The sequence below is a fragment of the Cucurbita pepo genome, chromosome LG12 (genome assembly GCF_002806865.2).
Source record: "Cucurbita pepo subsp. pepo cultivar mu-cu-16 chromosome LG12, ASM280686v2, whole genome shotgun sequence".
Classification (NCBI taxonomy): domain Eukaryota; kingdom Viridiplantae; phylum Streptophyta; class Magnoliopsida; order Cucurbitales; family Cucurbitaceae; genus Cucurbita; species Cucurbita pepo.
The window spans coordinates 4,303,508-4,367,893 of record NC_036649.1 but is presented as its reverse complement, the minus strand read 5'-3'; the positions used below and the strand labels follow the sequence as shown (position 1 = coordinate 4,367,893).

The 64,386-nt window shown below is 37.5% G+C and overlaps 7 protein-coding genes, 1 non-coding gene and 1 pseudogene across 17 annotated transcripts; 4 read left to right on the top strand and 5 right to left on the bottom strand.

Annotated features, from left to right (window-relative positions):
• Positions 1-8,637: 8,637 nt before the first annotated feature.
• Positions 8,638-14,290, top strand: LOC111807166 (conserved oligomeric Golgi complex subunit 4-like). Its single transcript, XM_023692757.1, has 2 exons — positions 8,638-10,385; positions 13,505-14,290. Exons 1-2 carry the CDS (start codon positions 8,760-8,762, stop codon positions 14,132-14,134), a joined length of 2,256 nt encoding a protein of 751 aa, XP_023548525.1. The 5' UTR covers positions 8,638-8,759; the 3' UTR covers positions 14,135-14,290.
• Positions 14,291-17,127: 2,837 nt separating this feature from the next.
• Positions 17,128-19,780, bottom strand: LOC111807184 (pyruvate dehydrogenase E1 component subunit alpha-3, chloroplastic). The gene is made up of 3 exons (XM_023692786.1): positions 19,337-19,780; positions 18,270-19,050; positions 17,128-17,659 (listed from the first exon to the last, which is right to left on the bottom strand). The coding sequence occupies exons 1-3, from the start codon at positions 19,562-19,564 to the stop codon at positions 17,382-17,384; spliced, it is 1,287 nt and encodes a 428-aa protein (XP_023548554.1). The 5' UTR covers positions 19,565-19,780; the 3' UTR covers positions 17,128-17,381.
• A 1,263-nt stretch (positions 19,781-21,043) lies between these two features.
• On the top strand, positions 21,044-21,115 carry TRNAC-GCA. Its single transcript has one exon. It is a non-coding gene; the product is annotated as a tRNA-Cys (tRNA).
• Positions 21,116-26,295: 5,180 nt separating this feature from the next.
• Positions 26,296-31,339, bottom strand: LOC111807737. 9 transcript variants are annotated; one of them, XM_023693603.1, is made up of 10 exons: positions 31,234-31,339; positions 30,913-30,982; positions 30,188-30,299; positions 29,139-29,303; positions 28,916-29,021; positions 28,491-28,673; positions 28,185-28,356; positions 27,481-27,752; positions 27,304-27,393; positions 26,654-27,040 (listed from the first exon to the last, which is right to left on the bottom strand). In XM_023693603.1, exons 3-10 carry the CDS (start codon positions 30,200-30,202, stop codon positions 26,790-26,792), a joined length of 1,254 nt encoding a protein of 417 aa, XP_023549371.1. In that variant the 5' UTR covers positions 30,203-30,299; positions 30,913-30,982; positions 31,234-31,339; the 3' UTR covers positions 26,654-26,789. The 9 variants fall into 9 exon arrangements, with proteins under 9 accessions (XP_023549377.1, XP_023549371.1, XP_023549373.1 ...); XM_023693605.1 differs by having other exon boundaries at positions 30,188-30,293; XM_023693602.1 differs by having other exon boundaries at positions 30,188-30,264.
• Positions 31,340-34,187: 2,848 nt separating this feature from the next.
• LOC111807055 lies at positions 34,188-37,520 on the top strand (annotated as a pseudogene).
• A 1,960-nt stretch (positions 37,521-39,480) lies between these two features.
• LOC111807396 (replication stress response regulator SDE2-like) lies at positions 39,481-42,841 on the top strand. The gene is made up of 3 exons (XM_023693107.1): positions 39,481-40,207; positions 41,166-41,775; positions 42,465-42,841. Exons 1-3 carry the CDS (start codon positions 39,543-39,545, stop codon positions 42,609-42,611), a joined length of 1,422 nt encoding a protein of 473 aa, XP_023548875.1. The 5' UTR covers positions 39,481-39,542; the 3' UTR covers positions 42,612-42,841.
• Positions 42,842-43,098: 257 nt separating this feature from the next.
• On the bottom strand, positions 43,099-47,298 carry LOC111807054 (probable F-box protein At3g61730). The gene is made up of 8 exons (XM_023692623.1): positions 47,057-47,298; positions 45,838-46,037; positions 45,700-45,744; positions 45,172-45,333; positions 45,013-45,060; positions 44,403-44,573; positions 43,786-43,893; positions 43,099-43,382 (listed from the first exon to the last, which is right to left on the bottom strand). Exons 1-8 carry the CDS (start codon positions 47,296-47,298, stop codon positions 43,300-43,302), a joined length of 1,059 nt encoding a protein of 352 aa, XP_023548391.1. The 3' UTR covers positions 43,099-43,299.
• Positions 47,299-49,959: 2,661 nt separating this feature from the next.
• On the bottom strand, positions 49,960-50,358 carry LOC111807053 (uncharacterized mitochondrial protein AtMg00810-like). Its single transcript, XM_023692622.1, has one exon. The coding sequence runs from the start codon at positions 50,356-50,358 to the stop codon at positions 49,960-49,962; it is 399 nt and encodes a 132-aa protein (XP_023548390.1).
• Positions 50,359-54,063: 3,705 nt separating this feature from the next.
• LOC111807553 (histone-lysine N-methyltransferase ATX3-like) lies at positions 54,064-63,856 on the bottom strand. Of its 2 annotated transcripts, XM_023693319.1 has the most exons (23): positions 62,671-63,855; positions 62,529-62,584; positions 62,247-62,442; positions 61,875-61,997; positions 61,702-61,770; positions 61,523-61,591; positions 61,344-61,435; positions 60,996-61,088; positions 60,729-60,864; positions 60,544-60,625; positions 60,359-60,458; positions 59,809-59,933; positions 56,664-56,809; positions 56,287-56,391; positions 56,006-56,070; positions 55,688-55,898; positions 55,515-55,601; positions 55,371-55,427; positions 55,180-55,269; positions 54,895-54,981; positions 54,651-54,725; positions 54,453-54,553; positions 54,064-54,374 (listed from the first exon to the last, which is right to left on the bottom strand). In XM_023693319.1, exons 1-23 carry the CDS (start codon positions 63,523-63,525, stop codon positions 54,284-54,286), a joined length of 3,111 nt encoding a protein of 1,036 aa, XP_023549087.1. In that variant the 5' UTR covers positions 63,526-63,855; the 3' UTR covers positions 54,064-54,283. The 2 variants fall into 2 exon arrangements, with proteins under 2 accessions (XP_023549087.1, XP_023549088.1); XM_023693320.1 differs by lacking the exons at positions 54,064-54,374; positions 54,453-54,553 and having other exon boundaries at positions 55,180-55,241; positions 62,671-63,856.
• Positions 63,857-64,386: the final 530 nt, after the last annotated feature.

The window sequence follows — 64,386 nt, the reverse complement described above, 5'->3', positions numbered from 1 at the left end:
CGCCCATGTCTTCTTCCTCCCGCAAGGGAAGAAGATTCACATGCCACAGCTCCACCACCGATAAACCGGCTCCTCCAACCTTTATGATAATTAAAGACAAAGTGTCAATTAAGAGTTTAGAATTGGTATCTTACCTATTCGTGGACTACAACATAAGTTATGGGTGTTCAAAGTTGAGAGAAAACTTGATATCTTGCCGGAGCAAACCCAGAATGTGTCGTTATTGGATAGGGTTATCTAGGCACTGTTAGGCCACGCTTCCTTCACCAAAATTCCCTCCTTATACTTCACCTAAGCTAAAGGAATGAACCCGAGGAGATTCCTTGGCATGGTTGAGGTTAATTTTAAGATTTCTCTCTCGGTCTGCAACTCAACCTAGAATGCAATTTTTTTCTTTTCTTGGGGAGCTCGGTTCAGAGTGTATTATGCCTCGACTCCTTCATCAAACATACTCAATTTAGTCCCCTACAGCAAATAGAATCATCAATTTTGACCCGGATTCGAGTTTTACCCCAAAATCTTACCCAATAAGGAATCTCTCCAATTACACACGCTCCAAGGTTATTTCTTTTCATAGTCTTATTCGAAAATGATCATTGGATGTGCAGAAAATGATCGTGTGGTAAATCCATCAGTAGCCTTAGATTCGATTACAAGCTATCTTTCAAACCTTCTTCAATGGAGGATAGGATCGGGAGAATAGGATAGTGGCGTTTTTCAAAGCTTCCTTCTTTTACCAGACTTATGGGCAATCTTGCTAGAAGGTGTAGAATCAAATTCGGAGATAAATGGTGGACTGTAGCTCTCAAATTTTAGGTAAACCTAAGAACTCAATACCCAAAAATGAATGGCTTATAACTTTCGATTGAGGGCTCGATTATGCTTGCTTCTTTCTCCTAATAGTTTTCTCGGATTCATAATTTATAGAGGGATGATCCACGACCATTGAAACATCAAAAATTGCAATAATTTCACTCTTGATCTTCTTAGATCTTCCACTGAAAAACCTATTCTAATCACAACTTTGACGACCTTAATTTTGAATTCTAGCCATTGGATGGGATGATTTGTAAGCGTTTTAGATTGTGCCGAACNTAGATCTTCCACTGAAAAACCTATTCTAATCAGAACTTTGACGACCTTAATTTTGAATTCTAGCAATTGGATGGGATGATTTGTAAGCGTTTTAGATTGTGCCGAACTTTGGAGGATACCGAACAACCAAATTTTGAGATAAGGTGGATTTTGTGCATAAGGGTACCGTGGAGATCTGATTTTGGACAACAGGGATATTTTTGTCATTATCCATATTTTAAGGGGCAATTTGGCAATTTGTCCCTTTGAGTACTTCAATATTATTTTTTCAAAAAATCTATAATTTTTCTAAAAAAATTTTACCTCTTCTTGACCATTTTTCCGTCGTGTACCTTGAAATTAAAAATGTGGGAAGCTTGGTAATAATCCATTTTCTAATTTTTTTAATCCAATTTTCCTTAGTTATTTACTTTCAAAACCTTGAAACTTATTAGGGATTATACTTCGTCTCTTTTTGGATGGTTCTCAGATGTTACAAATTCTTCCCTCGTTTTAATAACTTTCATCCTCCAAAGTTTTTATCCTAAAACAAGTTGAGTAAAAGGTTCTCATTTCCTCCCCCGTTCTCAAGTTGCTTCCTCTGCTTTATGATTCTTCCATAAGACCTTCACAAGAGCGATTTCCTTTTTTCTCAATCTCTTGACTTCTCTATCTAATATTTGGACTAGGTCTTCTTTATACATTAGGTCTTCTCTCAGAGAGAAAGTGTCATGAGTCAATACGTGTGTAGGGTCTAGAGTATACTTCGGTAGTATGGATACATGAAACATGTTGTGTACTTCAAAAAAAAGTTTGGTGGCAGTGCTAGTCTATAGGTCACAAGTCCTATCCTTTCTAGTCTTTCGAAAGGATCGATAAACCTAGGGCTTAGCTTTCCCTTTTTACCAAACTTGAGCACCCCTCGCATGGGTGCTACCTTTAGGAACACATGGTCCCTCGCCTTGAATTTCAAGTCCTTACGCCTTAGGTCTGCATAGTTCTTCTGTCGGCTTTGTGCAGTTTGTATCCTATCTTTGATCTTCTCGACTGCTGCATTGGTGATTTGCACCAACTCTGGCCCCAATAGTTGTCGTTTGCCCATATCTTCCCAAAAGATAGGGGATCAACATCTTCGTCCGTAAAGTGCCTCGTACGAGACCATTTGTATCGTGGCTTGGTAATTATTATTATAAGAAAATTTTATGAGATGTAGGCCTGCGAAGTCCATCACACATGCCTTTAGTATGTCTTCCAATACTTGAATGAGCCTTCCTGTCATACCCGAGGCCTTTTGAAGACTTTCAAAAGCGAGATGTAAACCTGGCATCTCAGTTTGATATGATACTGGTACTCCGTATAGTCCAACTATTTACTCCATGTAAAATTGGGTACACTTATCTACTGAGTAAGTAGTCTTCCTATGACAGTGAAGTCTTTCTTAATTTTAGGTAATCCTGCGATGAAATCCATGGTGACTTCCTCCCACTTCCATGGAGGAATTCTTAAGGGTTGTAGGAGCTCTGACGGGTGTTGTCTTGGTGTCTTGATTTATTGGCAGGTCAAGCATCGGCTTATGTATTCTGCTATGTCCAGTTTCTTCCTTAGCCACTAGTAGTAGGATCTTAAGTCTGGATACATCTTGGTGTTTCCAGGGTGAAGGGTGAATGATGAATCGTGGACTTCTATGAGTAATTCCTTTATTAGTCTCTCATCCTTCAATACATATAATCGTCATCTCCACAAGAGGCCTTTATCGGTGTACATGGAGAATCCTTCGAGATGGTCAACTTCTAGTTGTTGCAAGACTTTGCTGAGGTAAGGGTCCTTTTCCTGAGTATCACATATGTGCCTTCTTAGTGTAGGTTGGACCGTTAGTTGTGCCAATTTTTCTGTTAAGCGTTTAACAAAGACCTCGATGTCGGCCCCAATCATTTCTTCTTGGAGCTTCTTTTATCTTATGATTAATGCTGAGGAGTGGATCACCTTTCAACTTAAGGGGTCAACTACAATATTAACTTACGAGGATAATATAGGATCTCTATGTGATAGTCTTTTACAAGTCTTAACCACCTTCTTTTTTGCCTAACGTTGAGCTCATTTTGCGTGAAAGGTACTTTAATCTAAAGATTTAGATTTCTTCCACTCTTGTATTATTTTTATTGGGATTGAAACCCAAGTAGATAAAAGGGTATATACTAAAACCTAGGCAGGTGAAATGGTATATAACAGAGGAAAAGACAATTTATTTCTAAAATATTCAACCATTTATTCGTAAAATTGTATAATTTTTTTTCCTAAAATAGTTAGATATCTTTATTGTTAAATTATCTAAATCATTTTCCTAAAATAAATATACAACTCGTACAATTATTGGGTTTAACCCTATTAAGCGAGTGATGATATTTTAACACTTCGGTTAGCACTAGTCTTCATTCGTTGCACCATATTGAGTTGATAACGAAAATCCTCACATTTGTCGGTATTCAACCCTCTTGTAAACAAGTTTGCCACTTGGTCATCCATATTCTTCTTAGAAGATGTTCTCTTTAATAAAATAGTAATGCACATTCACATGCTTTGTTATAGCACAAATTCTCAAATTTTCTGCGAGGCGAATCGCAAATTGGTTGTCACAATGAAGTGGTATTGGATAATCAATTTTCTTTTATGTAAATTTTTTGTTAAGATTTTCAGTCATGTACTTTCTTGAGCTGCTCCAACTACTGCTCTGTACAACGCTTGTGTAGTTGATAATGATACTGTTTGTTGTTTTTTACTACACCAAAAAATTGTTCTCGAACCGAGCTTGAACACATATCCAGTGCTTGATCTTTGGGTATTGTAATATCCTGCATAGTTAACACCACGATATCTAGCTAGCTTAAAGTTTTCACTTCTTTAGTACAAAAGATCATAATCAATTGTACCTTTGACATATCTCAAGATTCGTCGAATCGCATCCAAATTAGGCTTCTTTGGACTTTGCATGTAATTATTAATGACTTCAACTCCATTTTCAAATCCATTTGGTTGGTTCATATAGGTCTCTCGGTCCAACTCTCCATGCAATAAAGCATTCTTTATATCCATCTGTCATAATTTCCAATCTTTATTTACCGCAAGTACTAGAGAAACCTGTATCTCTCAATTGATCCATCAACGAGACACATTATTTTGTAAACCCACTTGCAAGAGATGGATTTGATATCTCTTGATCTGGACACTAGTTCCCAAGTTTAATTTTGGTCTGGACACTAGTTCCCAAGTTTAATTTTGGTCGAAGGCTATAATTTCTTCCTCCATTGTCTGCTACAAAGCCATATTTTGCGATGCTTCTTCATATGTCTCTAGCTCTTTAACTTCGTCTTCTGTAATAGTTTTCAAGTTTAATTTTTCTCCAAGGCTATAATTTCTTCCTCCATTGTCTGCTACCAAGCCGTATTTTGCGATGTTTTTTCATGTCTCTAACTCTTTAACTTCGTCTCCTATAATGGTTGTGTTGACATACTTCGAATTTGGATATTGGATTTTTTCTGACCATCTTTGTTGAGATGCCATTTGTATTTTGCTAGGTTCGTTTGGTCGAGTCACTTCTTACTCACCAGAATCAATGCCACTTGGATCTTTAGGCACATCATCACTTAAGCAAATGTATATAGTTTGCTCTCTGTGAAAAATTTCTTCAATGTTGTCCAAGCCTGATAATACTTCCTTCTTTGAGGGCCACCGACTTCCATTGCACCCCTTTGATCGTTAATCACGTGGTTTGAACATTCTGAAACAATGATCCATTCATTTTCATAATGTCACAACCTAAAAATTTATCCTCAAGTCGTGACTTTTTATGACTATGACGTGTAGTGTGTATGCAAGAAATTCAAAGGAAAACATGATTTTAAAAAAATCAATCATTATTTTCGTAAGAAGAGCGTTTCAATACAAAGAGAACATAGGTGACTAGTTTTAGACAAAGAAAGAAAACATGAAGGACAAAAATGTACTAATCGGTAAAACCGGACTGACGCCCCGAGACACGCTTCCTCTGTGATAATCCACATCTTTCAACGCGCCCTCTCTTGACCCAATGCCTCACATACCTGAAAAAGAAAGATATGGTAAGAATGAGTATAAAATTATACTCAGTAAGCCACCTACTTGTAGGCTCTTAGCGCATCCTAATCTTGACAAACTTCCACGGCCTTTTTCTTTGGCTTTAGAACATCTAGTTCAGGTCTTAGCTCCTTGAGCTTCTTTAGTTCTTCGTCCTTTCATTAAACCTTAAGAGTTCTCTTATGCCAACCTCTGTTTGACTGCTGCCTGCGAGTAGCTACCTTGGCATGACTATGAGACTACCTGGTGTCTTACCTAGGAAGTGAGTTGTAACCCCCTAGTCCTATGGTAATCCCCCTTTGTTCGGGGAGGGCTACCTCCCCCATTCCCATCCAGCTAAATGGTCCGTTACAACGTGAGTCTCATGTTTCCCGTGCTAAAATGGCTTTAGAGTAGACGAGTCCTGATCAGGAACCCCCTGGTCTCCCACGAAGCTTTAACACCAATTGCACACAAATAACCTAAGGGTACTCTAGAGATAGTTCGTTTACCGTGGTAGTTTCTTATGCTCCTAGGGGAGGGTTAGGTCTTCGCTTAGGAACTTGTTACTCTAACCACAAAACCTTAGTTTTATCGTTAAACTGAATCATGAAAGCTAACAGAGTGTACCCGTTAGAACTAGCATCATCATATAAGATTCATGCAACTATAAACATATATGCTCAATAGGGCAATATAACCATCAAGCTCCTAGAGGGAGCGCAGATTTCACAAGTTTCCTTCCTCCTTTCAACATGAATCAAACATATACATATAAAGTGGAAGCTTAAATCATAATTGCAACACTCAGATAATTCTCAAAATACTTCACATAATACATCCATAATCTTAACAACAAATTACCTACCTTCAAACATGGAAAGCTACCACCTAAGGTAATTAAACTAGCATGCATGCATAACCAAGCGACTCCTACAAATGTTTCTTCCTAAAGTTCCGTGTGGTGACTTACCTGGATGATGCATACCCTTACGTTAGCGTTTCCACACAATTAGCGTGTCCAAAAGTACTGATTTTTCCTCAATTAGATCCTATTTCATTTAAAATAGAGTTAGGATTGCATTCAGGAGGAAACTAAGAAAAAAAGAAGTCAAACGGGACAAAAATGGGCTTACACGCGCCGGGACAAGTTCACATACAGGTTCCACGCGCGAGTGTCACGAGTGCACGTTTTTCTGCAACCACGGGTCGTCGGTTCAGTTCATGTGGACCGCGGGTCGCCAGGGTTTGTTTCATCACGTGGGAACTGGGTCAGCTGAGGAACGCGGGTCAGGTTGCGTGGCCGCAGACGCGTGTTGCTGGAAGGTTGGAGTCACGTCTCTCCCGGCGGCATTCGACTCATGTCCGGTAGCTATTGGTGCATAGGGTCCTCTTGTCGGTTGACACGTGGCGCGCTGTCGCCTTCTCTCTCCTCCTATTTGAAAAGTGGATTTCCAATTAGTTTTTTGATGTTCTTCTCATTTTCCTGACTCTTGATTTTTAATCCAAACCGAAATGACTTCTTCAACAAAGTTTTAGATCATACTACAACCTACGAGCCAGTATTTTTTTTTTATTTTTACTTAATCATACGACGAGTTATGAGCGTCGGAAGGAGGTCCATTAACATCCTTACCGTTCTTGGAAAGATTCTCAGACCTCAACTCGTCCGATTTTCCTCACGAAATCAGCGGCGGATCTTCCCTAGATGAAGGTAGCAAACTTTAGCATTCTATTCCTAAAGGAAGATCTCAGATATGAAGAGGAACGTTCAAGATATTACCTTGCAAATTTCCCTAGGATCTTGATGGAAAATGAAACCTCTACAACACAAGTCCTCCTTTTCTTCAAGAAGGAACTTCAGCGTGTAAGTCTTAGTCGAGAATGAACTTCAATGATGGTTCTCCGACGAGAAGTCTGGCACTTTGCTTTCCCCTCTCAAGTTTCTTTTCTCTCAACTTTCTTTCTCACACTTTTCTCTTTGTCGGTGCTCGGTGGAAAAATCCTCAAGACCCTTATAATGAGCTGAGGAGCAAAATGCCCCTTTTGCCCCTCTGACTTTGACCGTTTTTTTTCTTGCATATTTTTAGCATAGGACAATCTTTAGTGGATATGGTANATACTCTTCCATCGTTTCCATGAGCGCTAGATTGTCTTCTTCTATGACACATATTGCTTCTGCATCCCATGTCTCCTCCATCTCCTGTTCATGTAGCTCTTCTTCCCACAATTGTAGCCGGTACTTTCAAATCTCTTCACTAGAGAGCTTTTGTTGTCATTCTTTTGACCTCTCTCTGGTTGTGCAATTCCTTGGTGACTTCTTTCTTTGTCACCATATTTGTATTCACATTTGGTAGCTAGCTTATTGTTACTCTGACTTTCACTTGTGTAGAGTGCTTCTTCTTCACCCTTTAATGTGATGCCTCCCATTTGCTTAGCCACGGCTTCTTAACCGGCTAGCAAATTTTCAAACTCTACAAGTGATGGTTGAGTGTGTCATCCTTGTACAACAATAACAAAACTTCTATATTCTGGTCGCAATCTGTGAATAATGATTCTCTTCATTTGAGCTTCTCCAATGACGGACTTCGGGTCTAGTACAATAATCTCCCAGTAAATCGACTTGATCTTGTGGAAGTACTGAGCAATCATCATGTCACATTGTAAAATTGATAACAACTCATTCTCTATGAGTTGTAGCCTCGTATCGTTCTTCTTTGAGAACAATATCACGAATATGTCTCATGCTTCTTTTGATGTCTTTTCATACCAAATGTGCTTTAACATCTCTTCTTTGATTCTTGTCTTCAAGACAAACATATTTTGGTGCTTTGATTCTCCATTTGCGCAAGGCGCCATTAGAATCCTTCTCAGGCGACGTAGTTTCACTCCTGTCAGCGACCTCCCAAAAGTCTTGTCTTTGTAAATAAGACATCATGCATATTGCTCACATGTTATATTTGTTGTTGTTGAGTTTCTTGATTCCTCCAACGATTTGAAAATTACCCATCATGTTGGCTATATCTCAATAATAACAAATAAGCTCTTTTTAACACAAAACTTGTAAGTTACAAACTACTAAGAAAACAAATAAACTCAACAAAGCTACAATCATGTATATCCTAACCACCGAAATCAAGGCGTTTCACATGCTAGTACTAACAATTTCAACCAGTATTGCTCAAAGAAGTCTGAATGACTATTTATTTGGGTGTGAGTGTCTTTTTTAGCTTGCTTTTCTGCCCACTATGAGCTATAAATTTATTGACAAGTTAGACCTAATTCGAGTTAAATTAGATTTAATATCGAAATGAAGAAGAAAAATTGATCGAACAATAGATGAATCGGGCAAAAATGATCACCTTAACTTTGTACTTCGGAGTTATTTTAACCAAATATATATATATATATATATATATCTATCTATCTATCTGTATATGTATATATGTATTATATATTAGCCATTCTCATCCAACTCCCGGGTAAGATGAAAGTTCATTTCTGTGTGTTTGTTTGCAAATGGAAGTAGAATAGATACAGAATCTTCACTTCCTCTGTAGAAAGAGGCTTTCCACCAGCAAGCCAGATCTCCAGATATGGCTTCCACTCCCACCGGCTCCATCACTACCGTCGAAGATGATCGTCACCTCGATCACCAAGACTCCATCAAATTCGGCTCTACGGAGGCACTCGAACACATTCGAACCCTCACCGATGTCGGAGCCATGACCCGTCTCCTTCACGAGTGCATTGCGTACCAGCGAGCCCTAGACCTCAATCTCGACAATCTTCTCTCCCAACGCTCCGACCTTGACAAGCAGCTCGTGCAGCTTCAGCGCTCCGCTGAAGTCATCGGCATTGTTGAAGCGGATGCCGATTACATGCTCTCTAACGTCACATCCACCAGCGGCCTCGCCGACCAGGTTAGCGCCAAGGTCCGCGATCTTGATCTGGCCCAGTCGCGGGTCAATTCCACCCTGCTTCGTATCGACGCCATTGTTGAGAGAGGGAATTGTATTGAAGGCGTCAAGAAAGCTCTTGATTCCGAGGACTACGAATCTGCAGCCAAGTATGTGCAGACGTTTCTGCAAATCGATGCTAAGTACCAGGATTCCGGGTCGGATCAGAGGGAACAATTGTTGGAATCGAAAAACCAGTTGGAGGGAATTGTCAGGAAGAGGCTCTCGGCGGCTGTGGATCAGCGGGATCATCCCATGATCTTGCGATTCATACGGCTTTATTCTCCTTTAGGTTTGGAGGAGGAAGGGTTGCAGGTTTATGTTGGGTACTTGAAGAAGGTGATTGGAATGAGGTCTAGGCTTGAATTTGAGAATTTGGTGGAGCTGATGGAGCAGCAATACCAAAATCATAATGTGGGCAGTAATCAAAGCCAAATTAATTTTGTTGGCGGCTTGACAAATTTGTTCAAGGATATTGTTTTGGCTATAGAAGAAAATGATGAGATCTTAAGGAGTCTATGTGGTGAGGATGGGATTGTATACGCGATATGTGAACTTCAGGAGGAGTGTGATTCGCGTGGATCTTTAATCTTGAAGAAGTATGTGGAATATAGGAAATTGGCTCAGTTGTCATCTGAAATTAATGCTCAAAACAAGAATTTACTAGCTGTTGGTGGACCAGAAGGACCTGACCCAAGGGAAGTCGAGTTATACTTGGAAGAATTGTTGACGTTAATGCAGTTAGGTGAGGACTACACTGAATTCATGGTCTCCAAAATCAAGGGATTGAGTTCTATAGATCCAGAGTTGGTTCCCCGAGCTACAAAGGCTTTCAGAAGTGGAAGTTTTAGCAAAGCAGTTCAAGATATCACAGGATTTTATGTGATTCTAGAGGGATTTTTCATGGTTGAAAATGTGAGGAAAGCTATCAAGATAGATGAGCAGGTGCCTGATAGTCTTACAACTTCTATGGTGGACGATGTGTTCTATGTCCTACAGAGTTGCTTAAGACGTGCGATTTCCACTTCGAATATTAGCTCATTGATTGCAGTTCTGAGTGGTGCTAGTAGTCTGTTGAGCAATGAGTACCAAGAGGCATTACAACAGAAAATGCGAGAACCAAATTTAGGTGCAAAACTATTCTTAGGTGGTGTTGGTGTACAAAAAACAGGGACTGAGATTGCAACAGCCTTGAATAACATGGACGTGAGCAGTGAATATGTTTTGAAACTCAAACATGAGATTGAGGAGCAATGTACTGAGGTATCATACTTCACCTTGACATTTACTTCATACATAACTGCTACTGTTGTGCTATATTACACTAGATTTCTTTTTGCACTTTTAGTTTTCATTTTTCACGTTTTGTGGCCCCTTTGTTTAGTGTTTAAAAGGCTGGTTGAGATTGAAAACCTATTTTGTTAACTTTGTAATCTGTTGTGTGAATTTATAGCCTTGGCAGATGAGTATTGCTTTTGAAATTGCATAGTTCATTGTCATACGTTTGATAGCATATAAAGCTGGGTTTCCCCATCTGATGTTCTGTTTTAGTTTCACTATTTGTATCAAATTTATCCTCCATTCTTGTTTAAAAGTAGTTCAGCTACTAAGTGTAACTCCCTGAATCTGGTTCCTGTCTCTAAGCCGGAACTATCCACCCTACTAACATGATAAGAAATAATTTCATTGATAGTATGAAATTTCGAAAGGGGGAGAAACCCCGTCTGGTGAATTACGAAATAACTCTCTAATTGGAGAGGAGGGAGGAAAAGCTATAGTAATGGAAGAGGGGGAAACATTTACACCAAGAAACAACCACATTAATAACAGATTCAAAAAATCTGTGATAGGGAAGTTCCTTATCTTGAAAAATCTCTCTTGTTTCTCTCTTGCCATATGATCCAGCAGTAAGCTCGAATAAAATTCTCCCATAGGGCTTTTTTCCTTTTCTTGAAAGGATGGTCCCCTATTGTAAAGTGCAGCATCTGTTGAGGGTTATTTCGTAAGGCTGTAACCCATCCAATGGAGTGAAAAATAAATTTCACACCAAACTCACTTCAACCAAAAGATGGCCTTGTGATTCAGCATCCTTCTTGCAACCTGAAATCCTACGTTGTTATTCGAACACGTGTCCCCCTTGCCTCTGTGCTCGTTGGTAATATTTTCACATGTTCCACATTTGGAAAACCTGCAAAGCATAAATTTAGTGAACATAAAATGGAAATGACAGACACTTGATTCCGGAACTATGGGATTGAGATCTAACCACTTTTTAATAATAAAACTTTTCAATGCCAAGACCACCGGAACTCTTTGGCAAGTTTCTGTCTAAGAAATTCTACAATCTGTTTTGAGGTTGCAATGAACCAACAGTGTACTGGAAAATGCTCGTTGACAATTTTTGCGCTTTCTCAGCCCCATCTAGGGATATAGAATTCAGTATGTAGAAGTTCTATCTTATCTTTGAGAGTAAGTAACTTATATTTTGCATCTTCCATATGCTGCATTCTGTTAAATTACAATATATTGTATATTGTATTATTTGAGAATCATCAGTATCAAATTGATCTGGAAATTAAACTCGATATACTTCTTGCTATTGTGTATTCTCTTCCAAAGTTGAAGTTAATTTTACAACTTTTTTAGCCTGGCACAATTCTTTGATGTTTTGGTGCATGATTTTCTTTTCTTTTCCTCTTATATTTTGGTAGTCCTTACTTCTATTGAGGGATAATCGAGAGATACGTTGATAGGAATGTAAGAACCAAAATTTTGTTTATTTCTAAGGAGAAAGGCGGCTAAACCCAACCATAAAGTTATGGGTGGTTAGCTATGCAATATGAATTTTGTTTTATGTTTTTTGGTTTCTGGAGTAAGATGGATTCGGTGCATATCCATTTGGCAGAATTTATTAAAACTATTTTTGGATTTTGTGATCAAAATAGTTGAAATTCTGAACAACATTTTTTTTGTTTTCTATGTATCTAATTTTGAATTTGAAATTTTAACATATCTATTTAAAACTAAAGCTTTGATAAATATAGTACTTCATGTTAGTTAAATTAACATATGCATAATACTACATATATTATCAGTTACTGTAAAACAATAATTATACATAGTTTATTAATAAAACATTTTTATAAATAAAATAATTATAGTTGGTAACTATAATTATTTTTTTAGTTTATAAATATTTTATCAAACTCATTTTAAATACTTCAAATTATGTTCCGGTTTCTAAGTTTGCTACCAAATACATATTCAAAAACACTGAAAACATGAAATACAATTTTGTTATTCATGAAATCTCTCGTTTTCAAATTTATGTTTTGAGATCATTAACAAATGCAATTTCACTTTGTTGGCCCTTTTGTGCTAATACATGTGAGGCCTTTTTCCCCTTTAAATGAAAAGTCATACATTCGTAGAACAAATGAAAAAATTTACAGCAATACCAAAGAACAACTCATTACAAAATGGAGTTGAAACAATATTAGCAATGACAAAATCCAAAAAAGAAAGAAACCATTACAAAAAGAGGGGGGATTTCAAATTAAAAACCTTGTCAAATATATAGTTTTTCTTCTTTATTTTCCCATTGACGAGCTTTATTAATTCACCTTTTGGTGTTGGGAGCCCAATAAGACGCTTTTATTTCACCCTTTGAGATAATAGACAATAGATAAGTACAAAACTCTTTTGATCACTGACACCTAAGGGGAAGAATTACCGTGCCATAGTCCAGTCCTCCCCTAATGTGAGGCCCAATTTTGTAGTGACATACAAGTTAGTTCTGTTACAGGAAGATGTCGAATATTTTGGGGAGGATAGAGATCTAAGGGGATTTTGTATTAGTCTTGAAATTTTTGGTGTAGAGAATCCTGGGAGCAGAGTTCAGATCTCTTGAAGAGCTTCATCAATGTATAACAGTTAGATAGGAGATGGATTATTTTGGGGAGGATAGGGAGCTAAGGGGATTCTTATCATGTTTTACCTTCAGAAGATGGACTGAAATTGTTGGGTCCTCCCTAATTTTTTAGCCTCTTTGTTCGTTCTGGACCATTATTCAGTAATGATATATAATGTATTAATTAAGAGCTACTTTTAACCTTAGACATTTGTAAAATCTAGTGTTGCAGCTTATTAGTAGATCTGGGTTGATTAGTTTGACGATGAAGGAATGACAGTTGTGTACTAATTCTTATTCTATCATATGTCTCATGTCTCATGTCTCCCTGAAATTAATTACATCAGCTGGGATACTTCACTTACTGTTATTTTGTTCCATGTGAACTCCCCAGTGCCGTAATTTTTTCTGATTATTTTGTAGTGTTGTTTCCAATATATGTAACACAAATCGTGTGGAACCATTTTGGTAGGTATTTCCTGCGCCTGCAGACAGAGAAAAAGTGAAATCTTGTTTATCTGAATTGGGTGATATGAGCAGCACTTTCAAGCAAGCTTTGAATGCTGGGCTGGAACAACTAGCTGGAACTATAACACCTCGGATTCGCCCCGTCTTAGACACTGTTGCAACATTTAGCTACGAACTGTCCGAGGTTGAGTATGCTGATAACGAGGTGAATGACCCATGGGTCCAAAGACTTCTCCATGCAGTGGAGACGAATGTGGCATGGTTTCAGCCTCTAATGACTGCCAACAATTACGACTCGTTTGTGCATTTGGTGATCGATTTCATCGTAAAGAGACTTGAAGTGATTATGGTGCAGAAGAGATTCAGTCAGCTTGGAGGGCTTCAACTTGACAGAGATGCAAGGGCGTTGGTAAGCCACTTTTCCAGCATGACTCAGAGAACTGTAAGAGATAAGTTCGCTCGTCTCACTCAAATGGCCACAATTCTCAACTTGGAGAAGGTTTCAGAGATTCTAGACTTCTGGGGTGAGAACTCAGGACCTATGACTTGGAGACTTACACCAGCAGAGGTAAGGCGTGTGTTGGGTCTCAGAGTTGACTTTAAACCTGAAGCTATTGCTGCTCTTAAATTGTAAACTTATTTTAGTATTTACCTCATATATTCTTTGGTTCTTTCCTATTAAGAAATACCTACCTCTCTTGCCCCTATCTTGCTTCTTAACTTTTGTTACTTCAACTTTTAAATACTGATAGCGCAGCCAAGCAGATATACTTTTGGACGTTTAACAGTACACTTTCTTGTTTTTCCTGTGAAGAATTAGGAATTTTGGTACTTGAGAATCTGGTTTATGAGTGCTACATTTTGAACATGATGATTCAAGGGTGGGTTTTGATGATATTAGAAACGGATGTTTGAAAGGAGAATAATCGTTCTTGAAACGAGTCCAACTCTCCAATGTCAACAGGCTTAAACATGCATGGTTCGATTTTCTTGAATCTGATTACCAACTTGAAGCCTAAACAGAGCAGTATTCTACATGTGATATAATCTGTTTCAACTGCATTCAAGGTTTCATAAAAATATCTTCTAATTGTTTTTGGTCTTTACATCACAACTTGGTTGAAACGGTAATCTTCAAACCTAATTTGATCGAGAGTTGATGTACCTATATTATTTCACGTTGTCTCTCTATTCTAATCAATATTGGATCCCATAAAAACAAAAGATTAAGCTGTCTATTTAAGATCTAAAGAATATAAGGAAAGGAACTAAGGGATTTAAGAAGGACAAGGGGCTTAAGCAAGCTAAAGAAGGATTAGAAGGAAAAGTACTCAGAGAGTTAAGTAAGGACAAGGGTCTTAAGCAAGCCAAGAAGGATTGGAAAGGAAAAGTAAGTATCAACGACAAAAAAAAAAGATAATTTTTCCAATTTTAAGGAATTTTCTAGATTTTTAATTCCTTATCGAGAAGGATTTTAAGATTATCCAAAGAGAAGAATGATTAGCGGGATGATGGAGAATATAAAAAATTTGGATTTTTCAAGAAAATATTAATAAAAATGACAATTACCAAAATACCCCTAAACTTCAAGATATTTACGAAAATGTCACGGATCAGAAAATTAATTTAAGTAAGTTCTAGAAGATACACAACGCATCACATCCAACGGCTAGAATTCAAATAGGAAGTTGGTAGCTCATTGATTGGAGAGGATATTTGTGACGGATAATCGATAAACTCATTCTCCAAATCAAGATGATTCTGGAGGTTTCAACGTTGGTTTAAGCTTCCTCTATAAAGTCTGAAGTTTGAGCATTCATATGGATTAAGAATCGAGTTAAGTCAAGCTCCTAATCAAAAGTGATAAGCGTTTAGATTTTGGGTCTCTTACTCTCTAATTTCTTCCAAATTCGAGAGCAATTGTCCACCATTTTCCTTCATACTTGTTACTACAACTTCTAAATTAGATTACCCACAAATTCTACGAAGGAATCAAGCCCTAAAAGAGCCTTGAACTTATTCCCCCAATAGTGGCAGCCATTAAAGAACTTCAAAGGTGAGCTCAAAATATCAATCAGAGCCTACACGATAATTCATCGATCAAGGATGATCTCATTGGTTTCTGCATCTTCAAGGAGTAATTCTATAGAAGATTACAAAGAGAAAAACTTTAAGAACGTGCCCAATTGAAGGAAATCAGTTTCGGTTACACTTTGGGGGTAAATATCGAATTCCAATCTGCGGTCCATTTCTCTTCAAATTAAGCGTTAGCTTCAAAGGATTGAGTTGAGTTACTTTGATGAAGAAATCAAGAGCTGAAACGTCCTAGAATGAGCTACCTAAGAAAAGAAAGTTCTGTGTTTTCGGGTGAGTTGCAAACCGAGGACGATTTTTGAAAATTAAGGCCCCACACTCAAAAACATTCCTCCAAACCAATTCTTTTGGCTTGAGCTAGGAATAAGAAATAGGTTCCATGCAGAAGTCGGGCCCTGAAAACTCCTAGAATCGGCTAACCCAATAGAAATTCCTTGTTTTGAAGTCTAGCGAGAAATCATATTTTCGACGAACTTTGGAAACAAATATCTTAGGCCACGATCCACAAGAAGGTACGAAATTAATCACTAGCTCTTCCTTGTAAGACCATCTTTAAGTTTCATGAAGAAACGAGAGGAGCAACGTCGTGATTAGAGCTGGCGAAGCAGGTTTTTAGACGACAGCGCACATAAACGCGTGCGTCTTCTTCTTATCCAAAGAAAGAAGATGATGACATGGCCGGCTCAACTAAACCAGCCATGTCAAACCAAACTGTGACCTTTGCTTAGTTCTTCTCAATTTTAACCCTCTTCCAGACCAATTCTCATAGAAACTTTCATGGTTCCCTAAACTAGACACAATAAGGAATTTGTGAAAAAAAAAAATTGAAATAATTCGGATACCGAAAACTTGAGAACGAAAGCTTCGAATGTCGATGACGAGGTAAGTAGCCATCTTAGACTTTTCTTAAGCATAAGGTAGAAATTGCTTGGATTTAAGTATGAACCTTAAACAAAATATGAATCAAGGAAATATGGAAAAAAAAAATACAAAGAACCAAGGTTAAATTGCAAGATTACATCAAAATGAACTCTGCTAATTATATATGTGACCATAATGCCTTTAAGAGTTAAAAGCCCTGAACCAATCAAATTGTTCATTACGTTAAAATAACTTACTAAATGAACTTTGATAGTTTAAGTAGATAAGTAATGGTGTAAAATGATCCTAATGCCAATAGAATAAGAGGTATCCAAACCAAAAATTAAGGATAAAATGACAGAAAAATGACCAAACACCTGCTAAAGTAATATTCATAAGGGTTATCGATGACAAAATAGTGAAAAATAAATTGGGATTGCCTTTAAGGGGAGTTAAGTGTGGAGGATAAAAGGGAATGGCTTCTTCCATGAACCAAGCATGGATTGATGGAGTTCTTGATTCAACCACACATTACACATCAAACAAACACAAAATCTAATCCAGAGAACCACAACATTTTCAAAAATCTAATATCAATCAAGTTTCCAATAATGAAACCTAGAGACCATATTAGTTAGCAGTATGAACCAAAACAGACTACAAACTTAAAAGTAAATACTAAAACATAAGGTGGTTTCCTTCCTTTAATACTAAAACATAAGGAACGTGTTTTAACATACAGTAAATCAAAATTGGGAAAAGAAAAACTAGAGGACGACCCGAACAAAGGAGAGGGGAATTCCTGCTACATTCACCAAAAGCTACTTAACATTCAACAATTACAAATAACCAGAAATAGCCCAACAGAAACAGTGAACAAAACCCAATTAAAATAAAAATAAGAACACACAAAGTTTGTGAGAAGATCAGACGTGTGCAGTGCCTTCTGTGAACTTGGGATCCTCACATCTGTACTTTCCATCGGGCCCTATTCCGAACCCTTTCGGATCAGCAAACACGTTCTCTAGTAACTGACTTCTGGCTGGATGGGGGCTTTCATCTGCAAACTCTACTGCTTCTTCAACCACCTCGTCTATCCTCTTCTCTATCGCCTTTAACTCCTGTTCACTCGCTAGATTCTTCTCCACCAAGTACTTCTTCAACGCTGCGATGGGATCTCTAGCAGCATAACGGGCCTTCTCGGCTGCCACGGTTAAATCAGGAATTCTTAATCCTTTGTACTTTCCAGAGTTATCATATTTCAATAAGAAACTACTACACTTGTGTCATCTAGTCGAGTCGGTCTATGAACTCTAAAGAGTGACCACATATTTAACTGATGAATATTAGAAATCTACATATATGTATTATCGTTCCAATTTGCTAAATGTATCAAATGAGTTCCAATTGTTCTTCCTGGTGAGCAATCAATCATGCAAAGGTCACATAATGGAGTAGTTATGTCTATAAAGCTTGCCTGGTTTCTTCCTTATTCACTGCCACTTCTATCATGTTTGGTTCACTAAGAATCTATTCAGTAAACATTGCAAGATGACTCCAATAATGGCCTCAGACAATGCACTCAGGACTAAATCAGCTATAACATTTCCCTCTTTGTTAAGTAAAAAATGAACTAATGAATGAGTTATCCTCTAATGCTGTGTGGAGTAAGGATTAAGAGATTAGCTGCTATCATTATTCATGGGAAATGAATTCAGGAACTTTTAGATGATCAGTAATAATAAATGTCAACAAGCAAATGCATATTTAGAATTGACAGAACCAAATGTAGGTGTGAATTTAAGAGAACTAACCAGGGTCACGGAGTTCATCTGGATCGGCCAGTGAGTGTCCTCTAAACCTATAGGTTTCACATTCCACGAGAGTCGGTCCTTCTCCTCTCCTGGCTCTTCCAATTGCCTCCTTTGCAACCTCCCTCACCTTCAAAACATCCATACCATCAACATGAACACCAGGCATTCCAAATGCAGGACCCTTCTTCCAAATTTCAGGATCTGATGTTGCCCTTAAATGTGACATTCCGATTGCCCAAAGATTATTCTCCACAACAAATACAATTGGCAATTTCCACAGAGCTGCCATGTTCAAACACTCAAAGAACTGACCATTGTTGCAAGTTCCATCTCCAAAAAATGCCAGTGTGACATCTTCGCAATCTGCCTCTTTTAAAACTTCTCTCTTGTATTTAGATGTAAATGCCGCACCGGTGGCCACTGGTATGCCTTCCCCGATGAAGGCGAATCCGCCGATCACATTATGTTCTTTCGAGAACATATGCATTGAGCCACCTTGGCCACGGCAGCACCCAGTGGTCTTTCCAAAGAGTTCACTCATGACCTCGCGGGCTGGAACTCCCTTGCTAAGAGCATGAACATGATCACGATAAGTGCTTACTACGGTATCCCTCTTTGTAAGCAGCTTGATAAAGCCAGTGGAAACAGCTTCTTGGCCATTGTAAAGGTGAACAAAACCAAACATTTTGCCTCTGTAATACATCTGTGCACACATGTCCTCAAAAACTCTGCCTAAGATCATGTCCTCATAGAGTACCAAACCCTCTTCTTTTGTAATCAGCTGTGTAGATACAAGAAAGGGAACCAAAAAAGTGGAAGAACTTTTAAACCAAGATGAATCCATGCGGTGGAGCAAATTAACAATAATCGATAATGATAATCTCAAACAGTAAAACAGGGAGACGAAAATTAAGAAATTAAAAATCAATCGATGAATCCATGCAGGCATAGAAAGTGAAATTCCATGCTAAATTACCCGATTCCCCCAAAAATTGCAGGGCATTAGCAACCCAATAAGAAAAGAATCAACCCCGAAGAAAATCCGGAATCAAGAATCCGAAACGTACCAGATTGGAACCGGATTTGAGCTTCTTCTCCTTGACAACATCGGAAACAGCAACGACAGGGGAGGATCGAGAGCGAGTGGTGGATTTGGAGATAGATGGGAAGCGAAATCGAGATCCAAGAAAGTTGGAGGTGGATCTAAAGGGATGAAAGAAGAGGGGTTTTTCGTTAGATCTGGGGGAGTTGAGAAGAAGGGGTTGGAGGATTCTGGGAGATGCAGAGAGGGACATTGTGAAGTGGGCTTGTGAGGGGAGGAGAAGAGGGGAAATGGAATGGAATGGAAAGGAAGAGAAAATGGAGAAGATGTATAAAAGGGGTGGAAGAGGAGAGGAGAAGGGGAGGGCGGAGGAAACGAGGAGAGGGAGCTTGGGAATCGCCGCCTTTTGTGAGGCGTGAGGATTTTGGTGTTGCGTTTTCACTGCAAACTGGAAAGGATGAAATGGAGTGGAGAAGAACACACTCCCCACACTCAACTAAAACCAACTACTTTCTACTTCAACAACAACAAAAATTAACTCTTTTTTAGTTCATATTCCATCTTCTAACACCTTTTAACTTCATCAAAATTTTGATTTTAACCTTTCAAATCTAAACTTTGTTTCAAAATATGTAACTATTCTAAGCTCTTCTCCTTAAATTCTTCCCTCATTCATAAGTTGTTTGTAATTATAGGTAGATTAAAAGTCTGCCCTCTCAGATACATCTTTCACTGTTTCTCTAATGAATAATTTGTTTATCGTCAAATCATACTAATTCCTACTCTCTATATGGTCAAGTCTAAAAAATGGTAGGTATGAATGGACGGTAAGAGTCATTCTCACCCATGCAAATCAAAAACAATCTCTCGCAAGCTCATAATTCATTTAAGATTAGGATCGAATCACATATGATTATTCTGTAATATATTAATCTTCTCGATTCACATATTTACAAATTGAGGTAAAATATTTTGTGATCTAAACTTGTACAAATTCATTGAATATGATACCACCATTTACAAGTCTCCACCAGAAAAAACTTCCATCAAATTACAAACTGAGTCGTATTAATAGTCTTATCAAGTTAAGACACTCAACTTTATCAATATATCATAACCCTTTAAGTTATAACTTGAATATGATCAATTAACTACGTACCGTTTAAAATTACATTAATAACCTGAATTTTTCATACCATAAATAATATTAAATTGTAAATAAAATAATTTAAATAATTATTAAAATTTAAATAATTCATTACGATACTTTAAGATATAAATTTTAATATAAAGTATATCAATGATATGAAACGATTCAATATTGCTTCAACTCTATATGGAAACGACCGTCAATATGTGCCAAGCTTTGTTTTTATGAATATATATATATATATATATATATATATATATATTTTTTTTTTTTTTTAATTATAAACAATAAAAAATAGTTTTATTATCAATTAAATATTTGGTTGAATTTCAAATATTATAAATTAACTTCTGAACATATTTGATTTTACAAATATCATATAATTTATTACGTAGGATGTTATGCTATTTTAGAAAAATGAACTTATAACATGAAATATTTTTTAAATTTACATTTTTAATAAAAATATGTATTATGGATAGGGATATAATTCATGAACCACGGTGGGATCCACTTATCACCACTCAAAGTTTGCAACAAAAATTAAATTTATATTTACAATGTTGAGTTTCTCTCAACCGTGGGTCCATAGCTCAGTGGTAGAGCATTTGACTGCAGATCAAGAGGTCACCGGTTCGAACCCGGTTGGGCCCTTTATTTCGTTTTATTTTTCTTTTTTTTCCTGCTACTTGAATAATATCATATAATGAAATTTAATTTACGGTTTTAAGAGTTGATTATGGTGAGTAGTAGAATATTTTAGTAACATTGTGCTCGAATCACACAAAACTCAACAAATATGTGGCACTCTTTGAATGAGTTGCATTTATTGTTGTAGTTGAAACTCTAACTCATTTGAATCCTTTTTGGTGGTCGTGAAATAGCACACAATCAAATAATCAAGAATATTCATATCTCTGACTTAGCACACCGTGCNGTTGCATTTATTGTTGTAGTTGAAACTCTAACTGATTTGAATCCTTTTTGGTGGTCGTGAAATAGCACACAATCAAATAATCAAGAATATTCATGTCTCTGATTTAGCACACCCTGCTGAAGTTTCATGAGATTTAGTAGACTAGGTACACTTATATATAAATCATATTCCAGGATAGACTCATGAACATGTTGGGTTTTATGTCCTAAAACTCATAGTTTGTAAACNTATCTCTGACTTAGCACACCGTGCGTTTGAAGTTTCATGAGATTTAGTAGACTAGGTACACTTATATATAAATCATATACCAGGATAGACTCATGAACATAAGCTAGAGTCATACATCGTACATACTAATCATCAATCCTAATATGCTCACACTCTCCCCCATGCGATCATGATTTCTACAAATTAGGTCATGCTATAGCATGCCTTCATCGTAACTAAGCTCCTAATCACATGATGTACATACTTAGCATCAATAACAAGTTAAAATATGCTTAGGAGCTTTGGTATGCTACTTGTATTGCTAACTCATTCTCACTAAAATCGCTCCTAATACGTCAATTAATTATGTTAGTTCCTTCAAATTACACTTATTTAATCATTTTTAGGGTTAATATTGATAAAACATGTCAAAAGGAGTAAGAATCGAAAAAACTAGAACTCACACCGGGTTTGAAGTGCCCTCAGGCACTCACACACATGCTCATGTGTGCCACTCGCCTAACGACCCTCGACTGCATGCAGTTTCATGCGTCAACCACCGCTTGGATGAGCTTCATTTTTTTTTTTTTTTTTTTAACCACACATCACCCTTCTCCTCGTGTGATCCTCCACCTCTTCCCCCAACTTGCTACTATTTTTTTTAAAGACAAAATATTACAGTACCTTAGATAATGACTACTATTTGAAGCGCACTGTCATAGATGTTCCGATCTATCTAGTTATTGTCATCAAATACCTTGTCATCGAGAATTTAGAATTTGCCAGGAATGCAACACATGACAACAAGAAAAATAGGATAAACTCTAGGCATGTTCTTCTAGCGGTGAGGAATGACGAGGAGTTTGAAAAATTGCTTCAAGAAGTCACAATTGCAAGTGAAGGAATTCTTCTGAACATCAACTCTTCTTAAACACTGAACATGAGAGAGGTGAGCAACACTTGTGGTAGTGCTCTGATAGGAATGAGCATGAGAGAGGCAAGCAACACCCATGGAAATACTACAACAAGAGTGAGCACGAGAGAGGCGAGACAACACACGTGGAAGTGATCCAAGAGAAGTAAGCACGAGAAAGACAAGTAATGCCTCTGGAAGTACTCCAAATAGATAATGTGCATAAGTTATATGCTCTCACTGCTTCAACTGACACAAATGCTAACAAAAAGAGTTCTCAGCTTCCATCAGCATCCAAACTAATAATGAATGATATCTATTATTAGCTTGAGTTAAAGTGTCTGAACCATTAGACTTATAACTTGATTCATGGTTTATTCCTATTTACCTAACGGATATCTAATATTAGGATTTAATTAGCTTTTTTTTTTATTTCTCACATAAAAGTTATTGCAACAAAATGGTGATTTATGAGAGTTAATTACCTTTAAAAATCAAATTTATTGTTTAAAACCAACTTTTTATTGTCATAATTGTAAAAAACAAGTTACATGATTTGTAAAAACTAATTAAATAAGTGTATTAAATTTAAAAATAATTTAATTTATTTTCTTCTTCCAATCACTAACTTTGTTCTAACTCTCTTCATACCCTTCTTGCTTGAAAAAAGTTTTAACAAGTTTGAAAACAAAAACAGACCAAGAACTCAAGTGTAACCGTGTTCTTCGCTCGAATCTTAAATTTTCAAAAAAAATTATCTACCAAATTTTGTTGTAGACATGTATTTAATTACTTAGGCTATTAAAATCATTTAAAATATGTTTGAATAGGTGTTGAACTTGACTCACCCGAATATTTTAATTGCATTATGCTAAAATTGCATAAAACTCGAATATATGAGATGTGAGCGCAAACGAGTTGCAATCATTGAACGATATGCATTTGGGCTTTAGATTCAATCTATAACCCTAATAATTTGTTCAGGAGGGGCGGAGATGAGGATTGTTGCGTTTCTGCTCCAAAAAGATGCTCGATTGTGGTGGTAGTCTACCTGGAGGACTCTGGCTACAAATGTTGACCAGGTCACCTGGACACAATTTAAGGAGGCTTTTCTTAGGGAATATTTCAAGCCAATGGTGTGATAAAAGGAAAGGTGAGAATTTATGAGTATTGAGTAGGGAGACACATGTTAGAAGAAGAATATGATCACGAGTTTATTCGATTGCCTTAATTCCTTCTTGTATGGTCGACACTAAGGAAAGGAGAGTAGAATGTTTCATCATTGACTAGAGATTTAAGGTTTGAGGATCTATATCTGCTCATGAGACACCTAACTACGTTATGACACTTTGACTAAAAAAGGCGATTGATGACTGTGAGCCCCCCTATAGTTGATAAAATTCTTGACTCGGGCTTTTCCAGAAAAAGGAGGTAAGTGGAGGCAATCGCACAACTCCCGACCAAGACCCCACAAAGTCGAGGTGGGTTTGGACAAACACAAGAGAAGAGGCCCACATAGAAAAATTCTCATAAGAAAACGTTTTATATTAACTGTGGATTACACCACCTCAGACAATATAAATTTAAGAGTAACGTGTACTTCAACTGCTATATGGATGACATTTAAGAGTTGGCCTAACAATAGGGTCAAATTTATGCCAATACTCGATAGGAGGCCGAGGCCTCAAACACGGCAGTCATAGGTATGTTGTCTATACTTTGACACTTTACATAGATGTTGTTTGATTTTTGTTCTACCCATTTTTTTATTTCTTCCAATTTTGTTAAACACATCCGGATAGACTAGAGTCATTAGGTAGTGTATTGTCAGTGGCCAATCCCATAGGGGTGAACACGAAACCCTATAAGAAAGTAAAACACTATCAAATGTTTTTGTCGAGTTAAAAGGGGAGTGTCTCACAAATTTTTTTTAATACTCACCCAGTTTTGAGAATGAATTTTATAGAATGGTAAAGTCGTGGTACAGAAGTGACTGACAAGGTAGAGAAGCATGAAGCAACTCAAGAATCTTTATGTTTTTTCTCTGTAAGATATTTTCGAAACTTGATTGAATCTTGTTATAACACTCCTCCTTTATGGGAACTAGAAAATTTTGGATCGAAAGCATTTTTTCCTTTTAACTTTCTTGTTGTTGAACTGTTTGGTTAAATTACAACTCTTTTAAAGTTCCTTTAGAACTGATTTTACTTTAAGTGTCTTTTTAGCATCTTTTCATGTATTTTAAATTACAAACTTCTAGTTTTAAATGACGTCTCTTCTCTGATACATGTGTGAAATGTTGGGTCATTACATTATGTGACACCGGAGTAAAGAAGAGATACATAAATAAACTGAGACCTCATCAAGATGAGAGTGATTTGAGGATGAGTGTTAAAAAAGGCCTATAAGAATTAAAAATTACTACATATATGCCAACAAAGTGCACTTTTATTTTAAATGGTTCAATCATATGAACTTAAAATTTAAGCATAGAGTAGTACTATGTTGGGAGATCTACTTAGATAAATCTTATGTTGAGTGGCCTTCGGAAACATGTGCGTGAAAACAAATCAAGGTGAAAAGACTATTAATAAAGAAAAATTAAATAAAATGGCCCAATTGGTGACCTCTTGATTTGCAGTCAAAATGCTCTAGCAATGAAGGACCCAAGCAATGAAGGCTAGAACATATGTTAAATAAGATAAATATTTTATTATATTAGATATTAAAATATTAATGTGGTGATTATTCACCTATGGATATGGATGTCGCACAGGAAAGTCCAATGCCCAATAAGAACCTAGTTGGATGGATGTTCGAGATGTCTCCATGTGATGATCGACACATGGATTAGTTTCCAATGGATGTGTCCAAGCAAGCCAAGATGGTCGAGATTTCCTGAGACATGGATGGTGTCACGGTGCATGGGTTGTATAGTTGGGAATCGAGATGATGATGAGATGCAACGTTGTTTATGAAAGACCTTTGCCTAGAGTAGAGACAAGGTCAAGCTGGATGACTTGGACTTGAGTAGAGACAAGTCGGCTAGAGTCACAGACTATTGAACATGCACGCATGGACGGTGTGTGTGACCGAACAATTAGATTCTGCACAAATAGTGTTCGGTTGGCAAAAGCAAACCTTACCTAAGGTCCAATGAAGGCATAAGTGTGACAAAAAATGTGAATGAGACGTGAGTTCACCTTAAAACTTAGGGTGAGCATGTCAAGATTACACAATTTTATTATTAATTAATATTTTGGTTTATGCAATTATAATAAGAATAATAAATTTATATACATTGCCACATTATTATTATTATTATTATTATTATTATTATATCTTAAAATGTTGAATAATCATTTTTGGACAAATTTACTCCAATTTCCTAATTATAATTTCAATAATTTCATTAATATAAATTTCTTAAAAAAAAAAAAAAAAAANAAAAAAAAAAGAGCGTTGAAAATTATTATTATTATTGAAAAAAAAAACATGAGCTTCATTAGACAAGATTTTTCACAATTTGTCTCAAATATAATTTAAAAATATAAAGACAAACTTGTTACATACTAAAGTTCAAAAATAAAATTGAGTAGGGGTAACCCAACCTCGTAACATACTATTGCAGTCCCTTTAATCCAATGGACGATGTAATTGAAGACAGCACGTTGATACGTCAAACGAGCCATCTTTATCCGATATCCATAGTATATCAATTGATATACAAATCAAAAGATTAGACACAATGGAAATGAATTTGAACAAAAAGAAATATGAAAGCAAATCATAGCCTCAACTTTCAAACAGTTAAAGAGGTTTGTAAAAGAACAATGAACAGAAATTCCTCCCTTGGCATCTTTACTTTTCTACTCAGAAATCATACAAAAAGCATACAACCTAACCGCATTTGATTTCAAGATGTTCCAATCTGAAGGCAACAGCCCACAAAATTTCTAGCAAAGGCTTATTAGTTATTGACCATTTTTGATCTTACCCAAACTAATCAAAGTGAAAGGAAACATTGACTGCCTAACCTTACATCTAAGTTTTCTCCTCATCCGATTGCGAGCACGGTTGCTCAGGCACAGAATCAACGAAAAACTCCTCAACTGTAGGATAAAACAGATATCAAGTGTCAAGCAGTACACAATGACATACACCTTCAACTGCAGAATTTAACAATGCCATTCCGATTGACCCCAACAGTCGACATGTATAGCAAGATGAGAGTTGTGGGCGAGTGAGTCGATGAGTTATAGAAATGTAATTTATGACAAACTTACACGGCAGGGTAGGAAATGGGAGTTTGAGAAGCATTTAGGGAAAGCTAAAGTAGAGGCGAGCGACACTTTTCGATTCAGAAGTTGAGAGTTGGAAGAGACGAACATCCTTGAATTATCATGAGGCTCGTATCTCTTCAACTTTCGTGTTGATTTAGTGAAGTTTATCACATTTTTAGGGAGTATTTGGACACCGGAAACATATCGGTATGGAAGGGCATTGAGAAAGAAGATGTTGCCTACATGTACGAGTTTAAATGTCTTCAAGACTAGAAGCTGAGATTTGATTATACAACATGCATATTGTAACCAGATTTGAATGAACTAAGCCGTTGGCAATAGTAATAGGACTACTTTCCTTTCTTTCCTTTTGTTTCTTTTTCATCTTCTTCATTATTTATTTAGCTTTAAAGAAAAAAAGCAGAAAAGCTTCTGAGAACTAAACAGAGATGATATGAAACAGTTGAAAGAAGGCATTAAAGAGAACGTGTAGATTTGGTACCTAAATCCTCATTTTCTGGAGAATTGAGCAAAATATCCGAATCAGAAGGCAGAAATGGAGAACCAGGATAATTTCCCAAAGCTCCTAAATCTGCAGTAGTTGAAAATGATGACAATAAGTTATTTACAATGGAAGCTAATATGAAAAATAAATGGTATAGTTTAAGCAAGGTATTACCTCCCAAATTCGACAAATCTGCTGTAAGATCTGACAGACTGAAGTTCCATTGAATTTGATCCAATGATCGGAAAGGATCCCGAGAATTTCCATCTGTAACATCCGGTGGAAGTTGCAAACCTACAGAATTCGCAACGTCCGATGTGAAGACAGTTTCAAGATTTGAAGTCTCTGCTCCAATTCCGGAGATTTCTGATGCTGAGAATGGGAAATGACCACTGGATGCCACAGATGTAGGACTCACAGGAATCTCTGACATTGATGACAATGCTCTGTTTGGTGGAAGAAAGGAAGCCTCATCAGCAGTATTGTAGTTTGCCATAATTTAACAATTGAAACTATGATTCATTATCAGAGCCACCAAACAACAGATACAAGGAATTGACAAAAGCTAGATGGAGTCTACTAAGAAGAGGTTACCCTAAACCCTAAACCCATGCAAACAGATATTGTCTTCTTTGGGTTTTCCCTTTTGAGCTTCCCTCAAGGTTTTTAAAACACGTTTACTAAGAAGAGGTTTCCACACCCTTATAAAGAATGTTTCGTTCTCCTCTCCAACCGACGTGGGATCTCAGACATACATTAGCACAAGAAAAATATTTGAACCGTAGCAGAATTAAATTTTAGAAGGAACATTTCCAACCGCAGTGGGCATATCATGTCAGATGATAGGAAGAAGGGCCAAAGAGATCCTAAAAACTTACTCGTTTCCAGAATTCATCCGAATAGGATGATAGTTACTTGGTGCAGGGACTCCATTGACTATATGACAACTTGATATTCCATTACTCATAGTATCAACAAGGGGTTGACCTGGGACTGGAGCCATAGATTGCTGAAGGACTGGATACCCCATAGGTAAGTTATTATTATTAACTGCACTGCAAAAAGTTCGAGTTTATAAACTAAAATAATTTGATCACTTTAAGTAAAAAATTGAGGATATAAAAATTGGCAAAAAGGAAAGTACAAGTATGAATAAGCATTTTGTAGGAATGGAACCACCGTACCAGGCATAGGGTGAATCCCATTCTGTCTAGGTGCCAATGAAACCTTGGGAGGCATAGGATACTTCATGAGGTGATATTGATGCTCAAGCAAATGGTTGAATAAGAGGATTTGTTTTTTCAATTTCAACCTTATATAATATGCTCGGAAAAAGTCGGCATTTTCTTCTTCCAATTTCTGCCATACTGAATTAATAGGATATAAAATTATGTAGTTTAACGAAAGCCATGAAGCATTGATGCAAACAACAGATAAGTAGACTTTCAATAAGGGTTTTCTAAAACCTGCATCGTACATGATCATTTATATATAGGCTAAACTATACATATTGTTGTCGCCTATGTAAAAGTGATAAAGAACAAGGTATTATATTCAAATGAGAAAAGCAAAAATAATCAAGAAACTATTGAAGTAAGTTCCAATATACCGAGAGTTGTAAATCCAGGATCTATTCTTGCACGAGTCAGGAGCGTTTTAACCGCCTCGTCTCTGTTCATGTATAATTGTAAGCACCGCTCAATTAAATTCTGGACCTAAAACACCAAATTTAAAGAACCTATCAACACATCAAAACTTCACAAATATGGATAACTGGAAACACGAGAGGATAAAAAGAACATTGCTTCTAAACTAAGAATATCTTATCTTACAAATTCAATATCTTGAGGTGAGACTCTCTTGCTGTCATTGCTCGTTGCAGATACAGAACTTGAATCTGTAATAGGTGCCTCAGTTGTATTTAATTTGTCATTTTCTTTCTCATTTGCTTTCTCATTTGTTGAATCACGAGAAGCTTGAGCTGATTCTTTAGAGCCCTGTGAACTCCAAAAAGGTCTTTTAGAATATAGCTGTAGGCAATATATGAAAGAAAAACCTCTCATTTGTAGGTTTGTGCTAGATGAAACAAGCACTTAAAAAAGAGTCAGGAAAGAGTGTTCATAGACATGTTTATGATATGCCACAAACTACATATATAACGGCCCAAGCTCACAACTAGCAGATATTGTCCTTTTTGGACTTCCCTTTCGGCCTTCCCCTCAAGATTTTTAAAACGTCTTTGCTAGGGAGAGGTTTCCACACCCTTATAATGTTTCCTCAAGATTAATGTTTCCTCCTCGCTGGCACTTTGTTCCCTTCTTCAATCGATGTAGGACCCCCCAATCCACCCCCTTCGAGGCTTAGCCTCCTTGCTGGCACGCCATCCGGTGTCTGGCTCTGATACCATTTGTAACATCTCAAGCCCATCGCTAGCAGATATCGTTCTCTTTGGGCTTTCCCTTTCGGACTTCCCCTCAAGGTTTTTAAAACGTGTCTACTAAGGAGAGGTTTCCACACCCTTATAAAGAACGCTTCGTTATCCTCCCCAACCGATGTGGGATCTCACAATAGCAGTATTACTAAACTGTATAAACGTAATGAAAATGATTAGAAGTTTATGCATTAGCTATGCATTTTTTCCCTATAAGGTTTAGATAACAGAGATGTGAATAGTATCCTCGTACAGTACTTGTGAGGCCTGTGGAAAATCGCCTATTTATTCACTTTACAAACATCCTCAAGATTGTACAGGCAAATATTTTATGAGTACCTTTTAGAAAGCTAATTCATATCATAAATCGAACTAGGTCTATAAAATGAAGTGAACAAATTAAAATAATCCTGTAAAAAGATGGACAATAATCAAGAGATAGAGAAGAACCTGTGTGGTCTTCATATTATCAAAATGCAGGTTAACCACATCCTTCTTCTTTATGCAATTGTTGGCGGAGTTTCAACCTGATAATAGAAGATTTTCTTTAATCCCCCTGAAACTGATTAATGAGCATATAAACGAAAGCAAATGATTTTGTACTTCAATCAATACACAAATGGTATTTCCTTTCTCTACTTAAATTATGTTATTTGTCAACTGTTAGAACAGTATCCATTCGAGTAAGGAAACAGCATTTTGTTTCTTATCATCTTGTTAACATTTGATTGATTTCCATGGTTTCGGTTCATAATGAAAAATAAGAGAGAGAATAACCAAATACCAAAACATGTGCTGATTGAATACTTAAAAGACTTTCCAAAAAGAATAAAAAAAAAAAACAAAAAAGGGTAAAGGATCTTCTGCACAGAACTATTTTGAACCCTTTTAGATTTTGTAATGACAATTAAAATAAGGATCTAAGCTCCACTTTTCCACCCTTTTTCCCTAATAAAGAATTGATCGTCAAAGGCACGCATTTGGAGTATGAAAAGGCTTTAATCTCAGAATAAAATAATTGTTTTCCAAAGCAACAAATGATCAAAATAATAATCAGATTCCCAGATCTAAATCAAGCTCAAATCATTCACATTTTACACTAGTTTAACAAAAGACCAATTAACGAAGAAACCAAATAGCAAAAGGAAAAGGTAGGAAGGATCTAGCAGTATTACCTAACACCAAGATTCTGGAACTCAAAAACAACAACGAAACTTCTCCAAGAAGCTCAAAATTCTCAAATATCTAACAAAGAAGAAGATCTAATTAAAACCGCTTCAAAAATCTAGATTCAAAAGCAGCTCACAGCCATCAAATAGAACAGAAAATGTTCACAATCGAGGAATAAGTCGAAAATGGGAGTATTGGGCAGTGAAAAAGGTGCTGGAGAGTGAAGTGAAGGGGGAAGGTGTTGCATTTATAGCTTGGAATATTTTCCGGGAAAATGGCGGAAAAGAAAATGCTAGAAATAGAAAGGGGAGCCGGAGAGAATATACCTAAACGAGAGAAGTTTCCCCTGCTGTCGGCTGCGCTTGTGCATCTACGGCGCCATCCATTTTTTTGCGCCATTGAAGAACAAGATTTTTTTCTCTAATATCAAACAATTTTCTCATGTAAATATGAATTGAATTTTCTAGTGATAATATCATATAATTTAATAATAATTATTCAAATTTTAATTTTTTAAAATTAGATTTGAATCTTAAAAATTAACAACCTCATCTACCAAACAACACACATGTGTACACTTACAATTATCACTCCAATAATTAAGAAAGACCCAATTATTAATTCTATATCTACGCTAAATTAATAAAAATACGAATTATATAAATAAATAAAAAAACATTAAATTGAACTGGTGTATTTTTTTTCTTTTTTGAAACATTGAAATCTATAAATAATATTTATCGATATATATATATATATATATATATTTATTGTACAATTTTAATTATTAATTTGTTAAAAAAATACCATTGGTTTCATGGGTGGGAAAAAGCATTTCACCCCTCCTATTAGACCATGTGTTTAGCAAGGAGTAAGAAGAGTCAGCACTACAAGTTTAACTTGACCCGAGATTTGATGAATGTGTGAGTCAATAGCTTCTGTATAAAGAGTGGAATCTAATCATAGATAGTTGTGAACTTTATTCTTTCTCAAATAGACTACATCTCGTTCTAATTCTTAATTCGACCATCGAAATAGAGTCACTAATGCAAGTTTTTGGTAGAAGTCATTATCTTAGCTGATTTGAAAAAGGTGTCGAACCAATGATCTCCACGTGGAGAGCAAGGGGGCCAGTAGATGAGCTACTTGAATGAGCAACCTGGTCCCTTTGAAGCCTACCATCTGCAAACAAGGCGACAAGGTTGGAAAGAAAGGTAGGATGGTTGGTGGTGCCTGGCTAAAATTGTTGGCTTAGAGAACCAAATGTTGCCAAGAGACTCTTGCAAAGGTAAAGGACGGGCTAGGGACGAGCTCTCCCTTGAGGGTCCTATTGGGAAGCTCCATCTTGGACCCCAGAGGTTGACCACATGATGCCTCACGTGCAGATTAATCAAAATTAAGCTGCCAAAAGACGAGTTCTTTTGGGCGACCCAACAAAATGAGGCTCAAGACCAAGTAAGTATTTCCACCTCGATCTAAGTACTCAGATTTGGCTAATAGAACTCGAAGCCAAGCTCTTATTGTTGAGGATTATTGGGAGTGAGCCCCACATTAGTTAGTTTAGTGGAAGATCGTGGGTTTATAAGTGAGGAGTAGTATTGGTATGAGGCCTTTTGGTGAAGCTCAAAGCAAAGCCATGAGAGCTTATGCTCAAAGTGGACAATATCATATCATTGTGGAGAGTCGTGTTCATCTAACTAAGAGTTGTGTTCAACAATCTGGTATCAGAGTAGTGTACGTTATTTGATCTCTTAGAATTCTTAGGAGCTTGTTTGGTATTACTGAAGTATACTCAACATGATGGGTCACGATGGGTGATTTTAGGTTGGTATTACTGAGGTATAGTCAACACGATGGGTGATTTCCAAATTGTTGTGGGCAACATGCATGATGTACTCCAACTCGTTGGAGGAATCAAGAAACTCAACAACAACAACTGGACACGTTTGTGATGTTGTCTTCAAAGAAGAAGACGAGCTAGCGCTCATGGCGATGATGGGAGAGTATATCGATTACGTGGATGACTGGATCATTGATTCAGGATGCTCAAACCACATGACTGATAATCAAAGTGGTGCAACGGAAGCGGGGTGGCCCTCAGAGGATGAAGTATTACAAGACTTAGACAACGTTGAAAAAATTCTTCTACAAAACACGGGAGAGCAAACTAAAGAGATTCTTCCACAGAAGATGGGGGAGCAAATTGTACACATTTGCTTAAGTGCTGATGTGCCTGGAGATCCGAGTAACACTAATGATGGTGAGCAAGAAATGACTCAACTAAGCGAACCTAGTGAAAATGAAATGACACCTCAACAACTCAGATGGTCAGAAATAATCTTAAAGCCAAATCTAGAGTATGTCAATGCAGTAGAAGATGAAATTAATGAGCTGAGCCGGAGACATATGAGAAGCATCACAAAACTCAGATGGGCAGAAAGCGAGGGAGGAAGAAATTATAGCCCTAGAGCAAAATCATGGGAACTAGTACCAAGACCAGAAGATACAAGACTCAACATATAGCTCGAGGGTTCTCTCAAGAATATGGACTAGACTATGATGAAACATTTAGTCTAGTGGCGAAGATAACTATCATACAGGTTCCTCAAGTACTTGTGATAATGCACTATAGAGGGAGGCATGGTTCGGCTCTCCACCCCCTAGCCCTGGTGACCTAAGCGAGCTACTCTGTGTCACATGTGTATGTCATAGTGAGGGCGAGCGTTCCAGGATGAGTTTCTCAGGTGTCTTCCTTTAAAATATGTCTTTCAAGGATAGTACCGGACAACACAGGTGGGCCGGTATTGCCCCCTAGCCCAAGTGTCAAAGGTTGAATTTTGCACCCGTTATCCAATATAGTATCTGTAAATGACACGACATAGATACAGGAGGGCCAATGTCTCAATTGAACCTGGAAGGATGAACGTTTGGGATGTTTTAAGATTATGAACGACACATACACCCATTCTCGATGGCATGACCAAGTAAGCTACAATAGCTGCCAATGTCCCATGACTTGAGATGACGTAAAGACATGAGGGTTATGTTAATTGAGAACCAAAATGATGTTGAATGAGACGTTGTATTAGGAATAGGTTAGATAAACGGTGTAAACTATTGATTACCAACTCAACAAACTTAGGAGATAGAAAAAGAGATTAGTTTTGAATACAAGGAAGCAAAGGCCATGGGAGACCAATCCAGCAAATATAAAAGTGAAAGAGTTAAATATTCCATTTTGAGTATTAGCAAAAATCTCCGTAGAGGCTCTGTCGTCGAGCGTGGGAGCCCACTAGCATGTCTCTCTCTGTTCTTCATCGATATCATATTGTCTTCAGATTGTTATAACGTCCAATTTGTCTGTATAAAATACATTCCATCTCACACAGAACAAACACAAAGGGGCGTAGATTTCTCTTCGTTTAATTTGGTGCTTATTGGGAGGGGCATATTTCTGTGCCTTATGTCTCAACAACACAGGCAATTTCATAACAATGGCGGCGGCGGCAGCAGCAGCAGCGTTGGCCTTTGGGGCCAATATAATGACACCACTTTCACCAAAATCTTCGTTGGAGGGTTGGCTTGGGACACTCAGAGACATACCTTGAAAAGGTATTTTGAACAATTTGGTGAAATTTTGGAAGCTGTTGTTATTACTGATAAAACCACTGGCAGATCCAAGGGTTATGGCTTTGTAAGTCCCCATTCCCCCTTCTCGTTCTTGGAATAATGCAGATTTGATTTCATTTCATTTGATTGATTTTGTTTTTAGGTCACATGTAAGGATCCTGATTCTGCCATTAGAGCTTCTCAAAACCCTTCCCCTGTTATCGATGGTAGAACGGCTAATTGCAATCTCGCTTCTCAACATGGTTGGTTCTCATTTCTTTGATCTTTACCTTCTTTTTCAAGAAATGCTTTGATCGTTCCAATGGATCATAAAAATTCCCACATGCAATCTGAATCTCCATTTCTTTTGGTGAGAATCATGTCAAATCCAAAAATGTTGAACAAATTTCCAGGTGTTGCTGGAACCGTTGCATATTCTTAAGGATATTTAGTAATAAATTATAGTTTACCATATATATTATATTTGATATTTTATTATAATGATATTTTATTATAAGGCAAATATTAGATATCTTTCCATTTATTTTATTGTTATTTCCATTTATTACTATTTCCATATCCTTGTAATTTATTTGATTATAAATAAGATAACTTTCACACCATTTAGGTGTGGTGGATTAATCAAACATTCACATGGTATCAGAGCCCTTTCGGTTTAACAAACCCGGATCCTTTCTTTTCAATGGCTTTTGAAATCTTCTACTGTTCTTCTCCACCACCCCTGCTGGCTTTGACACTGCAGGAGCAGTCTTCATGGCTACTGCAGGCGGAGCTGATTAATTACTCTTCGGCTCCACCCTATTGACCTCCAAATCATCCTTCACCATACTCTGTACATACAACCTTACCTTTTCCAAACATAGTCTCTTTCATTCTCTTCTCAATTTTTCCTTTATCCTTCATCCTTCACAGAAACCCTAATCTTAGGATCTTCATCAGCATTTCTTTCGGAAATATACAGAATCTCGATAAGCCTATCGACCTTTTGCAGAGATTCACCTTTGGAATCTAGGCGCCGCACTGGCATCTTCGCCAACCAAGTTGCTGCCGCCCTTCTCGCCAAAATTGGCTCCTTCGCCCCAATGTGGCGACTCTTCCGGCTGCCCTTTTTGCCAAAATTGGCTCCTTCGCCCAATGTGGCGACTCTTCCGGCTTCAACATTGTCTTTGTCCCTTGCTCTAGGTTTCCCCTTCTACTTCTTGGGGTTAGACATATTCTCACCAGAGCCAAGGTAGCATCGTCGCTAAGCGACAATCCCTGTTTATGGGTTAGACATATTCTCGTCGAAGCCAAGGCAGCATCGCCGCTGAGCGGCGATCCCTCTGCAATTTTCGATGGCCAAGAAAGTGTTTCTTTACGCCTCCTCTGAACCAGGTTGTTGACATCTTCACGAAAAGTGTTTCTCAACCTCTTTGAATTTTTCAGATTCAAGCTTCACGTTCGTTCAAATCCGACGTTCAGCTTGCGGTGGGGTGTTAAGGATATTTAGTAATAAATTATAGTTTACCATATATATTATATTTGATATTTTATTATAAGGCAAATATTAGATATTTGCCTTATTACCATAGATATCTTTCCATTTATTGTTATTTCCATTTATTACTATTTCCATATCATTGTAATTTATTTGATTATAAATAAGATAACTTTCACACCATTTAGGTGTGGTGGATTAATCAAACATTCACACATATCATATCCCTTCATCATCTTATATCCATCAGCCCACTGCTCAATACTCATACCTCTTTCAGGATATGGGTAAGGTTGAAACAAGAACTATAAATGATATCAACAAAACCCAATTTTACCATTTTCCTGTTCTTGATTAAAACTGTCATTTCAGGTTTGCTGGATATTCACAAGACATAATCCATCCATTGGTAGGAATCTATGTTTATATGTTTGTGTTTGTGATCTTGTTGGCATTGATTTTGGTCTGGGCGTTGTGTTTTCAATGCAGAACTATGATGGTGCTTACAGGGGCCAACAATTTTCACCTTATTACTCTGCAAATGGGATTTCAGAACAGGCTAGAATGTTTCAAAATCTCTATCCATATTATGCTCAAAGTAGCCAGGGGTACGCGTTTGGAATTCAGCATCCACACCTAATGCAGTACCCGTATCTTCATCAGCAGCACGGTTTGACCGATATCCTATCGCTTCCTGGCTCGAACGCAACAAGAACAGGTGCTAAATGAACTACAAATGCTTGTAATCTAATCCATTATTGTGTCATTGATGTTGGGAATTGTTATCTAAAGAATGTCACTTGTTTGGGACATGTTGGTTTTGAAAGTGGTCTGGAGATTTATGTGCAAATTGTAACAGGTACAACAGCAACACCGACATGGGCGGTCGGATCTGGACCTTCACAAGCTTCTTCTGCATTAGCTTCTGATCCGAAGTCTTCGAGTTAACCGCTTAGACAAAGCTTGAAAAACACGTCGAGGGAACACTCAAGAACAATGGCAAGTTTGTAAGTTGTGTGATTCGATAAGAAGGATGGGAAAACGACATTCATGTTCCAGCACGGTCAAGTCGTCCGTTTAACTCGGTAACAAGCGTTCCAGAGACGGTACAAAGTTGCATCAGTAACATCATATCCATGTCTAACAACATTATATATGTTTGGAGTCTGTAAGTAGTTTGTTATAATAGGTGAAGAATTTGATTGATTCATGTATTCGACGAAAGACGGGGAACCGAAAGAAGGCTTTGGGTTCCCGTCTTTCGTTCGGACTGCAATGAGACGATCGTGTCTGGGAAGCGGAGAGCATCCTATGCCACGCTCGTTAACAGTGAATTGGTCAAGAAGCAAAGGGAGTATCAGTTGGTTTGTTTTGGACTTTATGGGAATCCAAAGCTCCAAAATGTTGATTGTGTTACCTTTTTAGCTTTTATTAATATAATTTTTTGGGGGTTTGTGTCATAAAGTTAGTCAAGGCAGGTTTTAGGGAATTATGTGCCTGCTTGGAATTCCTCTAGCAAACCAAACGAGGGTTACGTGAATGAACTAAGACCATATGGAACGACCCTACTTTTCTATTAAAAAATAATGTCGTCACTACATGCATGTCTTAACTACAAAGTGTGGAAACTGCTTTGTGGAAACTCATTTAAAATAATTTACTATAACAGTGTCATGGACTTACACGCTCACAAATTTATGTAAAATTTGAAAAATAGTAATAAATAGATAGTGTAACGTCCTCTTCCTTGCATGGATATCTTACATTTACGTGAAAAATTAGTATTTAAAAATACTCAGGAAGTAGTCCCACTATTGAGATTAGAAAATGCAATCAGATGCATTCATGGTAAGACCTATCTTTTCGTGATTGTTCCTTAAGCTCTATTTTCTCTTTTGGAGAGGGTTGGATGTGTAGTACTTCTCTACACATGGTTCATACATGCAGACATGAATCCACTAGGCGGGCTTGCGTACCCCTTAGGCTTGACTAGGACTAGCGCACGCCCACGTTGTCGGAAATCAAGTGTGTATCATACCATGGTGTACGCGTCCGTACAAAACATACTAGAAAAATATCCCATGCTCGTGACATACAACATGCATAAAGTCCCATAGTTCAAAAACATAGTACATGATTATGATGCATATCATACTTTCATTCTTTTCATAACATAACTTTTATAGGAGACATGCATGGTATCATTTTCACTATTATCATACCTTACTCCATGATATCTCATAGGCATAACATGAATATGGTATTATAACATACCTGCCATAACATACTGAAAATACATTAATCACATTATATTCGTATCATCAGATACTCATAATAAACATCACATAGTCATAGCATAACATATCATAACAATAGAAAATGACATGTAAGTGGACCACAAGGTACATGTCATTCATACATCACACAAATCATCCAATCAAGCCCGAAAACATTCCAACAACAAAACTACTTACTTAGTTAGCTTAAGCATAAGTCACTAAAATTTCTAAGTTGATGTTCGTTTAATCCTACTCGCTGAAGTTTGGTTTTGAAGTTGACAGTAAGTGATTTGAATCTCTTTCTCTTCTTCTCCTTTATTTCTTCTTCTTATTCTCCAAATTGATGGGAGAATTTGGGATGATGAAAATGGTGGGTCTAATGGAATTATTTATCCGAGCAAGGAGAAGAGACGTGTTTTAGAGAATTTTTCTAGGAAGTATATGATCAAGAACAAAGCATGTTGGAGGGGCCCACGTTGATGTGTGGCAATAGTCTTCACGAACAAAATGAATGGTTCATTTACATAGCAGAAACATTAGATCTTTGTTTGATTTTATTAAGAATTATATTGTCAACCTAAAATATGAGAAAAATTTATATGAACCCAAACATCAATCATGCAATATAAATTTAAGGAAGATACGAAGAAATTGTTGTCAAAATTATCAAAAAGATGTTTCAATGCATGCCAATGAAGAATCAAGTTTGATTGTTATAAATTTTGGGTGGATTATAATTTAGAGTTTTATTTTATTTACTTTAGGTTATATTTATATATATTTACTTTAGGTTATATCTATACTGTGGTTAATTAAATGTTACAAATTTTTAAATGTGAAGATCGTGAAGCTATGTAAAGCCATGTATTTATAGCAAACTTGAAAAGTATTTTTAACTAAATAATATTCCATAACAAATTTCATTTTTTTTATTCCTAGTTTATTCTATATTTAATGATTTAGTTAATATTAGAAATAATAAATAATTAAGATAAATTACATCAACTAACAAAATTAAATTAAAATTTGTATTAGAAAAATATAAATCAATTTTATTTGTATATGTTATTTAATAAAACATTTTATTTTAAGAAATTAAATAATAAATAATTATATTTAAACCCAAAATTTCAATTTTGTAAAAGAAAATATATTGTATGTCTTATTATGGATGAGAGATAATGATATCGAAACTCGAAGCGACGGCTTAAATGGAAAACTGAAATTCGAAACTCGAAGCTCTACGTCAATGGAGGCGACGGGTGCCGACATATCCAGGCGTCAAAATGTCGAGATTTTCAATCTCTTCGTGAGGCTGTTAGATGGGAAAACCCTAGCTTTGAAATTTAATTCCCCTTCTGTATACGGCCATGCCCTCAAGCACAGTCTCTACCAGAGCACTGGAATTCCCCCAAATCACCAGCGTCTTGTCACCGGAGTCCGTCCGATCGAGGATGATTCGGTTGTATCATGTTCCGGTGAGCCTTCGGGAAAATTTCCGACTATTCATCTTCTGCTTCGACTCGTGGGAGGCAAGGGAGGGTTCGGATCGTTGCTGCGTGGGGCGGCGACGAAAGCAGGGCAGAAGAAGACAAATAATTTCGATGCGTGTAGGGATATGAGAGGGAGAAGGTTGAGGCATGTGAATGCTGAGAAGCGATTGGAGGAGTGGAAGGCGGAGGAGGAGGAGAGGAGGTTGGAGACGGTGGCTGAGGAGTTTCTGAAGAAGAAAGGGAAGGTCGGGAAGAAGGGGGTGGGTGATTCCGCGGCGCAAAAGTACGTAGAGAAGTATCGGGAGGAATCTGCTCGTTGTGTGGCTGAGGTTGTGGAATCCGTGAGAGATGCGGTGATGAAGGGCAAAAGGAAGGGTGGTTTGATGGCCAATGGTGGGGATGCCAAAAAGCTGAAGATCTGGTTAGTTTCTTACCCATTCCTCTTCTTTGATGTGTTAATTTATGTGTTTATTAGCATTACAAATCAGCTGTTTCACCTTCAAAAGTAATGTTTCTGATCAAATTATCTGTTGTATTGGAGTGGCTTCTTCAAATGATCAATCCATGAGACCATTCCATAGATACTAGAAACCCTGTTATATTAGAAAGATAGCTTTGTATGTTGATGAACCCATAGGAGAATGAATTTTACAGCTTTAAGATGTGGAAGTATTTTGATGTTAAGTTTGTTTTTATGAAGTTGATGAGTTTTTCTGTTTAATCCTTAGTGAGATCTTTCAACAATCAGCATTAGATGAATATTCAAACCTCAAACACAGCTACAAATAAAAGAAAGTGGTCATTATTAGAAGGTAGCCTATCAATTAAGAAGTGGAAGATGGATATAACCAACAAAGAACATTTTCACCATTAAGCCACCAAGGGAAAATCTGGCTGGAAACTCCACTAGGAACTCTAAAGAAGATGGAATCAAATTCTCATATGGACCCTTGAAACTTACCCGAATAAACGGCCTCCATTGAGTAACCACCCAATCGAGTGATCTTTAAAACGTTTCCCTAGAAAACTTTTGTTTGGGGATCTCAGCCGTTTAACATTGAGAGCATGTAAACGTTTACTAAATCTACATGTAACATCCCAAACCCACCGCTAGTAGATATTGTCCTCTTTGGGTTTTCCCTCTCCCTTAAGGTTTTTAAAATCCTTCTGCTAGGGAGAGGTTTCCACACCCTTACAAAGATTGTTTTGTTCTCCTCCTTAACCGACGTGGGATCTCACAGTTAACTCATCACCACTTTCTTCTATTAGCCATCTATTGAAGAATTATTTAGAACCTGGAGATTGAAATGTATTTATTCCCTATATATTAACTGAGCATTTTCTTTTTAGCTTTGTGCAAATAATTATTTGTTTGCTAGGATGGGGAAGAGGAAAATGGGTGAAAGTGACAGTGATGATTCGGACGAGGATGACACTGAAAATGAAGGGGAAAGCGAGAAATCTGTCGTCTTGAACGTTGGTTGTCAATCCGATTTAAATAAGGACACTGAAGGGAGCTCAGACTCTGTTAACTTCGGTAAACGTGGGGTTTGTTCTGGTGGATCCTCATGTGAAAGTGGTTCCGAGGAAGAAAAGGACTTGGCAATGCAGGAAACCCTGGAATTAGTTGGAAGCTCTACTGAGAAAGCTTTTCATGAACAGGTTGATGTGGTTGAAATGAATTATCAGAATACTCGGGGCACAATCGTATCTTGTTCAGAGGCTGTTGCTGTTTCTGCCCATCAAGAAGACGAGGTTGTTAAACAGGATGCTCACGAGGTTGAAATCGCCAACTTGGAAAATGTAGCTGCTATTCCTCAACATATTTCACATCCAAATGGTCAAATTATTGAAGATTTGTCCACGCTTCCTGAACCAAATGGCTCTCCAGTGTCTAAGTTGAGCGACCATGAGGAAACAAATGCAACTACAAGCAGTTCAGAAACACCTCTGAATTTTGGTGACTTTAATTCTGCTGCTGAAATGGAGGTACGCTCAAGAAGTCCTATGATTATCTTTCTTAATTCACAATAACTTTAATATCAAAGTTCTTTCTCATTTATTCTTCTTCTAGGAGGTTGCATCGTTTTATTTCTGAACTTCTGCTCGTTGTTTGTTGCTAATATAATCTTGTGTATGACACGACACTACCGTCACACATGGGTAAATTCAGAAAATCTCATGAGAGGCCAAAATTTTATGTTCTAACCAAGTAGACCTTAACCAGTCGAAGAAAGTTCATGATTAACAGTCCAAGTCCACTACTAGCAGATATTGTCCTCTTTAGGCTTTCCCGCAAGATTTTTAAAACGCGTCTATTAGGGAGAGGTTTTCACACTCTTGTAAAGAATGCGTCATTCTCCTTCCCAATCGATGTAGGATTTCACAATTCACCCCACTTCGGCCAATGTCCTTGCTAGCACTCATTCCCTTCTCCAATTGATGTGAGACCCTCCAATCCACCCCCTTTGTCGTGTCCACCCCCCCTTAGGGACTGAGCCTCCTCGTGAATTATACTTGCTTATAATCTTTTCCTTAGATACGCCCCAAGTTTAGAAGCCTGAAGGACTTGTAACTAATCATGATTGTTTGTTCATGTTAAAACATGAACAGAAAGTGATGGAAACTCTAATTAGTTTAAGCCTGCTCTCATATTATTGCCCTTTGTTGTAACCCAGGTTGTTGGTTTGGAAAGGCTGAAGGCAGAACTGCAAGCACGTGGGTTAAAGTGTGGAGGTACTTTGCAAGAGAGGGCAGCCAGGCTTTTCTTGCTCAAATCTACCCCTCTGGACAAGCTTCCAAAGAAGCTCCTCGCCAGAAAGTGACAACTTTTTACTATTCTCAACGAGCTTCTCTGCCTTAAGATGTTGCGATATTAGGGTGACATCTTAATGCATTTTCTTTTCAATCTTTTACCAGTACAGAAAACAATTTTGATAGTTATAATAAGCTAAAATGGCCTTTTTTGTTTTTTGTATTGGAGTTATTAATGGGAAATTTGTAAATATTTGTATACAACTTTTATTTATGCTAAAGATCAAATTGTAAATATTAATGGCATGATTTTCTTCTTCTTTTCTTTTAATGAAATTTGAACATCAATTTAAGTTAATAATAATAATAATAAAGATAATTTAAATTACTAAAGACGACATAGTAATAATAATAATAATAAAAACGTAATCAAATTATGCTTTAAAGATAATTTATTATTATATACGAACAATAAACTTAACAAATCATGCAAGAAAAAGAAATATTTTTTTTAAGCTTCTCACAAAGTTTTTTAACATACAAAAACTTCTATTTTAAAAAGTAGAGAACTGTTTTTAAACATAACTTGTTAACGAAAGGTTACACTTCCTCTGGAAAAGTATTTATAGAAATTGGTGATTTGTTTTGTTGGGGAATTACACTTCTTTGGCGCAAAGTATAGTGAGTAGAGAAAGGTTGGGGTTGACCTCCAGGGGGTTACAAGAAGGAATAATAAAAGAAGGGCATTTGAAGAAGGAACTAAAGTAGCTGCTGAGAGATTCTGATAGAAACCACCTCTCCGTTTGCTCCGGCTTTCATGGCCTGGTATTTCACGTGAACTCCTGCATGCGTCATTACAAAATCACACCTCATTCTCAATCAAACACTAGACTACGCCAATGTTACCAACTAAGGGAGGCATTGACAAGTTAGGAATGCTTTCCATGTCGCTAATAACAATTTTTTTCATATCGATTAAAAGTACTTTTCTCTTTCGATTGAAGCTCACCCATTTCGCGGTGATCTACATGTTTAACCAAGATGATTGAGGTAAAATCACTTATTTCAAGTATTTTGAAGTAAAAAACTTTTTCTACATGCATATTTAGCATAATGCTAATTAATTACTTGTAAAGGTCTTTCTATCGAGTCGACTAAAGACTGAAAATTCTAGAAAATGCTTTTAAAACAATGAAAAGTACTTCTCACCAATTAAAATATCATATAAAACTGGAGGCGATTTACCTTCATTGTCTTGTAAATAGGTATTTACGGCAACTGCGTTGAGAGTAATCATTGCCTTTGGCTGCCAATCAGTTCGACTGCCTGTCCATGACTTTAGATCCAATATTCCTGTCAATTCATTTGGGACAAATTTCACCATAAATTTTCATAATTGAATCTCCTGAAGTAACTCAATATTTTCTGGACGTAGAAGTATGTCATATAACAACATTCAACGTCTACAAACTTAACGGATGTTGCAATAATTTGAACTCAGATCTTGTGTTGTATTTGTAACATGTTAAATCATTAGGCGTAGCCTAAATATAGAAATTTAGTATCTTCTAAGCAAATGCTGAAACAGGTTGCACTATACGAGTATAATTTTTAGATAAAGAAAGAAAAAAAGCATCCTTCCATGGCATATAATTTGCGCAGTGCGCAGTACTTTCTTCAAAAAGGATAAATAATTCAAGAATTTCACGAGTAATCTAGTATTATATTAAAATTACTTTTCCTGGACAGATCCTAAATAATTAAACTTAGGAGTAGGAAAGATGTTACAGGAATCATTTTCAGAAGCACCTAGCAATAATAATAAGACGGTAATATTTCAGTATAGAAAGACTGTGCTATACCTGAGGTTGAAGAGTCTTTCAAATGCTTTACATCAAAAATGGCCCCTGAAGCTGACTCTGTAGGCTTCCTGATATCATGAGAACCTAAAATCTGATATTCCCAACTACCATCTTGGTAACCTTCGTTCAGGAACAGCTCTATGTGCCTGGCATCCAACGTTTGCATTGTTCCTACATAATAGTAGTAGCAAGATCAGCAAAAGCCAATAAATTGTAGATAACTTTCTGAAGCTATACATCCACTGCTTACAATTTTGAAATACAAATTCTATTTTCAGGTTAGGTTCTGGACGATGCGTGTAGAATGAATTTTTGTTTGGATGTGTTAAAACCCTTACTAAAAAAACTGAACTAAGGTTGATTAGCAGCTGATTAGGAGTATGTGCTCCCAGTATCTTCCACTTTCCTAAGGTATTGGAAACAAGATTAAACTAATTTTCAATGAAATTCGGAAGAAAATAAGCCTATGAATTCCCCAATATTTTTAAACACAGTATGGCATACCAATTACCAAAATGATACAACTGCAGGCTAAGATCTTGCAACAATCGAAATAAAAAGAGGTTCCTACATTTTAGTGGGATACAGAATGGTTACTAGGGATACCTACCATCACATGTATTCAGGTCGCAAACGGGACAACGAACAAGTTGTAGATCTGTCACATTAGTCCATTTAGAATATAATTCACTTAAGAAAAGGTTAATAGAGTATCAAGTTATGACAACCATTGAAAGAAAATGATAAAAACATTTAGCAAGCTTGATACCGGCTATCCAGATCCCAGTTTTAACATTGTGCAAGACACAACAACCGGACTCCAATGTATTATCCGTTGAATCCTGTTTTGGAATTTTCACTTGAGAGCCCAGCCGTTCTGATAGGAGTACTACGGAAGAATCCATGAAAAAAGCCCCAATCCGCATCCAATCTGATTTCATTTAAAATAAATAAATAAATAATAAACAATGTGGTAAAGAAGCTAACTACAGTTCAATTAGTATATTGGAATCAGGATCACTAAATGTCTATTTTATACATGATGGAAAGTAGCAGTACAGTTGCTTTGGGAGTTTATTCCTTGGAATCTCGAGATAGTAGGTTTATACTACCTCCACCCTCTATAATGACTTGAGTTATGGTTGAATAAAGCTTGAATATCTAGTTATTAGGTAAGATGTGATGATAAGATTAGATAGAACCCGTGGCTAAGCAGGTCCTTGACATATAGTTTTACTTTTAAGTACAATCCGCGCCTAATTACTTACAGGAGTCGAGTGGAATCACAATCACTCACCGAGATGTTTCTCCTGCTGCCGGAAAATGTAAGAGTGACTTCCATCTGGACCAGAGATCATTGAATAGTTAAGCAAACGCAATACGTATTGACCAGAGCAGGAATACATAACTCAAAGAACTCGAATCCGATCCTTACCGAAGGCAGAAACGTAGAGCTTGATCCATTTGAAGGCCGTGTGTTGAGGAGCAGGGACCTGAAGATCACGCAGGCAAACATACTTCCATATGCTGTCTTCCATGACTAAACGGTAAAACCACCGGCTAGTCGCCGCAAGCATCATCAAAGATCTTCCATCCAGAAACTTCGCCACCTCTGTCCACACGTCCGCGTCATACCTTTCATGTTCATTCGCGGAAATTGTCATACGGAAGGTTAAATTACATATTAATCCTTAGCTCTGTTTCCGATGAAATATTCAAACTGATAGAAACAGTTTCTAATTCACGTGATTCATCAATCTTATTCCCGATCTACCAAACTTAAGCCAGACTAATGGTAACAAATGAACTTCCGATTACTTAAAACTGAAAATAATAACTGGTTTAAAATTGAATATGTAAAAAGATAGAACAATCACGTTTGAAATCTTATAAGTAGAACCAAGAAACAATACATAGAAAAGTAAAAGATGAAGTTAATAAGAAAACTAGGAGACTCGGAATACTTTATGTGATAAAAAAGTATGTTAGTGTTGAACAAGCTTTAGATAGAGCTCCAGAAAGTGTTTAGATAAAAAAAGTAAAAAATGTAAGTCCTGTAACTGCTTCGATCCTTGTGAAAAAAATCACTTCAAACTATACTGAAGATTTGGCATCCTACTTATATTACTAACTGTACTTACGATTAACTTTATAGAGCTCCAGAAAGTGTTCATCAACGCCTAGTGGTTTCCAACAACGATTGTCACATTCAGTCTGCAAATTCTAAAATCACAAAAATAAACGTTTCTTCTCCATCGTTTTCTCCCGATGGAGAAAACGAACAAGTTTATGCTGAGTAGATTTAACTCTGCAGACGTTCACTTTGAGCTTCGGAATCTTACAGAAACAACTCGAATTGTTTATTTCTTACTACTTCCAAGTCCTTGGCAGTACTAAACTAATGCAACTTCACAATCTAGCTCAAAGAGTCTAAAAGTCGGGAAATAACTTCACATTTAAATTTCTGAACTAAGATATTCAAATCACTTCTAGAAAATAAAATTTTAATTTCCTCACTATCACGATGCTAAAAAACACATAGGCATTTACCTCCACAGGCAGACACATTTCTACGCGCGAAACTCGTATCAGAACTGAAATTACCTACGAACAGCGTCTATCAGGATGGAGACAGAAAGAGGAAGAGAACGAACCAGCAGGCAGACGAAGATGCAGAGGATGAAGCAGAAGAATGAGCAGTAAGAAAAGTGGAACGAGGAGAGCTGCAAGAATGAATCGGCTTAATATCTCTTCGCATTCGCTTTACCATTCCTTCCGGCTCTACAGCAACAACTGGATTTGGCGATGATGATATTTTCTCACGCTCCATGGCAATGGATTGAGATCTCGTAACCACTCGATCTCGCGCAGAGGCAATGCTAAGTTTCTTCCCCATGGACGTTGTATAGTTGCAGAGCCTATTTCGTTTCCGTTGCTTTGAGATTCAAACAGGCTCTTCTCTCTCTCAAACTTGGGTATTTATATGCGCGGGAAACGAAATTTCTCTTTTAAAAAATTAAAAATTAAAAATTAATTATATTGATATTAATATTATTACAGTTTCAAATGTAAGTGCAAAAGGGTAAATGTGCCAAACTACCCCTCATATTAATGATCATCTTTCCACTTTTATATAAATATATCTAGATGAATATTAATATTTATATTTATATATCTAATATAAGTTAATATAAATATATATGCGTTAGTTTTGTGCCATATATAATAATATATTATTTATTTATTTATTAAAGTATTAAAAGACTATATTATATCATTATTTTCTATAAAAAAAATATAAAATAGAAATTTATAAGAATATTTAAATCAACATTTATGCATTTCCCCTTTTTCAAATAAATTAAAATGTCTTATTATTATTATTATATCCGCATTATTGATATTTTTGTTTTATTTTGTAATTTTATATGACATGAAAATGTGCATTTACCCATTAGGTTGGGCGTGACCATATTAGACTAACGATGATCTTTTAACACTCCCGTAAGCATTAGTCTTCGTTCGCTGCACCATGTTGGGCTGACATTGAAAATACTCATCATATTTGACAAAACCTTCATCATATTTGACAATATTCAATCCTTTTGTAAACAAGATCATCACTTAGTCATCTGTTTAATTCTTTGAGGGCTCTCTCTAATAAAATGATAGTGCACTTCTACATGATTTGTTCTAGTATGAAACGTCAAATTTTCTACTAGGCAGATCGCAGATTAATTGTTGTAATGAAGTGGTACAAATACTTCATTAAGAGTTTCACCCTCCACATTCCTAAACTTCTCCGGCTGCTACACTGTCAACACTTCTATAATTGACAATGATACTGTTGGTTGTTTTTATTGCTGCACCAAGAAATTATTCCAAAATTGAGCTTTGCATGTACTAAATGACTCCAATTGCATTTTTAAATCCCTTTGGTTGGTTCATGTAGATCTCTGAGTCCAATTCTTCATGCAATAAATCATTCTTCACATCCATCTACCATAAATTTCAATTTTTACTTGCCTCAAATGCTAGTGGGACCCATACAAGAGTGATCTTTACCATTGGACTAAATGTTTCATCATAGTCTAGTTCATATTGTTGAGAGAACCCTAGAGCTACAAGTTAATAATTTCTTCCTCCACCGCCTTTTGCCTAGTCCAGTTTTGTGATGCTTATTCATACATCTCTGGCTCTTTAACTTTGCCCTCTACAATAATTGTATTGACATAATTAAGATTTGGCTTATGGATTCTTTCCGACTGTATAAGCTGTTGATGTGTCATTTTCTTTTCACCAAGTACATTTGGTTGAATCACTTCTTGCTCACTAACGTTAGTGTCGCTTGGATCTTTAGGCACATCAATACTTGACCAAATGTGTTCAGCTTGTTCTCCATCTTCTATCATGGAATTTCTTCACTGTTGTTCGAGTTTTGTAAGACTTTATTCTGATTACCAATCATGTGGTTTAAGCACCTTGAATCAATGATCCAATCATTCTCATCATCAATATGCTCTCTCATCAAGCCATGAGCACTACAGTTCTTTTTCTAAGGTACATAGTACCTTTGTTTCCCACTCATCCTCTATCTCCTTTTTTGGAGGTTGTTGTATTGCTTTCGACGAACTTTTTCTTGTACGAGCAATCCTTGGACTTGTGATCCTTATTTCCATAATTTTAGCAAATGTCTTCAAATCTCATCCCTTGAGAGATCTTGTCGTTATTCTTTGAGCTCTCCCAAGTTGTGCAGTTCCCATATGACTTTTTCCTTGGTCAACATTTAGTGTAGAGTGCTTATTCTTCACCCTTCTGATACTGTAAGCTTCAGAGACTTACAAATGCAACAGAATCATTTGTCTTTATTCATAGGTTCCAATGCCTTTTTTATAGGAAATACATAAAACTGCAGAAAAACATAAATACAGAACACGGCTCAACTAGCTCCACTAATAACAAGAAAATAGGTAACAGAAATTGACCTATTCTAAACCGAGAGAATAGGTCTTTATTGAAATAATCTAAAACTGACTCAACACTTCCTCCCTTGAACTGAACTCGATCAAGAGTTTAGTTCACAACACTCATCCCAAACGCTTCTCTGATCCTTTGAAATGATGTCATCTTCAAAGGCTTTGTCATTATGTCGGCCACCTACTCCTCAGTGCTGCAATAGACCAATTTAACTACACCTTCCTTTGTCAATTCTCTGAGAAAATGGTATCGAACCCTTATGTGCTTTGACTTTCCGTGCATGACTGCATTTTTTGACAACTTGATAGTGGACGTGTTGTCACAAAATAGAACCATCTCTTCATCTTGTTCATGCCCGATTTCTTTCAATATCTTTTTCATCCAAATGGCTTGATAGGCACACGTAGCTGCTTCTACATACTTTGCTTCAGTAGTTGACAAAGTGACGATTGGTTGCTTCCTTGAGGATCATGCCATAGCTCCTCCACTCATTAAGAAAACATAGCCTGAAGTACTCCTACTGTCATCCACATCTCCCGCATAGTTACTGTCGGTGTAGCCTAAGAGTTCACTCTTCCCTTCACGTTGATATCATATCCCAAATTCCAGAGTTCCCCTTCAAGTACCTCATGATTCTTTTTGCAGTAGTAAAGTGCAACTCGGTAGGATTTGCCATAAAACGACTAATAAGACTTACCACAAACATCAAGTCAGGTCGTGTGGCTATGAGATACATTAAGCTGCCCACCATTTTCTTATATAGCGTTGAATCGACCTTCACACCAGCTTCATCTCGACCAACCTGCTGTCCAGGGACTATTGGATTGCAAACAGAGTTGTAATTTTGCATCCCAAACCTCTCGATCAACTCAACAACATATTTTCTTTGACATATAAAGATGCCATCAGCATTCTGCATCACTTCAATGCCAAGAAAATATCTCATCTTCCCCAAATCAGTCATGTTGAATTCATCCATCATGAAGCGCTTAACCTCATTCAACAACTCCTCATCATTACTAGTGAACAATAGATCATCAACATAAATGCTCACAATTAGAATTTTACCTCCCTTTTGTTTGATGAATAATGTTTGTTCACTAGAGCTGCTTACAAAACCTTCCTTGACGATATAAGTCTCAATGCGACTGAACCAAGCTCTAGGCGATTGTTTTAGTTCGTAAAGAGCCTTATGCAGCTTATAAACCATGTCCTTCTTCCCTGCTACTTCATAACCTTGTGGTTGTTCAACAAATACATCTTCCTTCAGCTCTCCATGTAGAAAAGCAGATTTGACATCGAGCTAATAGATTCCCCATCCTTTTTGTGCTGCTACAACAATGATCATCCTCACTGTATCCATTCGAGCCACTGGTGCGAATACCTCTGTGTAATCTACTCCGTACTCTTGAGCATACCCTTTTACAACCAGTCGAGCTTTGAACTTGTCTACCTCTCCAAGTTCATTTAATTTGGTCTTGTAAATCCACTTAACCCCAATAGTCTTGGCTTCAACGGGAAGTGTAGTCAGCAACCACGTGTGGTTCTGTTCGATGGACTATATCTCAGCATTCATCGCTTGTTTCCATTTCTAATGTCCTGCAGCTTCTTGAAAACTGGTCGGATCTGATATGGCCATGAAAGCTAGAGTTTCAATCTCAACTCTAGCCATGTTTGCTTCTTCCTCTGTATCTGATAGCCCTTCTTCTGTGATATAATCTGCAGACCAGATTGGTGGTTTTCTCACCCTGCCTGTTATTGCTGTTGTTTCTCTAGTTGGTGGATCGTTTGGTGAAGGAACGTTATCAGTGTATTATTCTGCTTCTTCCGCTTTCTCTGCATTCTCAACATTTTCATAACCATTTTCCCACTTAAGTTCAATGCTTTCTTCACCAGAATAACCAACATCTTCCCAATTCCACTTCTTATCTTTCTCAAATATCACATCTCGGCTGATGTGAATCTTTTTCTCCACTGGATCAAACATCTTAAAAGCCTTGGATTCACTGCTGAAACCTAATAGAACACACTTCACGCTTTTGTCATCGAGTTTGCTTCTTATAACATCAGGGATATGAACATATCTGATACATCCAAAAATTCTAAAGTATTTGACTGATGGCTTTCTTTCACTTCATGCCTCTTCCGAAGTCATATCTTTTACAATGAGTGTAGAAGATTTGTTAAGACTGTGATTCACCCAGAGCAGCATCTGGTCAGAAAGCTTTTGGTACCTCCTCTAATAACGCTGCTCTCACCATGTTCATGATTGTATGGTTTTTGCGTTCAGCAACGCCATTTTGCTGAGGCGTTAAGGCGGTGGTCAGCTGTCTTTTGATTCCATGCGCTTTACAGAATTTTTTGAATGTAATTGAGTTGTATTCTCCTCTTCTATCTGTTCTTAGACATTTGATGAACAATCCAGTTTGCTACTCTACAAACGCTTTGAATGCCTTGAACTGATGAAATGCTTCTGATTTTTCTAGCACAAAGTATATCCATGTTTTTCTCGAGAAATCATCAATAAAGCTTATAAAGTACCTTATTTGACTGTTTGATGGTGGATTGATCAGACCACAGAGATCAGAGTGGATAAGCTGTAATCTTTCAGTGGCTCTCCACTTGCTCTGCTACGGAAATGGAACACGGTGGTGTTTCCCTTTGACACACGCCTCACAGGTAGTTTTCACATCTTCAATTTCAGGTAAACCCACAACCATCTCTTTACTGCATAATGTGTGAAGTCCCTTGTAGCTGAGATGCCCATATCGATGGTGCCACAACTCTGCCTTGTCTGAGATATCAACTTGCAGACATCTCTCCTCCTTTGTTTTGTCATTTGATTCACCCTATTTTTCCTCTTGAGGGATGAAAGATGCTGCATGAGTTTCGATCTCCTCCTTTGAATAGGACGTCTAAACCCCTTTCTTGAAGTTGTCCAACACTAAGCAAGTTGTTCTTCAATTCCGGAATATAATACACATCGTTGATCACATAGCTTATTCCCTTAAGCATTATTTTCACTACTCCTTTCCCACCAACCATCAGTTTGTGATTGTTCCCAAGCTTGACATTATGTGTGAAGCTAGTGTCCAAGCTTGAGAACATACCTCTTTCTCCACACATATGGTTTGAACACCCAGAATCCATGAACCACACATCTCCTCTTTTAGTGCCTTGAAGTTCCACATACGTCATGAGAAGAACTTCATCCTTTTCTTCGATCTCTGCAAAATGTGCTCCATTGTTCCCATGTGGACATTCATATTGGAAATGTCCAAGTTGGTAGCAGTTGTAACACTCGATTGTTGCTTTGTTGAATGAGCGTCCTCTGCCCCTGCCTCGACCTCTGTATGATCCTCTGCCTCTGACATTGAGACTGCCTCTGACATTGAGAGCTTGATCACCTTTTTCATGACTGATCTTCTTAAATTTCTTTTCATGTATAGACAGAGAGCTTTGCAGTTCGTCAATTGTCATCTTTCCTTTGTCTTTTGACTCCTCGATGGACACCACTACATATGTGAATTAGTAGAGCTAGTTGAGTGGTGTCTTGTATTTATGCTTTTGTGCTTTTGTGCAGTTTGGTGTGGGAAGAGAAATTGACCTATTCTAAACCTAGAGAATAGGTTATTGAAATAATCTAAAACTTACTCAACACCTACTAATAACAAGAAAATAGCTGAGAGAAATTCACCTATTCTAGACCTATGAATAGGTCGAACCTATTCTAAACCTAGAGAATAGGTCTTTATTGAAATAATCTAAAACTGACTCAACACCTTCAACATGATACCTCCCATTTGCTGAGTCATGGCTTCTTGGCTAGCTAGCAATTTTACAAACTCTGAAAATGATGGTTTTACAAACTCTGAAAATGATGGTTGAGCAGACTATCCTTGTACAGCAATAACGAAACTTCTATATTCTGGTTGCAATCCATGAATGTGGTCATTTTCATTTGAGCTTCTCCAATGAAGGGACTCTAAATCTAGTTTAGTAATTTTTCGATAGATCGACTTGACCCTTGGAATTACTAGCAATCGTCATGTCACATTGTGAGATAACAACTCATTCTACAGACGTTGTAGCCTCATATTGTTCTTCTTTAAGAAAAGTGCCATGAACGTGTCTCGTGTCCCATGCTTCTTTCGATGATTGTGGTTTTCAAGCAAACATTGTTTTGATTCTCCATTTGTGCAAGGCACTATAATAATCCTCGTTTGGCGACGCAATTTCACAAAAGATCTTCTCACAATCTTGTCTGGTAGATCAGACATCAAATAAGTTACTTTCTTTGACAACTTGAAAATCACCCATCGTATTGATAGTACCCTAGTAAAACCAAATGGGCTTTTTTTCGACACAAAACTTGTAGAGTCAAACTACTCATGACACAATTCTACTAACTCAGTATTAATCTCAAAGATCCGTGTCTAATGTGGAAGATCATGTAGAGTTACAACCATACAAGAATCTTGCTCTACTACCGATTATAACACATCCTTTTGATGACAAACACCCACACTTTTATTAAGACTAACCAAGAAGGAGATGAAGCTACTCCACTTAAGTTTCTCTCAAAGAAAAACAAAAGTAGAATAAAGGCAAAAGTAGAATAGAGACCAATTTAGAGAAAAATAACTTAAAAAAAGAAAAAGAAAAAGCCTCGGAAGACTAAGCATAGCATCCACAAAGAGCCGCATATTGATTTACAATTTTATTCCAACTATGCTACAGATTGCTATACAAATGGTGGGGGTAGAAAGGGGGAAATGAATATTCTACTAAAACAACTGCCTTTAAATTTCTTTCTTTTGAAGAGGGAAAAAAATGTAGCTGCTCTCCAGTAGAGGTTGCAGTGGAGATGTAGCAAAAGAATTAGTCTTGAGTTGAGTCGAGAGTTAGTTCATAAATTTCCTGCAATTGGGAGCTTTACAGTGGCAAGGGACTTTGAGTTCATCGGGTTCGTCAGGATCGAACAAGTAATCGTACCTGTTTGGTTTTTAGAGAGAGTGTTGAGTAAGCAAAAATTGAATTGAAGTTTGAAGTTGAAGAAGAATGTGTTCTTACGTGAGTTCTTCTCCAGCAGCTACATTGGTCTTGGCAATCAGAACTATTCGGCTTTCATTGCCACCAACGCTCATGATCCTTGCATAGCAGTTTGGCATGCACTGCAAAACACACACACACATCCCCTTTTCAGTCTCTTCCCACACCAAACAACCAAACAAACAATTACAAGCACTAATCCAGACTGCATTTGCATACCGAATGATTGATCAAGCGTGCTATATTCCCTTTTTCTGTGGCATCAATTACAGCTTCATCGCTGATCTTGAACAGCTGCAATAATGTAACCAGTTCAACTAATTCCTCTAAAATACTTCAAATACTTTTTCAAGTGTTCTAAAATTTTTCAAAAACTTTTCAAGTGGTCCGTCCAAGTTCCTCCAAATTAGATTTCATCAATGGTAACACTTCATGCATAAATAGAAATGATTAAACAACTCACATAGCAATCTTTTCCTTCTAATTGGTACCGAGCCTCTCTCAAATCAGCTACACTGGGACGCACCTGCTCGCCACGGTATTCAACAACCTAAACATAGATTTGGACACCTTATACGTTAAATACCTAAGGCTTATGCATAAGTTAAAAGCATAAAGGAACGCTGAAGAAGAAAACAAGAAGTACAACATTTTATATTGCCAATGTAATCTTCAAAAAGTCATTGAAACAGTTTGCACCAACTTTCTAATTACAGATACGTACACAAGAAATTAGCAACATCCTTACCATTTCTCCCTCTTGCACATTCCTACGAGCAAAGATGCCCCATCCATGAATTCCAGATTTACCTATACAGACCCGATCCCTCTCAGTTCTCTGAAGTCATTAAGGGAAATTAATCAAATAGCAACAAGATTTCAGTAAATATATGAAATATACAAAAAAGAAGTGATATTGCAAGAGGAGGTAGCATTTACCTGTAAATATTGAAGTCGTTCCTTGAATGAGGAAAAGGCCTTGGGGTCTGCTCGTTCCTTGTAAGAGAAAGCAAATGTATTTATTTAACCGCTTGAAAAGGACCTAATACAGTGAAGTTAAACTATCTAGGACAAGAATATTACTTTGTGTGTACTCAGGCTAATGATCTCATCCAATGGGTGATGGCTCGGCCCCATAAGTCGATGGAATATTGGCTGCGCTTCAACCATCTAGAAAAACACAGATAATAACGGTGAGACAAAGAAATCATAAGTTAGTAGTCACAGAATAATTTGGGAAATGGTCAGTGGACAACCTTATCAGTTGATCTAACATAAACACGACATCTTGCTGCAGAATATGGTTCAAAATCATTAGTTTCAGAGCCTGAAGACCTTGACAGTTCTATCTTTGATGTAACCGGCCTTGATCCCCTGTAACATCCCTTCTGCTTTTGAAGCAAATTTCTGCCAGAAAAGCCCCCAGAAGGACTACGCACCACTAAAACAGCATCAGGGTTTGGTGTTCTGCATGACAAAGAAGGATTAGTCCCAGGATCCATATTGAATCAAACAGGGAGGAGAAGAGAGAGAGAGAGAGAGTATAATAAAATGCAATAAAGTAAAGACCTGACCTGTGAAAAGCGCAATATATCAGTTTTCTAGTCACTTGTCTCCCTTTCTCCTCTGAGCACTGCAACTGAAAGTGAATATACAACGAGTTAAGAAATTGTCAGCCAGTTGCACCTTCAAAAAAGAAAAAGAAAAACTTCCCAGCCCAGAAACAGAAATCAAATCTATTTCTAAAAACGAAGATGCATTAACATTAGGGAAGGTAAAAAATAATAGTACCGTGTTAACTTAAAGAAGTATTATGTAGAGCAATGATCACATAATATCAACCATAAACAATTACCTCCATGGAGTATCCTGCTCTCGAAGCACACATTGTATGAAAATAAGTAGCACATTTGCAGCATTGCGCGCAGGAACCATGACTTTGCTTGCAAATTACACATCTCTGTTATCCATATAAAGGAAGATCAACATTATAAATCCCATTGGAAATAAGAAAAATAAAGGGCTAAATATATTATTTTGTTGTATATGCCATTTCTCAATTTTATCTCTAAACTTTTAAAAGGTTCAATTTTATTCTTTATTTGTAACATCTTGTAAATAATTACATTTTATAATCTAAAAGAATGATATATGAATTTTTTTAAAAAGCTATATCTAATGAGGCTATTAACATAATATTAATTTAGCTCCATTTTAAAATGGTAAAATTACCTTAAGAAAAGAATTCAATGGAATTCTAAAGATGCCAACAGCAGGCTCCATTTTCTCATGATTCAAGAAAACAACTTCAGGGCGAAACCAAGCACATGTGACATGAACCCAGAGTCCCTCAGCGTCAGTAGGCTTTAAAGCACCTCCTGAAGCAGCATACAATAATTAAATTTGTGTCCCATAATCATATTGCAAGACAGCCGAGGAAAAAATAGGCACAAGGCATACACGTGTAAAAAGTCTATAAAAGAAAATAAGCACAAGAATAGATTGAACGGGAAGGATATGTTTTTTTATTATGAAGACAAACATGTCTGCATGAGAGGGAACACGGTGGGTGGGTGGGGAACTCTAGTTAAAAAGAAAAATAAAAAATCAAAGAAACTAGAACGTGAGACTCAGGTGGCGTAACTAACGAAAACAGGATGATTTTAGTTTCAGGTTAATATTGCAAGGAAACGGAGTTCTCTGATAGGGTTTGCACCCCAAGTAGGCCGCTGGGATAGCTCAAATTCCTCGCATGTCCCTAGTTTCTTTTTTATTTACCTAGTTATTATCTTGATATTAGAACAACCAAACCTAGTATTGTAAAATTCTACAAATCCCGCTATCCTTTTCTTGAGCAATTTTATCTATGTTGCCCCATGTCACAACCTCGCTGAGAGAAAGTAGATTGTGACCCTCATACACAAGACAGACAAAGGGCGACCCTCAAGTAGCACCCATCCAGCCATGTGAGGGCCAAGATTGAGAAGTGTCATGATGCGACCGAGGAGGACAGTGCGTCATCCAACACACCAAGAGTGTGCATTCAAGCTAAGCCAAGGCACACACAAAGTTTGAGAGAGCGAGATGACATGAGTGCCAAAGACAAACTCAAAAATAGGGTAGGGTCTTGGGCCATAACCTCAGAAGTTGGGGTTTCGATATGAGTTTCAACATGCGACTCTGGAGTTAAGTTTATCTATATGAAAGATGAAAGCTCACCAAATTTAGTGTCAATCAAATACTTGACAAACTATACATGGGGTCGTATGACCGCTAGCCAAAATGACGTCTACTCAAGAAGGATTGGAAATGCCTCTAAATATACGATAGGGGAGCTATGGTGTCAACTCTCCACCATCCCTGGGCCCTGTGGCCTAAGCGAGCTGTCTTGTGACACATACGCGTGTCACAATATGGACAAGCATTGCAAGACGAGTGTCTCGGGCATCTTCCTTTGATAAGGGTCTTTCAAGGATAGTACCAGATGGCACGGGTAAGCTAATATTGTGCCCTAACCCATGTGTCAAAATGTTGGATTATGCACTTGCTATCCAAAACGGATGCCATAAATGATTTAGCATGGATACGGGAGAGTCCAATACCCAATAAAAATCGGGATGGATGGATGCTCAAGATGTCCAGATAAGATGGTTGACACATGGATCAATCCCCAACTGAGGCGTCTGAGCAAGTCAAGATGGTCAAGCTGTCATGAGACATGGGATAGCATCACGATGCATGGGTCGTGTTGTTGGGAACCGTGATGACAATGAGATGCAATATTGCTTACGAGAGACCTTGGCCTAGAGTAAAGGCAAGGTCGAGTTGGATAACTTGCTCTAGTGTAGAGGTCGGTTAGAGTTGTAGACGATTGAACATGCACGCACAGGTGACATGTGTGGCCAAAGAAGCTTGGATTCCGCACAAGTTGTGTTCGATTGGCGAAGGAAAACCTCGCCTAAGGTCTGACGAAGCCACAAAGCTAGGCGAGAATGTGAATGGGGCTTGAGTTTACGCTTAAGGCTTGTCGGAAGCAAGGTCTAGAGCCAAGATTGAAAAGTGTCATGATGCGACCGAGGAGGACAGTGCAACATCCAACACACTAAGAGTTCATTCAAGCTAAGTCAAGACAAAAACAAGGTTCGAGAGAACAACATGATATGAGTGTCGAAGACAAGCTCGAAGAGAGCCGATTAGGACCCCAAACCATAACCACAAAAGTCGAGGTTTTAATGAGTTTCAGCATACAACTCTGAAGTTAAGTCCGTTTATAAGATGAAAGCTCACCAAATTTAGTGTCAATAAAAAACTCAACAAACAATGTACAGGGTCATATGACTGCTCGCTAAAACGATGTCTACTAAAAAAGGATTGGAAATGTCTCAAAATGTACTATAGGGAGAGGGATGGTGTAGCTCTCCACCATCCCTGGGCCATGTGGCTTAAGCAAGCTATCTTGTGGTATACATGTGTCAAAGCGTGAGCGAGCGTTTTGAGCGTCTTCCTTTGAAAAGGGTTCTTTCAAGGACAATACCGAACGGCACGGGCGTGCTGGTATTGCACCCCAACTCATATGTCAAAGGTTGGATCTATTTGGAACAGATGCCGTAAATGGTTTAGCATGGACACGGGAGAGTCCAACGCCATATGAAAACCTGGATGGATGGATGTTCAGGAAGTCCAGATGAGATGGTTGAAATGAGTCAATCCCCAACGGATGTGTCCGAGCAAGCCCGAGACATGGGATGACATCACGATACATGGATCCTGTTGTTGGGAACCAAGATGACCAAGAGATGCGAGGTTGTTTAGGAGAGACCTTGGTCTAGAGTAGAGGCAAGGTTAAAGCTAGATGACTTGGCCTAGTGTACAGGCAAGTTGGCAAGAGTCGCAGACAATTGAACATGCATGCACAGGCAGTGTGTGTGGCCGAACAAACTTGAATTCCGCACAAGTTGTGTTCAGTTGGTGAAGGCGAACCTCACCTAAGGTCCTAAGAAACTACAAAATCGGGCGACAAATGGGAATGAGTTTGAGTTCTCCATTAAGGCTTGTCGTGAACATGTCAAGATCACGACGCCACACGGTTAAAGAAGTACGACTATGACACTCGCATGCACCCAAGCACCTTAAAAACACTTGGCATCTCTTTAAAATGATAGCACGCACGTATAATAAGCCTATTCCCACTCATCTCCCTCCTCAACTGAGCAGCCTTCAACCTCTAATTTGAGAAATATTTCCTAAAAGAGGACTTCTAAGGTCAAGAGTCTTAAACTTCAAGCCACCTTAATTGTGAAAGTTCAAATATAAAATTGATCATTTGCGAAAAATGCAGAAACATGGACGTCCCAGAAATGAAATGCAATATACGCACCCTTCACAGGACAAAGGCAACACTCTCTGTTGGCATCTGGTGTTTCACAAGCTCTGCATACCCATGATGTAAAATCGTTATAATCTTTTGCCCCATAGCATTCCTGATGGACAGCAACTTGGCATCTATAAAAGAAAGGAGAATGATTACAGTTCAACTATTTGGGGCTCATAAATATACACGTACGAATGTGTTGAGCATTAACCGTTAGAAATCCCAGCAGTGAAATTACTAAATACGATTAATTCTAATCAATACCACCCTTTACCCAAAGCATAGCTTTGATGGAGAGTGGGCATACAAGATAACAGACCAATAGAAAATCCTTACTTTTCACATGTGAGATCAAACTTTACTTTCAATTCACAACACAAACACATCGACAATTAATTTTGAAATGGTGATGAAAAAATATGCGATAGTATAAATCTAGAACCTGTGGTGGTAAATGGTACTACATATTTCATAATCTCAAGAATTTCAAACTGTGAAGTTCGTTTCCATTTTAAATATATATGCTAGTACAAAATTGTGCAGATCGTGTTAATACCTGTTACAGATGATAATTTTGTTTTCTTCCCAATCTTCAACCCATCTACAAATAGCACACCTCTCTGTCGTCCATTTTGCATAAACAGGTTCATAATTCTCTGTTACAGCAAAGATAAATTTAAGAACGTAAGAAAGAAAAGAAGAAAATTCTTCACAAGTCAAATATTTTGAGGAAATATATACCACTTAATAAGGTGCTTAGCTGCTGGTTATCCAATTTCGAAACCTTCAAGGAATCTTTGCCATTTGTGTTGAACTCTGCAATCTGAAATCTCATTGATGTCAATAAGAATAGCGTATGGCGCAAGTACAAGACAATGACTAAAATCTAAAAAATAAAAAGGAAGGATTGAGGAGTTAATACGAACCCATTGTTCCAGAGGTAACATTGTAGCCTTCACTTTAACACTATATTTCCATTTCTTTGCTCTGCATCCAGTGTGCTTTTCCCATTCACTAAGTCTTTGTTTTCTTGGCCCACAAGAACCGCACTTACAGACAACCCTAAAATATATAGGAATTGAGGTCACAATTTCATCATCTTAAACAACTTGCCAAAACATTAAAATGATGTGCAACTCTATATCTTTCATGGAAATGTCGTTTAATGTTACGTTCACAGGACTTGGACTTACAAATGTAAATCAGGAATGTAAGCTCCTTCCATGCCATTGCACACCACTGTTATCTTATCTGGAATAGAAGTCACCGCACCTTTGTCCGTGGAACTGGTTTAAATAAAGTGTCAGATAACTCACATCAAAGGTATAAAATTTAAGATCAGAAAATAGGAACTGATAACATGAAAAAGTTCCTACTACTTCCTAATGGCATCGGATTCATGAGAGATTCATAGCAGAAAAGTAAAGTGGAATTTCACACCCCTCTCTCTTAACCAAAGTATATTAATATGTCAACATATTTATAGGATAATGAAGTCATAATAACTAAGAAATAATAGAAAAGGAGTTTGGAGTGCTCACTTGACTGTTGATTGACTATTTTCAACATGCGGTGGTTCTAGATTGAATTTGATCTTACAATCAGGGCAATAGTATTTGCTGTGCTCCAAATCCTTCAAACGCGACAAGATTAGCAATTACGCATTCCTAAACTTGGGAAAAAAATATGTGTCCGTATTTTTGAGGTGCAGAAGGCATACCTTAAATAGCTTGCCAGAAATTTTGTCGCACTCAGCATGCACCCATACATTACAACCATCACAGCATACCTAATTCAACAACAAACAGTCAAATACGATCAGATAAAGAACGAAGAACGAAGAATGAAGAACGCAGTTAACAAACAGATTGGTATGAACTAATGACAAAATATTCTTACCCAATTTCCACCATCAGAATGGAGCCATACTTTCTTGCATATGCCACAATATTGCTTCGATTGTCTTAACTGTACATATGAGAATTATTAGATAAGAAACTATTTTTTCTGTTTCATTATTTCCTCAAGATTGGCAAGGAACTAAAATATCTTGAAAATAAGCATCTCCAAACCTTATTGCAATGTTTGCATAAAAGTTGTGTGGCAGAATTCAGGCCCTTCGCTTTCTTGAGCGTCTTACAAAGCGATAACAAGCCACATCCGTCACAAGGTCTAGAACCTTTGTTGACTACTTTCTGTAAAATAAATTAACTATTAAGAGTGAACACAGTTTATAAACATAAAAGACAGTGTTAAGAACAAAAACACGTCAAACAACAAAGGCTAAAACAAATGTAAACATTGAGTATAAAGATACTTATGGCCACACCACAGCACTAAACTCCAGAAAGATTGCTCCCCAAATTCCCAACCTTTTTTGGGGCAAATTAACCTTTTTTTTTTTTTTGGCTGAAAAGTACGAAACCAATTCTAAAGAATCTTGCCTTCTCGGAATAGTATTCCAGATCCTGGTTTGACGTCGAAGCATCAGGCAGCTCACTGACATCTGCTTCTGGAAGAGACATTAACGTACTGCCCACGCCAGCGTCCACGAAACCATCCTCTGCCAAGATAGCCTCCTCCATGGCCAACTGAAAATCACTTGGCTTGCTCTTGTACAATTGTTTCTGCCCTCTGAATCTGATGAACAGGGAGATTTTCTGATCATGGTACTTCATTATTTTTAAAAAAATACAAACAATTGACGGAAATAGTTGGCTACACACCTCTCCAAGAACTCCACAAAGGGGTATATCATCCCTTGTTTCGCCCATGCGTAGTCCTGTGAATTATAAACATAGTAATAAAGAATTAACGAACGCGTCAACTGAAATTATTATTACCATATTCAAGGATCGACAAAATTACCCTCTGAGTTCCATTTTTTGAGTATCCAAAAAACATCACACAGATAGAGCCTGGGACGCAAGATTTTAGAACCGCTTCCGGAGCCTGCAACAAGGGATCGATAACTACCGCTGGCCAAGCGGGGTACCTTTTCCCACACTTCGCCCAAACTAAATCTCCCAAAGCAAACTCCTCTGGCTTGTAAATATGCTTCCTCCTTTCAGAATTTGTATCTGTCTTCGCGCACGTATAAGTTAGCCTCGTGGGTTTCTCTTCTTCTTCCAATGGCAGCACAGTTTTTGAACTAAAATACCCTGAACCATTCAAATTAGAGAACCCCACAAAACCACCTTCTTTCTCCTCCTCCTCCTCACTTTTACCTGGTGAATCCCACTCTGAATTCTTCAACCTGTAATTACCCTTCCACCGCTGTTGTTTCGATAGTGCCAATCCCTTATTTCTTATCCTGGGTTCTGCTGAGACACCATCTTCATCTTCTTCAGTGCTGGAATCCGTAAAACCAACCTTCGATCCTTCATTCTTCCATACATGAAGAACCGAGTCACTGAACCTCGAAGGCAGCATCTGAATTCTTCCTCGCGATGACTTCAACAGTGGAGGTCGTAATTTCTTGATGCTGCGGTTCAATACTCGCTGGCCATTCAATTGATTTGAACTTCGCTCGAATTCCTCTCCCCAGTAGAACCCATGGTTGTACCAAGAACCCGAACCAGTACTAAAATCGTCGCGTTGGAGGCCACAAGAATAGTACCCATCCGTCCGCCGTTTCTTAGAATTCACGGAATACATAGGCTCCTCAAGCTTGCAACGTTTGAGATTCGGCGTCTGGAATTTCATAGTTCGCTTGATGATCATGTTGTTACGAATATTAAAACCCAAATTCCCAGAGAAAAACAATGCGAAGCCCTAATTATATGTTGTTCCTCCAGGAAAAGGAAACGTAGAGAGGGCAACGTCGAAGGATTTCTCCATCCACGATTGAACTCCGCCTCATGCCCACTCCACGCGACACATATACTGGAACATACAGAACCGAAAAATAGGAATAAACAAATTAGGAAAGAGAAAAGAGGCGGGCGATGTGCAAAAGATTGTATTCATTTTTGGCTCCAAATCAAATTCAGGAAACCGCGGGAGGGAGACGATTCGGAATTGCTTCACGTTCAAGCGCCAATTCCAAACTCAAAACGAAATTTCTTCTTTTTTTTTTTTTTAATTTATTATTATTATTATTTTTTTTTTTTTTATCTTTTCTGGAGTTTGGAAAAGGAAAAGTGTGGTCAATACATGATAGAGATTATATACTAACACCGTGTCAAATTTGATTGTCATACTATCGATATGAACTTTCGACAATAGTGAGTTGTTGGTTGTATATACCACCCGACTTCCTTTTTACTCTTTCTTGTCTCGCAGTTTCCTCCCATCGCTGGTTATGCGGTTTGAGCATTTAGAATCAATGATCTGGTCAATCTCATAATCGACCTGCTCTCTCATGAGTGCTATTAATGGTGGGCATATGGAACAAAATTAATAACCTCTCAGTAGATTATTGGTCCATTTCACTGGAATAGGTGATATTTGTGGAGGGTATGAGGTAACCTCAAATGGATATGATGGAGGTAGTAGTTCATGGAAATGGCCATGAACTAGACCCAATGGCGATTGAACAATCTTGTGAGCTGTGAATGATCCCACCATGCGTGGATACCATGG

Excerpts from the sequence above, each read along its gene's own strand:
- LOC111807166 (XM_023692757.1), top strand. The coding sequence starts at position 8,760 with ATGGCTTCCACTCCCACCGGCTCCATCACTACCGTCGAAGATGATCGT. Across the intron at positions 10,386-13,504 it reads TTGAGGAGCAATGTACTGAG|GTATTTCCTGCGCCTGCAGA; the intron begins GTATCATACTTC and ends CCATTTTGGTAG.
- LOC111807184 (XM_023692786.1), bottom strand. The coding sequence starts at position 19,564 with ATGTCCCTCTCTGCATCTCCCAGAATCCTCCAACCCCTTCTTCTCAAC. Across the intron at positions 19,051-19,336 it reads TCAAATCCGGTTCCAATCTG|CTGATTACAAAAGAAGAGGG; the intron begins GTACGTTTCGGA and ends GTATCTACACAG. Across the intron at positions 17,660-18,269 it reads AGATGAACTCCGTGACCCTG|CCGAGAAGGCCCGTTATGCT; the intron begins GTTAGTTCTCTT and ends TAACCGTGGCAG.
- LOC111807737 (XM_023693603.1), bottom strand. Across the intron at positions 28,674-28,915 it reads TCCTGGATTTACAACTCTCG|TATGGCAGAAATTGGAAGAA; the intron begins GTATATTGGAAC and ends CTATTAATTCAG. Across the intron at positions 27,753-28,184 it reads CGGATGAATTCTGGAAACGA|AGCATTGTCATCAATGTCAG; the intron begins GTAAGTTTTTAG and ends TCCACCAAACAG.
- LOC111807396 (XM_023693107.1), top strand. The coding sequence starts at position 39,543 with ATGGAGGCGACGGGTGCCGACATATCCAGGCGTCAAAATGTCGAGATT. Across the intron at positions 40,208-41,165 it reads GCCAAAAAGCTGAAGATCTG|GATGGGGAAGAGGAAAATGG; the intron begins GTTAGTTTCTTA and ends TTTGTTTGCTAG. Across the intron at positions 41,776-42,464 it reads ATTCTGCTGCTGAAATGGAG|GTTGTTGGTTTGGAAAGGCT; the intron begins GTACGCTCAAGA and ends GTTGTAACCCAG.
- LOC111807054 (XM_023692623.1), bottom strand. The coding sequence starts at position 47,298 with ATGGGGAAGAAACTTAGCATTGCCTCTGCGCGAGATCGAGTGGTTACG. Across the intron at positions 46,038-47,056 it reads GCATCTTCGTCTGCCTGCTG|GTATGACGCGGACGTGTGGA; the intron begins GTTCGTTCTCTT and ends TGAACATGAAAG. Across the intron at positions 45,745-45,837 it reads GCTCTACGTTTCTGCCTTCG|ATGGAAGTCACTCTTACATT; the intron begins GTAAGGATCGGA and ends TCTCTGGTCCAG.
- LOC111807053 (XM_023692622.1), bottom strand. The coding sequence starts at position 50,358 with ATGGATGAATTCAACATGACTGATTTGGGGAAGATGAGATATTTTCTT.
- LOC111807553 (XM_023693319.1), bottom strand. The coding sequence starts at position 63,525 with ATGATCATCAAGCGAACTATGAAATTCCAGACGCCGAATCTCAAACGT. Across the intron at positions 62,585-62,670 it reads CAAAAAATGGAACTCAGAGG|GACTACGCATGGGCGAAACA; the intron begins GTAATTTTGTCG and ends TATAATTCACAG. Across the intron at positions 61,592-61,701 it reads ATTCTGATGGTGGAAATTGG|GTATGCTGTGATGGTTGTAA; the intron begins GTAAGAATATTT and ends TTGTTGAATTAG.